We start from the raw sequence: 72,089 nt of genomic DNA, 5'->3' as shown, positions 1-72,089 counted from the left end.
AAATTTTAAACCAAAATGAACATACACTCCCTTAGGGGAACCTATTGAAACAATGTTACATCAGTTGGTTTCTCAAAATCTGGTGACCTTGCCCAAAACATCAAATTACTAACCTCAAGTTAAACCTTCATGGTGGAGGGATACTGAACATTGCGATTTCCATCAAGGGAAAGGGCATAAGACAAGCAATTGTCACTGATTGAAAGATCTTATTCAGGATCTTATTAACCGAGGTGAAATCAAATCGAAGGACATGACCCAAAAACAACAAACAATGATCATCATGTTCAAAAATCCACTTCCATCACAAGATCAAAGGGGTCCTTCCACTTCAAGGAGAAACACAGATATCACTAATTATACACAAGCCGCGTATAATTACACTGTGAATCACCTATATGATGCCAATGAACAAATTGCAACTATTACCATCAAAAATCCCAACTCCACTTGTAATATTGTTACACATCGTGGCAAGATCACCATAAAAGTAGCTCCACAAGGCACCCCATCTATCCCAAAGCAGTATAACCTTATGGAACAGTTAGATAAAACTCCCGCACTAATATCTATCTTAGAGCTATTGTGCCTATCCCCATCTCATAAAACAATCTTGGATCAAGCTCTCCAAGAGACGTCAGTCCCTACAAACCTAAATACAGATCAGTTCAAAGCTATGGTTGGAAACCTAAGATCGTCACCTTGTCTCACTTTCTCTGAAAGTGACAATGCATCCTTCCAACAACCTCATAACGCCTCACTCCACATTGAAGGGTTTATCAACCAACATAGAATCAAGCGAGTCTTGATCGACAATGGAATAGGCCTAAATATCTGTACACTACAATTGGTCACAGCATTGGGATATGCGATTGAATCAGTGGATCCCCATAAGAATATAACAATCAAAGTCTATGATGATGCAGAGCGTTCATCCAAAGGGGAAGTTGTGCTATCGATCCGAGTGGGCCCAGTGGTGAAACACATCATCTGTCAAGTTCTGGACCTCCCTCTACCATATAATTTGTTGTTAGGAAGACCTTGGATACACACCATGCAAGCTGTTCCATCCACCTACCATCAGTGTATCAAGTTCCCTCATAATGGTGTAGAAATTACAATCCTGGCGATGCAAATCCCTTTGTGTATTTTCACAATATCAATCATCAACCAGAGATTACCATTCCCAACAACAGAGAAGCCATCCCATCCACATCATACATAAGTCCAACCTCTCTTTCCAGTTCAAACACCACTATACCCAAGCAAGAGAAGCTCAAGATGAAAATAGCAGAGGAAGGTCCTGGGGAATACAATCTAAGCCAACTCTTTTGTGTTGGACAAATGCCTACTTCTCCTAGAACTCATGGTAAACCTTAATGGTTACTTCAAATGCCCCTGGTCAAGCTAGCATGCACTTTGACACCTTTCATCCTTGGAAAGAGTCAAGAAGAAGAGACCAGAGATGAGGACTTAGCAGAATGGATATATAAAGATCCCATCACCATGGAAATTCCACAAGCTAAGCATCCCATAGATCAATATGGAAAAGGCCTTCTGATTATGCAACGAATGGGTTATGATGGTTAGAGTGCTTTGGGACATTGCAAGCAAGGACGACATGAACCGCTGCAGCCGGAATTAAAGCCCAACGATAACACAGGACTAGGATTTCAAAAGGAGATCCTTCCTAAGCTAAGATTCAAAGGAAAACCCAGCAAACCTCTATATCAGCCAACTACAAAGAAGTCACCTATGATTATATCAGCAGCACCATGCACCATAGCAACTGCCCCATTGAGGATAAAAATCCCAGCAAAACCATCCACAACACCAATCATCCCACCAATCAAACCAATGATCCCATCAACCACAACAACCGCATCAACAACACCACTAGCACTATCAGAACCCCCAACAGTATCTAAAACATTGGTAATTCCAACAGAAGCAGCAGATTCAACACTATCGATATTCCCGATATCGGATTCTTTGATCCCCATAAATCTTCCTGCAACACCAATCATTTCATCTACAATGGTACATCAGCCGATTACACCTGCAGTGTTTAACTCAAAGGATATCCTAGTATGGTATAGTAATCGGATACTAGAAAGCGACTCAGAGACCTACTCACTTAAGTGGGAATTTGATTCAGTACATCTCAATTCTTCAGATGAGGAAGACGCATCACCCCCTCCACCTCACAAAGAAACCCCTGTTTACGAAGAAGCACAGATTAAAACCTCTTGGGTTCCTAAACTAGAAACTTCTTCCACAAATCCTACGTCACATCCTATGCCTGATTCTGACAGGGAGAGTACCATCAACGACCTTCACCATAATGTCTTGACCCTCACTGACACATCTTATGAACTTAACCTAATTGATGAGGTAATGCCCATTATCCATCCTGAACTCATCGAATGGAACCAACCTAATCCCCCATGCCTTGATCACTTCCAAAACGATGAGGTGATCATTGACTTTTTGGAACTAAGGGATAACATACCAAGTGGGGATCACAAAGTTGGATTCGCCATTGAACTTAATAGCACAACATACTTCGGGGTGGATGCCAAACCTTTTAGCTGCAAAAATATAACAATAAAACATGGATCTTCCAGTGAAAACCACACTGTGGCACTGTTTGATCCCACAAAAGTAAAAAGAAAGAGTGTATCCAATGGTGAAAACCTCTTTGAGGCGATTGAGGATGAAAGGTTTGACATTCTCCCCTCTAGTACACAACAGGAATGATCAATGATTCTCATCGAAGAAACCAAAGAATACAATGTGGGGACTCCTGAAACTCCTCACCACATACATCTGGCATCTCTTTTGACTCTAGAGGAATAACCCAAGTTTGTCAAATTCTTCAAAAAGCATCAAATCAACTTTGCGTGGTCATATGCAGATATGCCTGGACTTGATCCTGATTTAGCCATGCATCATCTCGTCGTAGCAAAAGGAGCCAAGCTTGTCAAGCAAAAACTTCCCAAGATGCATCCCCAGATTGTGGCACTAGTCAATGCAGAACTTAAGAAACTCCTGGATGTTGGTTTCATTAGACCAATTGATTATGTAGATTGGATATCCAACATTGTGCCTGTTGGCAAACCAAATGGGGGCATCCATATCTGTACTAACTTCAGAGCTCTGAACAAGGCATGTCCTAAAGATGACTTCCCCCTACCAAACATCGACATAATAGTGGACGTAACAGTAGGACATGCCATGCTTTCACTCATGGATGACTTTTCAGGGTACAATTAGATAAAGATTGCACCAGAGGATCAACATAAGACGACCTTCACATGTCCATGGGGAACATACTGTTGGAATGTAATGCCTTTTAGTCTAAAGAATGCAGGAGCGACCTATCAAAGAGCCATGACCACCATCTTTCATGACATGATGCATACTATAATGGAAGATTATGTTGATGACTTACTGGCAGAATCACTAACAAGAGAAATTCATCTGGAAATATTAGAGAAAATCTTTAACATATTGGAACAATATCATGTTCGACTCAACCCAAAGAAATGTGTCTTTGGAGTAACCTCAGGGAAGCTTCTAGGATACATTGTCTCAAGCAAAGACATTGAGGTCGATCCTACCAAAGTCAAAGCAATCATGGACATGCCACCTCCAAAGAACATTAGTCAGCTAAGGACATTACAAGGGCGGCTACAATCCATTCGAAGATTCATCACACAACTGGCAGATAAGTGTTACCCATTTACACACCTGTTACACAAAAAAATCCACTTTCAGTGGGATGCCAAATGCCAGCAAGCATTCCAGATGCTTAAAGACTATCTCATGAATACACAATTGTTGATCCCACCAGATCTGAGCAGACCTCTATTGCTCTATATTTCAGCAACAAATACAACATTAGGTGTACTACTGGCCCAACATAATGCAGAAGGGAAAGAGTGTGTTGTTTACTACATCTCTCACACACTGGTTGGCTATGAACTCAATTACACACCTATTGAGCAAGCTTGCTTAGCAGTAATCTTGGCAACTACTAAACTGAGGCACTATCTATTAACACATAAAGTACAACTCATTGCCAAGATCAATCCACTAAGGTACTTACTTATCAAAGCAGCATTGACGGGCCGCTTAGCCAAATGGGTGATGATTCTAAGTGAATTTGACATCGAGTATGTGGACCGTAAGGCTATCAAGGGGCAAGTTATTACAGATCAGTTGGCTGATGCACCACTCATAGACGATCATCCTCTCATTTCCAATTTTCCAGATGAAGAGATATTCATGATCACAACAACATAACCATGGAAATTATACTTTGATGGTTCATACACTAGGCATGGCTCAGGGGCAGGCATTTTGTTTATCACACCTCAAGGTGACAGCATCCCAAAGTCTTACAGGCTCACATTTCCATTCACAAACAACATAGCAGAATATGAAGCCTTGATTACAGGACTCCGAACTAGCCATTCAATGGAAATTGAAAGAGTTACAGATATATGCCGACTTCCAACTGGTCATCCGACAAGTAACCGATGAATATCAAACCAAGGATGATAAACTCATATCATACAAGCAAATGGTGGATAGTTTAAAGGCATCATTTACTACTATCACCTTTGAGTAGATACCTCGAGATCAGAATCAAGCTGCTGATGCTATGGCTACTATTGCATCTCTCCTAGATCTTCCACAGAATTCAACACACTATGAGTTCTTGGTAGAACAGCTTTGGATTCCCACTTATGATATCCCCGAATCTGAGATGATATGTCACCTTATCGGTTCTGAATCCCTATGGTACAGTGAGTTCTACACTTATCTCCATGATCACACACTTCCTCCCAACCAATCGAATAACCAACATAAAACCTTCATTCACCAAACCGCTCGATATACCATTATTGTTGAAACCCTATACTGACGCAGTCTTGATGGTACTCTCCTTCGATGTCTGGAACATGATGAGATAACAATGGCCTTGGAAGAGGTACATGAAGGAATTTGTGGAACTCATGCAAGCAATTTGTCACTAGCCAAGAAACTCATGCGCACTGGATACTATTGGCCATCCATGGAAAAAGACTCCTACTATTTTGTCAGAAAATGCAAGAAATGCCAAGTTCATGGAGACCTGATACATGCACCGGCACAGGAATTACAACCAATCACAACACCATGGCCTTTTTGTCAGTGGGGACTTGACCTCATGGGTAAGATTTATCCATCTTCATCTAACGGCCATAAATTAATTATTACCGCCACCAAATACTTCACAAAGTGGATCGAAGTTGTTCCAGTTACCCAAGTCACCGACAAGCAGATCGCCTAATTCATCCTTCATTACATCATCTATTAGTATGGTGTACCCATGTCCATCATCATAGATAGCGGGCTTCCATTCAAAAATCAGGATGTTCATGAGCTCTGTGAGAAGTTTCACACCCAACACCGCTTTTCCACTCCCTATTACCCACGAGGCAATGGTCAGGCCGAAGCATCAAACAAGAACATATTAAGAATCCTCAAGAAGACAGTCAATGATGTCAGTCGTGATTAGCATGTTCAATTGAATCCAACACTATGGGCGTATCGAACTAGCATTCGAACCCCTACAAGAGCAACTCCCTACTCACTGGTCTATGGAGCAAAAGTCATCCTTCCTATTGAGGTCGAGATACCATCTCTATGGTTTCCTTGCACAATCTCATAGATGACGAAGCCTATAGAGTATCACGTCTTCAAAACTTAGAGCTACTTGATGAGAAGCGACAAGCTGCATACAACCACATCAAGGCCTATCAACAACGCATAAGTAGAAGCTATAATCATCGAGTTAGACCTTGCACATTTGAGGTAGGTGATCTTGTACTTTGAGAGAATCCTCGTAACCAACCAAACAGAGAACATCAGGGAAAGTTTGAATTGAATTGACTGGGTCCATATGTTATCACTGTTGTATTTGGGTCCGGGGCATATCAGTTGGCTACTTCAGAAGGAGAACCGCTAACAGATCCGATCAATAGCATGCACCTCAAATGGTTTTATACATAAGCTGCATAGAGCATCAGGCTCCCATACATATCAAGAAAAAAACTAAAAACATTCAGAAAAATGTCCTGAAGAAAATACAAAAAATCAAAATAGTAAAGAAAAACCATACATCCAAATGGTGAACAACCACTCTGGTGGCACCTTGGGTAAGTGCGATGGTGAAAACCTGGCAAACAGGCGCCACTTGTAAAGGCTATGGCTCCATTGTCTTTCAGACTTGTTGCGATACATTCATTTCATCCATTCATCCATCTGTCCAAACCATGGTTTGTTATTGATTTGCAATCAAGGATAGTACTTCATGCCTCTTGCATCCCGCTTTTTCATAGTCATATCTAAATTGGGGGCAATGCCCTCAACCTATTGATGGAAGTGGATTCTACATTACTTATGATTTATTGAGTTCTTCATTCAAAATTGTCTCACAAAATGCCAAAAACATTTCAAAACAATCATCAAAATACCAAAAACATTCAAAAAACACTCACAAAATCCAAAAACATCAGAAAACATCAAAAATCAAACAAAAACATGGCAACACCTTGTACATCCGCATCCAAGAAGATATCAAACAACCATTATGAAATAATCAAACAATGATCACTTCTCACATCGACCAAACGATCAACATCAAAATGCAAAACTGTCTTCATAAGGATGCATCTTTCCTTACCAAAACAAAGACAAAATGACATTTTCTTTGACAAGAAAATTATGTTTAAGCTATCAAGTACTTGGGCGGTTTGTTAGTTATTTATTCATTTATATCAGGTTCCTACGCTACTCCGAGATATCCACAAGTGATTAGAGTGGTCGGGATAGTTCCTAAGCATTGTCTGGATGTCTTCTGCGAATTATTCCGATGAATTCCTGGGGCATGTACTAATGGTGTCTACGTGGGAAGTTCACTAAGCTACGTGATCATATGCAAAATATAGTCATGGATCACTATGGCTTGCTGACTACAATGCATACCTCGACCATATGAGCATGAACCATTATGGAGGGTTCATATTCTTTATTCTTTATTTATGTTGTTTGTTTGCAGGTACAATGCTCCATCCTTGGTTCCTACTGCCTCATCCAAGTTCTATATTATCTTTCTCAATGATGAAAAATAAAGCACTATGGATCGTCATTTCATCTCATCTGTATATATTGCATTCTATTGCATTCCACCCATCCATACATCCATATAGTTGCATATCATACATACATACTCATAACAATGCATACTCTATTTTACTCATCTTCTTCCATAAGACTCGGTTCTAGGTCCTCCATACCTTCTATCTAACACTGAATCCCCCCCTCAACCTCCCTATCTAGGTCATAATCATAAATCCCTTCATCGTTTCCCTTCAACCCAATCAAGCCATGTTCATCACCATCCATCTCTACATAGGAGGGACTGCGTTTCCCATCCTAAGTCATCCTCTAAATCAAGAAAGTTACTCTATCTGCATAGGTACATCGACTCCCACACACCTAGACTATCAATAGATACTCTAATCAAGTCTCTTCGGGTCTCAATAGGTAATTGATCATGGTAATCTTAGACTACATCAGACATTTATCATAATGACCTAGTCTCAACGAGGTTGCTATGATTCACCACAACCATCCATCCCACGCCCACACTATCAATTGATCAGCCAATACAACACAATCCAACGGACAATTACATCAATTGTCTAAAGTCTCAATGAGTATTTTACTTCATATACCTTGACTTCATCGGGAAATTACATCAATTGTCTAAGTCACATCAGGTCATTTTGATTCACTTACTCAGACTTTATCCTGTCCAAGCGATCAACTGACATCAACTGTCACGCTTTGACTCGACCGGGGCAATTAAACCGATTGCACCAGATTGTCCAACCAATTTTGATCAATTGTATAGCATCAATCCAAACCACACACTACATCTGCTCTGTATCTCTTGCATGACCTAAGGGTACTCTCTGGCTTGTTTTTTTCTTCGTATTCACTCCATTTTCTCCCATTCTTTCACCATTAGTTCTATTTTTCTTCTCTTCTACCTCCCCGCCAACTCTCATTCTTTTTCGAGAGATCGCCCGATTTTTTTAAATTTTTGGCCCATCTCTCGAGGGGGCATACCACCCATTAAATTAACATCTATGGGGCATATTTCTTCACACCTATTTTTCTTTCTTTGAAACGACGCGATAAACTACACCGTCTCAAAGAGGGGCAAATGTAGTCACATAAATCTGTCCATTTTAATTAAATGAATATTTGCTATTTATTTGATTAAAAACCCACTAGCCATCACTTAATTAAATTAACATTTAATTAATTCATCCTCAAACATTCTCCTATTAATTAAATAAATTATTCAATTTATTTTAATTAACTCATTAAACTAAAATCACAATCAATTAAATGAATAAATCCTATTTATTCAATTTAATCCCCTTTCCTCTTTTAAATAAATTAAATAAAACATTTATTTAAATCATTTAATCCCCTCCCACTTGCATTCTCCTAAAAATGCAACTTGCACCTATTTGTTGAAATAAATGAATTTTATTTTAATAAAAATCCTGTTTTCCCTCACCCACCAAATCCACTTGCAATCCTAATCCCCTTCTAGATTCTTCTAAACCCCTTCCTAATTAGCCTAATCCATCCCCTAAATATTGTCACATTCCTAAGCAACTTGGAGTCACTTCTCAAAGACTTCGAAGTCTTTGAAAATCATTAAATGCTTTGTGTGTTCAACAATTTAACTTCTAAAGTCTTCCAAACCACTTATGGCTCTTACATGACCATTAATGGTTAAATCCACTTGCACCCATGGTTAGGGACTTTCACCCCTAAACTCAACCCTCATGTGACCCATGTGTCTCCTCAAGCATTTATTGCTTTGACCATGGTTATCGCTTTAACATTTGCACAAGAATTTATCCATTGGATAAAAGCATTATTCTTTGAATGATGAATTTATTCACTCAACCCAACATTGACCTTAACTCCCAAGTTAACTCTCAGGGCGTGACAAGCATTTAATGCTTATTCCCTATCCTCTAAACTCATATCATGTTGACACTTGTCATCCTGGGATTGGGTTGATAGCCCTCACATGGATTGAATATCATTCACTCCTGACCCTTGTTGAGATTACTCAATCTCAACCATCCATTGCTCCATTTTTCCTATAAATAGAGCCCATTTCTTCATAATCCAGATCCTGAAAACTTGTATGCATTTACATTGTAGTGAATTTTAGAGAAATAACATTTAGCATAAATAAAATATATTGTCATTTTGGACTAAAATAAATCTTAGTTCATTTCATAGCATATCTAATTAGTTTTGTTCACATTTACATATCATTTTGAGAACAATCATTTGTCAATCTTGAACGTCCATAAGGCATCCATAGTGCAAAAAGCTGCTGAGAGCTACACTAATTTGGAAGTTGGAGAGGAGAGGAACAAGGGAGAAGGAGTTACGAGCATGGTAGAAGGCATTTGGAGATGCCTTGTTGTGTTTGCTTTCATAGTTAAATACTTCATCATGTTTTTAGTGTCTCTCTTGATATGCCTGCTTAGACTAGTTTTTGGTTGATTAACACTAACATTTATCTTTGTTTCTTGTGTTCTTATGTGTTATACGACCACAGGTTTTAGTCTAACATTGTCCATTTTGCAGAGCATCATTTGGTGAACCCGACGTGAATCACAGAATAACCTTTTTTAGACAACTAACTTTTTGACTGTTTTACTTGACACACAGGTCGCGCTTCGACACTTTTGGATATGTGAGACTATAGGATAGGAGAATAACCATTAAATATTGGATATTTAATTGTTTGGAGAAGATAATTAAATATAAGATATTTAATTAACTTAAGGAATAGGATAAATGAATTAATTAATAAAATATTTCAATTAAATTAATTATTAGAAAGACACGAAATGAATTAAATAAATTAATCTTTTCAAATTAACTATTTAATAGAAGAATAATCATTAAATAAATATAAAATATTTATTTAATTGCTCATAGCCAATTTTTATGTGTATACAACAATTACTTTCATTTTGTATGCCGGTGACAAAGCTCTTAAAACTTTAGAAATAATTTCATCTTCACTTAAGGATCCTCCACAACATTGTATTCCTAAAACAATTTCATTAACTCTTTCCATAAAAGCGAAAATTCTTTCATCTTCTTCCATTTTCAAATTTTCATACTTGACCCGGTAACATTCCAGTTTTGCAATTTTGATAGTGGTATCTCCTTCATTCAATGTCTCTAATTTATCCCAAATAGTTTTAGCAGTAGATCGGTCTGATAATCCCATGATTTTCTGATCTGATAATGCGCTCAGAAGTGCTTCACTTGCTTTGCAATCATTTTCTTGATCTTTACCCAAAGTTGGTGGATTAGGTTGATTCGGAGTAGGACCAACATAGCCATTCTTTGTAACTTCCCATATGTCTCTTCCAATGCAATTCAAATGTGTCTCCATTTTGATTTTCCATATACCATAGTTAGTTCCATCAAGTTTAGGACTGTCCTTCCTAAAAATGTTTGTTGCCATAGGATCTCCTCAAGCTGTTAGGCTTCTGCAAAAAGAGGACTTAGCTCTGATACCAATTGTTAGGAACTGGAAGGGCAACTGAAAGGGGGGGGGGGGGGGGGGGTGAATCAGTTGTCAATGAATTTCAACCCATTTATAACTTAATACTTAATACTGGTAAACCAAACTTAATGTCGGTTAACATATTAGCAGTTAATATCAATACCGGTGAAACTTAATGCATGAAACATAAAGAGAAACAACATCAACAACACATAACACAAAGATTTTGATGTGGAAACCCTGTAAGGGGAAATACCATCGTGGGAAACCTTACCCACAATCAGATGATACTGCTACAGATAGTATGTGTATACAAATGGGGTCTACACATGCAGAAAGGCCAACCGCCTAGAGCACACTGCTCAAATGAGAGTCGCAATGACTACAGTAGGATGGTTAAATCCTAGAATAATGTACTGCTCAAAATAGCATCTCCAATGTTGGATTCAGTACCGGTTAAGCTTTGATAAGCAACTTCAAACCTTCCTTGAACCTTCTTTATGGTCTGCTCATATGATCTTCAATATTCACACATAGCATGTTACAATACCATACCATAACCATATCCTATGTTTATCTCATAAATGAGATCTTACATATATACAAAACCTAAGACCAAATGTGTAGGTTGGCTTACTAAGAATATTACAATTAAATCAATTACAAATAAGTCTTGATGCGATGCATCATGTCGACTCAATACATTTACAATAATATCCAATCAATAAATCATCTCCATAACGTGTCATACTGATCTGGAATAGATAAAGCATACCGATCCATAACCTAGACCAATCTGCTGGTAACAACAAATATGTCAACCCGATTAGACCAATAACTAAAATACCAAAACCAAGTATCCAAACCATGTCTTCGACATAATCAAGTGATCTCCAGATGATAACAAGTCATCATCAGTGTCGGTGAACCATAAAACCTGTCGGTGAGCATATACCGGTGACTGTGCATAAGTCACTGACCTTGCCTGTGAACACAATGTGTTGGTTCAACAGTAAACCAATATAACCATAGTGCCAAATCAACAATATAGATCTCCAGAAGGATAAGTGTTGACATCAATGAGAAAACTAATGCAACACATCCATAATACCAACAAATCCACCAATAGAGAAGAGGTCTATAGGTACGAAGGCCCACCGGTGAAGTTAGGTTATACTGCTAAGGTGAGTTGAACCGGTAGTCAATCTTGGTCGGTGAAGGATGTCAAACCGACATAGAAAACCAAACATAGATGGATGTCAACAAGGATGATAGGTGGTGATCATGTAGAGGTCGGTGAAGTGTTCATCGACGTAACAATCAACAAGGAGGCCAGATTTTATGAAGAACCCACAAATCATGGAAGGATGGCAGAAGGTTGCGGCTCAAGGAAAACAAGGTGGCAAGCGATTGAATTGATCCTGCAAGAAGATCTGATCTTCGTACCCGTTTACTGAAGGAAACAATCGAGCCATTAATGACGTGTGACAGAGAAACACATAAAAGAATAGTGCAAACATCCAAATATAGAAAACACACATTGGAATGTGAGGTGTTGGTGGTGCTGATCAATGACATGCATATCATCTGTCCAGAAAAATAGATTAGATAAAATCTAATATGGATTGAGTTGGTGAAGTCAAAACCTAACACGACATCGTTTGAATGTTATTTTGGCGGGAACCCTAAAAGATAAATATGTCAGCTCGAGATTGGAATGAGTTGATGCTTGATGAGAAGTGTGCATGACAGAGAAGAGAGCCCGAGCAAGGAGAAAGATTGTCTGCCTTTGAGTTTATTTTGAGAAAGTTGCAGTGTGAGTTAGTAGGTGAACCGGTGAGAGGGTCTAACCGGTAGAGATAGAGTAAATGGTAAATTGTTGCAGTTCTAACAGTCAAGCTAACCGATGAGGTGTGATTGGTCAAGAAGGCATCCAAGAGTGACATAGTGTGGCGCGAGGTTGAGGAAGAAAGAAGAGAGGCTGGGAGTAACTGATGAGTGATTAGAAAGATTAATCTGATAACCGACAGTGTGAGAACTAGTGAAGAAGAGGAGGTTGCTAACCAACATAAATCCATTGATCAGGTGTTGCAAAACTTATTTGCAACCAGGTGCCATAACTGTATCAAATTGTCTTTCATTATACAACACCGAGTTGGAGCTTGGTGTAGGGGTTGGTGCCCTAAATTATTGTAATCTGATTGTTTCATTGTGAGGATGGATTGAAGCAGTAGACTCGAGCAACATTTCTCATTGAGGTTTTTCCCATATTGGATTTTTCTCGTACATCTGGTGTTGCGAGTTATGCTTTTGTGTGTTTTCCCTTTTTAATATCCACTCTTATCTTATCGGTTTGTTGGTTTAGTGTTTAGGTTGATAACTGGTAATCCAAGCTTGGTTTAAAAAGATAAGTTTTTAGGAACCACTGATTCACCCCCCTCTCAGTGGTACATTGTGTTCAACACTAACACATACTCCAAGGACGTTACCAAATGTAACATGTAGACATAATCAACCAATCAACCAATCGACCACATAACCACTTCCAATGAAAAAATAGTTTATGTGAATCTTCACATGCCATGGTGAGATCCAAATTAATATATCGACACATATTCCAACACATATCCAGACCAAAAGAATATGATCTGCTAAACCGCAACACAATCAACAACATATCTAGAGGGCACCAAAAGATTTCCAGACCACCTTGAATATAGGATGACACAACCAACACCAAAAATATTAGCTGCAACATAAAACATAATCTTGCAACAACCAAAAGCATATTTGGACCAACATCTATTCAGATAACTAGGGTTGACATCAACAACAATTATACAAGTTCATGCTATCAATAAACTCCAACAATCTCCAACACTTGCTCCACAAGTTGCATCACTGGTAGTGAACACTTGTTTGTTCACTGAGGGCACAGTCAAGATTTTGTGTTGTCATTGATGTCAACCAAAGTTTGAAAGTTGGTCCAAAAGTATGTGATCAGTGGTATTGTATCTGGTGTCTACTCATGTATTCATATTGACGTATGATGATTGATGGCAATGGCAGTAGATGATATATCTCATTTTCTTATGGATATTTAGGAGCATTAAAGATGTATTTAGATGTCTGCAACATATTTTGGCTAAGTGTGTCTGTTCGAGTGAAAAACCTTTCAAACACGGTTTTGTATTATAGTCTGCATTGTGTCACATTGATTCATCTTTGATTGCGATTGTAGTATTATGTTGGTGGATGAAAAATAATGTTATATCCAAGGTTTCATTTTCTGATTTGATCCACAATTGATTTGGTGTCGGCTCGAGTGTCGCTTTTATAGTGAGTGTACCTGTTTGAAAGAATGCTTTGCATTCCTCCGCTTTCTAGTAGTTTTCTAATATTTTTGGTGTTGCAATTCTCTAATATAGTATTGTTAGTGTTAGGTGATGCTATGTTGTGCATCCATAAGTGGGGGTTTGCATCATATTTTGAGTATGTTTCACCATAGGCAAGATGCTTGTACCAAATGGATTAATTCTAGGCAGGATGCCTACACCATGTATCCTGCCTACACCATGTATTGATGCCCACTTTTAGTTCTTCAAGGCAAAGGGATTCGAGGTTTTTTTTTTTCTTCTTGCTTTTGCTTTTGTCTATTTTATGGTGTATGTGGGTTGGGTGTAGTTGGTCTCATAAGGTCATTTAAATGAGTCATCCTCAAAACACAATATATAGAAGAAATTTGGCTGGACAAAACCCATCATTAAAATCTATCTAGATATTATACATTTAAGAAGCCAACTACTCTAAACAAGAAAGGTACTTTTGTAAGCATCTATGGCAATCTATTGCCATATAAAAAATATAAATATGCATGTGAGAACAATTACAAAGCATTTATAGATCTTTTATTGTCATTTGAATTTTCATACTTTAGCATATGCATTTTTTATTTGCTAGGCTTGTATTTGAGATATAACCATCGTGTTACTCATCACTTTGCATATTGGGCCACCAGTCCAATAGGCCAAAACCTATTCACATGTAGCACTAATGTAGTTTTTTTAACTCTTTCCAAAGTGAAGGATAATTAATATTTTTTTTTTTTTGGCCCTGTTATATACATTTTGATTTGGTAAATATAGGAAATGTATTTGTGGATATATATATATATATATATATATATATATAATGTATTTACTATTTTATTTTTTAGAAATATATGATTTTTTTTTTGTCTTCTAGAAGCAAAGTTTATGATCATTGAGAGAAACTAAACAATAATTAATGATATTTTATTGCAGAAAAAGAGTTATAATCTACATCAACCTTAATTGCTAACAATTGTATATGAAGGTTTTTGGATCTTAGGTAGAAAAGTGCAGCCACATGATCTCATATCCAACCCCACATACAAAATGATGATTATGGATTGCAACTACACTTGCTATGTAAATGAATATTACATGTTTCATGTTCATTATTGACCTTAATAGTGAGCCATTAAGAATTGAGTTTTCTATGATTATTTAGAACACATTTTATAGAAGAAAGATATGTTGGAATCACCAACATGAATCCATTTATTTCATGTATGTTGTCTCCAATATATGTCTTCTCTTTATAATAGTGTATAAGTCATGTAATTATAATTCACTCTTTCATTGTCTTTGCATTGGACAATTCATATTCTAGGTTATTCTTTTTTGGTGATCCATAAGGGATGATTTATTATCCCCAATTTATGTTAATAAACTTCAATTTAGGATTTTGTATCCACAAGAACAGGTAGTTTTTAATAGATATTTGATTTTTATGGAATATGTAGGAAAAAGGTAGTAAATATGAACAATTAAATGATTGCAAACTCAAAAGAAATGCAAATTTTGGGTGTAAAGCCAAATTCTAGCATCAAGAAATAGTGGTAGAGAAGTTTGAAAAAGGTAAGAATAACCATTAATGTATTTATGTTTTGAATATATTAATATATTAATATATTATTATGAAGTCTAATCAAACAATTAATGTAATGAAGCTATTTTTTCTTTATACCAAAGAACTGCTGTATACTAAAAAGTTCATATTCTTATATGAGATATCAAAATCTTTAATTATTACTTTTCAATTTATTGATTTAAACATTAATTTATGCATCCTTATGAATAAAAACTTATCAATTTTCAGTTTATTGATTTAAAAAATCTCATTTTTTAGTTTATTGATTTAAAAATTAATTTATATATCCTTATGAATAAATTATTAATTATTAATTATTAATTTACTTTTCTAAACACTATTTTTCAACTTAGGATGGTTTTTAAGAATAACATGTATAACAAAACTTAATGGTGATTGAAGGATAACTAGCTTATATATATATATATATATATATATATATATATATATATATATATATATATATATATATATAAAACACATTGCTAATAATTGGATTTCTTAGTTTCTTTATTCACAAGCTCCATAAGAACCTTTGTATTATTTGTTTGTACCTTTTCATATATATTTAATTATATAAACTCATTTAGAAATATTCAATATAAGAAGTAGAGATTTTTACAATCTAAATTTTTAAAGTTGTTTATGAAAATATTGTTTATTCCTTTAGATACTTATATTTTAGTTTCTATAGACTATTATTCATTTTTTTATTATTAATGATTACACATAAATATCTATTCTAATGCATTGCCTTTTGATTTTAGTTTACTTTCAATATATATCCCTCTTCTCTTCGATATATTAAACTTAAAATTAAAATAAATTAGAAATCAACTTTAAATCTTATAAATTGTTTTTTAAATTCTTCATATTTATATGATACAAATTATTTCAAAAGATAAAATCTAAACACCACCACTCCCTTTTTCTATAAAAATTTTACTATAAATTTTCCACTTTTCCTATATGTGAAGCTCCCAAAACAAACATCACCATTAAAACCGTTAGCAAAGCATGTTAATACAAGCAAGGTTTAAAACATCGAGGTTTGGTACATAGTCTTCTTGCATGCGCCGTAGTAGATAAATAGATGATATTTACACGTCTAATCAAGTGCCACCTTTCTTGAAAAACGAAAGTAAATCGCAACACATAAACCTTGAGCATGCATAAATAAATTATTTAACTTGGTTGATGTGACAGTTTGCTTTCTAAATTAGTCTCCCGCCAACCATCATAAAACTCAGTTAACCAATTTTGCAAACTTTCTGATGGCCCCAAAAATCTGTTTCACGTTATTCCATACAGACCTAGAATTTGCCCCAGGATTAGTTAATTAGTTACGATAAATTAATTCCCTATTAACTCTACTTAGATTCAAAACATAGATGGCTTAATGTAATATAATAATAATAAAAAATAAAAATATCCCTGCAATTCATAAGTATGAATATATTAGCGTTAAGAAGGGCCACAGGATAAAACAGTAAAGAAATATTCAGGTAATCTGGTATGCATCTGCGCCACCTTATTTCTTCATAAATGTTAGTTCTAATACATTTTCTTTTTCTTGGGTAAATCTGTAGGCTAGGCAGGGGCTATTTTTTAGTCTTTAATAAAATTGCTTTTTAAGTTTTTGCATGGAACTGTTGAACTGTTGTTCTTGTGCTGCATATTTTCTCTGAATGAAGTTCTGGTAGATACTCATTGTATAAAGTGTACGTTAAATGCAATCAGCTGGAATTTTGGATTAAAACCTTGAAAATTCCTGGTTTCGTATTTCACATGGATTTCTGGTATTTTCAGCTTTCACACACAAGCGCAGGTTATTTTTTCTCCTTCTATTTGAGTGAGAGAGGTTTTTAGAAGAAATCAAAATACTCATGTTGTATATAATTTGTACTGAGTAAATGTGCGGGGGGTGAAAATTACAATGTAGGGCAGCACACTGCTAAATTAAGGCAAAGAAGTCAGCTTTTTTCTTGTTTCACGATTTTAGAGTATATAGCTTGCAAGTTGGCTTTTTGGGGTAACCTTCCACATTTATGAAAGTTACCCAGGAATTCCACCTGGCCCTGTAAGTACCCAATGTTTTGTATATGGTGGGAATCCTTCTGAAGAAAGTTGCAGTGAGCGCCTACTCAGCCTTGTCCGCTGGGGTGGGTCACACTTAGTGTATTGGATTATACAATCATGACTTAAGGAAAGACCTACCAAACTCGCACCTAGCCTGCTCTGTTGAAGTGCTGCCCAGCATTTGGATGTCAGAGTTTTGCTAACAATTATCAGACATATTTTTCATGGAAGTTGCTCTGAACTTGCAACTGGCCCCGTCCCAGAATTTTGGATGTGGTATTTAACCAAATTCGACAGTGGGCTCAAGACCCCATAAACCAATTCCAACAATGGGCCCAGGGCCCCATAACCCAATTCCAATACTGAAGCTGGGGCTCCATTTTGAAAGCCCATTTGCCTTTTCCATTCTAGCTCATCCCGTGTAAGTAATTTTCATTAAATTTTACTGGAGTTAACAATTAGAAGATAAGAACGGTTTTTAGCTTTTTTTTTTGCGTATTTGGTTAATCCGTGGTGTCAGTAGGTTTAGGAGGAATAGTCTCTACCTTTCCCATAAGAATCCGTTCTGGAGGGGTATCTACCGCCCCCTCTCATCTGATGGTGACCTGCTTCATTAACTGGAGACATAATGAGTTGTGAGCAAGCTTGGTAAGGTTCGAACCCAAAACATCATCATAGCGATTTTCTATGTTGTTACCACTAGACCATGGCTAGCCGGTTGAGCCTGTAGGTTCAAATGTGTTTCCATTGTGCCTTCGTTTTCCTTGCTAAAAAACATATTTACAGAATCAAGCGGTAATTATCATGGCAGCCACAAGTTTTGAAATCATGTAAAGCATGGGTTAAGTTTTCGTAAATATACAAACAAACTATGATGATTTATTCTGAATGAATGAAATACATTTTGATTGATTTTATTATTATTTTAATAAAAGTGAAATGAGGTCTATTAAATCTTCATCTTAAGCAATACTTATGTTTTAGGGCCCCTTCACCAGGATGATGTTCTGCGGCTTTCATAATTCATTGAGATTTTAGTATGTTTTAGCTCATCTTGGTTTTCTTATATGTCAAATGAATGTTGCTGGAGAAAATGTATTCAACATTTGTCTGAAGTACTCTTAATCAAGGTCCTGCTCAGGAAGAATTTTCTGGGCTAGCAAGAGGTTATGTTAAGGAGTACAGAATGCAGATTTCAGAAAGATTCATTTCTAATAAGGTTTTTGGGGGTCTTGAGGTTAATTATTTATTCTATTTGTTGATGGATTGAAAGCGAAAATTGTTGAGGATATGAGAGTTTGGAAGCTTAAAACCAATGATTCACCTATTAGGATAACCGCTACGTATGACTTAAAGTTCAATAGTTTGAGCAAAATTTGAACTTTTAATTGGATAGTTTCTACTTTCCAGTATTTGTAAATTAATTATACTAAGGTCAAGTGAAAAAAATAAAGGGAAGTTGAGTGCTTAAGAAATAAGACTCCTCCAATAGCAATAGATAGAAAATGAAGTAGAGACAAACTGTAGGTGTATCACGTCAACGATAAGCAGCTTAGTTTACTTGGGGTTGATTTTGAATATGAAGATGAGGTTGAAAAAGGATAGGCATCTAAAGGGGAAAACTAGCTGAAGGGACTTGGAAAAATGGAGAATTATTTTCTCTTCAATGTTAAGATAAGACATACGTATAAGGTCTTAAATCTTAAAATTTTTGTCGGATGCTTGCAAAAATATTAAATGCCAAAGATAGATGGTGCAAATTACTGAAAGCATTCAGAAGTATAATTGACATTTGAAAGCAATAAATGTGAAAGATTGAAATGAGCATATTTGATGAGTTTATCCACTATTATAAATATGCTGTTAGTGGTTGGGCCTTAGTGGTCTCATAGTTGAGGTCTCGAGGTCAAGCCCTGTGGAGCATGGTGGGTCTGTGATGTCCCTGTGCATGGGAGATGTACCTGTTGGTGTACGCTTTATCATATACCGAACATTAGAATAAAGTACCCAAAGATAATTTATCCTCTCTTGAACAAAATCACCACGTATGTTAAGATTGCTAGAAGATCATATGGCGATTCCAAGGTTTATTTTGTCAGGTCTTGACGTGTGGATAAGCTCAATGGGCATTGTGATATGTTGGTAATACACAAAGGGACTTATGCTTGGATTGTTCAATTCACAATGAAGGTTTAGACAATGAAGCTCTATCATTTGGGACTTGGATCATTAAAAAAATTGAAAAGGAGACAAGGGTTTAGAAGTTCTAATCTATTCTTAGGAATTCAAGAGATGGTATTGATTTGGTGAACTCAATAACCACACTTTGCTTCGCCTCGCTTAGGACAACTATACAAATCGGATGCAATCTTCAAGGGATGTGCTTATGATCGGAAGTTAAACATACACAAAGGAAAGCTCAGGCTAATTTTGCACAATGTACAAAAATCATCTGTCCATCAAAAGTATGAGCGAAGATACACCACAAATCAATACTTATCAAGTATTGCATTCAATCTAACAGCTTGAAGTAAAATCTAAACTATTGTGTTGAAGAAATTGAAAACCTTGCTAATCATTTAGATAAAAGAGATTACAAGACCTTAAGAAAAAGCACACAAGTAATGTATTCTCTGAAAATGACCTTCTTGCAACCATATTTCAAAAACCTCACAGTCTCCAAAGGAGAGGAGGCAACCTTATATAGGCACACAAAAAGTTTGAATGGCCGAGATCAAACAGTGATCAAGGGTCTAGATTGAAAGATCAAAAGCCTTGTGAGATTTTGCCAAGATCAAGGGCACAATGAAAAGTATAAAAATAGAGACAAAAGAATGACAAGAACAAATTGTAATCTCATCAATATGAAAATGATCAACTGGATTCACCAATACAATGAATATAGGCCTTCTTATATAGGCAAGGCCATATGGATGTACGAGCACACAATCATGACATGTGGCTCAATGAGAAACAAGGGTAGGTAAGAAATACTAGGGGTAAGTAGGAGAAATAATATAATAGTCCACAAGAGGTGGATGACCCATCGAATGTGGAGTGTAACAGCAAAATAAGACCACAAAAGGTGAAATTTCTCCTACAAGCTCTATCCCTATGTGCACACTCCCCTAAGTGTCTCAAATCCAAACTACGAAGAGATGCATTATCCTAAGTTAAGTAAAGTGTAATAATATCCATAATGAATATTTATTTACACCAACACCCCCCCTTAAGTGCAACTTAGGGAAATGAAGACTTAAGTCAACAATGCAAGATGGGTCCCGGCTACTAGGCCATGATAGGTACTCATGTACAATATGCAAATGCAAGAAAAACTATGCAATGCAATCTCTCACAAACGGAGAAAGGGAGAAAACCCAGTGGGAAAAAACTCCCCCCCAAAAGAGAGATGAATGTACAAAAGACTCTCAAAGAAGATGGACAAAACCTCAAAGAGGAAAAAGTCCCCCCCATAAGAGAGGAAGGAGAAGTCAGCTGACCCCCCCTAATGACACATCCTGCACCCCCAAGAGAGCTCGCAACTGTTGGAACTTACTCTCAGTGAAAGGTTTGGTGAATATGTCAGCAACTTGCTCCGCTGTAGGACAATACTGCAAATCAATGACCTGCTCCTGAATGAGCTCTCGGATATAGTGCATATGAATCTCGATGTGTTTGGTCCGTTGGTGCTGGACCGGGTTCTTCGAGATTGCAATAGCACTTTGATTGTCGCAATGTAGAACTGTCGGCCGTGGAGTGGTGAACCCAAACTCTGTGAGAATCTGCTGGAGCCAAATGGTCTCAGTCGCTGCGTTAACAGCGCCTCGATACTCAACCTCAGTCGAAGAGAGAGCAATAGCATGTTGCTTCTTGCTCTGCCAACAAATGGGGCCTGAACCAAGGTGAAAACTGTAACCTGAAGTAGACTTACGATCATCAAGTTCGCTAGCCCAATCAGAGTTTGTGTAACCAACCAAGCGAAGTCCTGTGCCTGCTGCATAGTGAATCCCATAGTGATGTGTACCCTGGATGTAATGAAGGATGCATTTGGCGGCTTTTCAATGAAGCTCATGTGGTGCTTGCATGAAGCGGGAGACCATGCCAACTGCAAATGAAATATCAGGGCGTGTATGGGTCAAGTAGATGAGACTACCCACAAGCTGACGATACAAAGTGGCATCAACTGGTGGAGAAGAACACTGAGCCTCAAGCTTGATTCCTGAAAGAAAGGGAGTTGGTGCAGGCTTACAATCAGCCATATGAAAGCGTGCAAGTAGATCAAGAGCATACTTGGGCTGCGATAGTGTAATCTCGGAAGGTGACTGTGAAATCTCTATCTCGAGAAAGTAGTGCAAAAGACCCAAGTTAGTCATAGCAAATCTGTCATGCAAAGCAGATTTGACCCTGCTAATGATGGATGCGGTACTCCCTGTAATGATCAAATCATCAACATAGAGCACAAGTATCAAGTGAGAGTCATCCTGTCGCAAAATGTAGATATTCGGATCGGAATGACACCTGGTGAACCTTGCGGAGAGAAGAAAGGAATCCATCTTGGCGTACCAAGCCCTGGGGGCCTGCTTAAGGCCATAGAGAGATTTCCTTAGTCTGCAAACCAAGGAAGTATCCTGGATGAAACCCTGTGGCTGCTCCATATAAATCTCCTCATCAAGATCACCATGAAGAAAAGCACTCTTCACATCCATTTGATGTACAACCCAACCATGAGCTGTAGCAATAGCAAGTGTCAAGCGAATGGAGTTCATCTTGGCTACGGGTGCAAAGGTCTCAGTATAGTCAACACCTGCTACCTGGGAGAAACCTTTCGCAACAAGTCGAGCCTTGTACTTATCCACACTACCATCCGCTGCAAACTTGGTCCGATAGATCCACTTACATCGAACCATCTTTCTCCCCTTAGGGAGATGGACTAAATCCCATGTGTTGTTCCTCATCAAGGAACTATACTCTTCCTCCATAGCTTAGTCCCACTTAGGAACCCCTGATGCTTCCTGAAATGTCTGTGGATTGGAAGTGGTAGCAATGAATGCATGTGGAAGATCCTGATGCTGTGATCGAGTTCTCCGTGTATCTGAAGGATCCCCAACAAGAGAACCCGCAGACTCAAGTGTCTGTCGAGCCCAACGAGGTCTAGGTGGAAGTGGAGAACAAGGCTCCTCAACTGCAAGTGGACCCTGCGGAGGTGTAACCCTGCGAGTCGGAGTTGAAGGAGTCTCATCATCTGAATCACTATTATCACTATCCACAATGGAGTAAGGTGGAGGAGGTAGAGAGGCTAAGCTAGGAGAGCTTTCCTCAAAGTGAACACTCCTCTCAATGAACACCTCATGTGTCTCAGGATCCATCAATCTATATGCCTTAACACCCTCAGGATATCCAACAAATATGCAAGGTCGACTCTGTGGTTCCAATGCCTTGCGTTTTTGCGGAGGTATGTGAGCCCATGCTAGACACCCAAAGACTCTGAAATGTCTCACAATTGGTTTCCTACCAGCCCAAGCTTCAAAAGGAGTAATACCTTGCAAAGCTTTGTGAGGAACCCGATTCTGGATGTGTGTGGCACAACTGATAGCCTCAGCCCAAAAGGCGGGATCAAGAGAACGTGCATGAATCATACAACTAGCCATTTCTTTGAGAGTTCTATTCTTGCTTTCTGCAACTCCGTTCTGCTGTGGAGTGTATGCTACAGAATGCTGAAGATCAATCCCCTCAAATGTACAAAAATACTCAAGTCTCTTGTTCACATATTCCCTTCCATTATCTGTACGAAGAATCTTGACCACTTTCCCAGATTGCTTCTCCACACGAGTCTTGAAGTCTTGAAATCTGTCAAATACTTCACTCTTATGAATGAGAAAGTAGACCCAAGTGAAGTGAGAGTAGTCATTAATGAAGGTGAGGACATAGCGGGCCTTGCTAAATGAAGGTGCTGGAAATGGACCTGCTACATTGCTGTGAACATGTTGAAGAACTTCCAAAGTTCTCCAAGCTTTCCCCTTATCAAACTTCTCCTCGGGATGCTTGCCCATGGAACACCCTGAACATACACCCTCTGAAAAACTGATTCGAGGTAGACCTGTGACCATGTCTTTAGTGCTGAGCTGTTGAAGATAGCGGTAGTTGAGGTGACCAAATCACTCATGCCATAGCTTACTTTCGGAATTTGAATGAGTAAGCAAGGCCCTAGAAGGTGAACTTGGCACAAAGTGGGAGAATGAATAAAGCCTTGAGTTGTCATTGACTTGTCCCACTGCTACCAAGGCATCATCATCAAGTTCCTTTACCACAACTGAATCTGGTGTAAACTCAACCTTTTTCCCATTCCTATAGTGAGTGATTTGGTAGATAGAGAGAAGGTTGGTAGACAAGTTAGGAACATAGAGAACATTCTCAAAAGTTCCATCATCCATGTCAACTGAACCTTTCCCTTCAACCTCTACTTGTGTATCATCACCTATGTAAATGTGAGGTACCTTAGATGGCTCCAATGAAGAAAACTGCTCCTTTGTAGAACCCATGTGATATGAAGCACCTGAGTCAAGTATCCATTGCTGTGAAGAACCTGTTGTAGCCACAAATGCTTGGCCTTTTCCCTTAGAATGTGCGGAAGAGGAAGGAGATGAATCCTTCTTTGTGTAGGCAGATGGCAAGTTGATGTTGTTTTTCTTAAGAAGATTAGTTAACTCATCAACTTGTTTTGTGTGGCATCGATGCTCACCATGACCATACTTCTTGCAATATGCACAAGTTGGTTTATCCTTATTAGGTGGTGTCCCCTTCTTGGAAGAGGATGAAAAAGCGCCTTGTGATGGAGAGGATGATTGTCCTTTTTCCTATTGTGGCTTAGACTTGGAGTTCTTCTTCTTGTTGTTGGAATCTTTGACTTCCTTGATTCCCTTGATTAGCCACCAAAGCTTGGGACTTTGAAGACTTGAGAAGCCCCATGTTCAACAACTTAGATTGTTCCAATGTCAACATTTCTGTGAAAGCATCAAATGAAGGCATAACATAGGAACTCCCCACTGTCAAACGATGAGTTTGGAAGCTAGACACAAACGTTGCATATTCTGGTGCAAGCTTGTCCAACAAGTTGAATATCAACTGAGCATCCTTTTTGTCAATTCCACAATCCTTAAGCTTTGCTCTTAGCTCATTTGCTTTGGTGACATAATCTTGGATTGTATCAAAACTCTTGGGATCCAAGTTGGTGAGCTCATTGTCAATCTTATAACCTCTGATTTCATCAACTTAACCATACAATTTCTGAAACATATCCCAAGCATCTTTGATTGTAGTACACTTCTCAATATGAAAGATGAGGTCATCTGATACATACTTGCGCAAAGTTCCAAGAGCCATACAATTCTTAGTGAGCCATTCTAACTGAGCACTAGGATCAGCCTTAGGATCAGGTGGTGTTGCTATTGTTCCATCTTATGTAATGCGTGAGACCTTTTTCCATTAATTTGCTCCATACTTTAATTTTTCATGATGCATAATTATGTGGAGTTAAAGGTGGAAATTTATGAGGACTCATAGCAACAAAATGAAAGAGCACAAGGAAAGAGAGACACAATCACACAAGACACCCCCCCAAATTCACTCAATCAAAGAACCCCCCTAAAAGTGATGATTTGACACTTTATACTTAGTGCATGTACAATGGGCCACTTGCAAAAAATGGCAAAGTGGACTTCTCATTTCAATTTTACAATTGCCTCAATAAGGCCAAAAGAGACTCAAACTAATAGTGCAAGAGATCTAAACTAAGATCCAAGCAATTTACAAATACCAAGTAGGCCAAATAAGACCAATATCTGAAAGTACAACTTCTACTCAAAATCTTTGAAATCTAATCATAGATTATGAAAGTAGATTAAAAAACATGCACTTTCAAAAAAAATGGCACCTGAAAAAGAGGTCGTATGAGCTCAAGCAAGGCCTTTGAAGTTGCAGAGTTGAGGATTGGACAGGTACAACTGAGAGAATCTGAAAATTTCGAAAAACCGTACTGTCTGAATTGGGCAGAAAATTTCCTCCACACCCAAAAATCGATTTTCGCCAAAATAGGTCGAATTTATACTCGATTTTTATGGAAACGGCCTCCCGGACGCAATGGTGAGGTCGAAAACGCTCCAAGATGCCTCCAAAAAGCGCAGTTCCTCAAATCCGAAAATAGAAGCCTTCCACGATGTCTCCAAAAACCAATCAATGAAGCCCCAATGGCTCTGATACCATGTGAGATTTTGCCAAGATCAAGGGCACAATGAAAAGTATAAAAATAGAGACAAAAGAATGACAAGAACAAACTGTATTCTCATCAATATGAAAATGATCAATTGGATTCACCAATACAATGAATATAGGCCTTCTTATATAGGCAAGGCCATATGGATGTACGAGCACACAATCATGACATGTGGCTCAATGAGAAACAAGGGTAGGTAAGAAATACTAGGGGTAGGTAGGAGAAATAATATAATATTCCACAAGAGGTGGATGACCCACCAAATGTGGAGTGTAACAGCAAAATAAGACCACAAAAGGTGGAATTTCTCCTACAAGCTCTATCCCTATGTGCACACTTCCCTAAGTGTCTCAAATCCAAACTACGAAGAGATGCATTATCTTAAGTTAACTTAAGTAAAGTGTAATAATATCCATAATGAATATTTATTTACACCAACAAGCCTAATTAGGGTTTGTTACAGCTAACTACCCCTCGACCAATGAGAAAATTACATTTGAGGACACTTGTCCTTCTTGTTAAATATGAACCAACAATAAAATTAGAAGGTTGTTGCATTGTGAAGTGTGCCTTCTAGAAGCTTCTATGGACAAGTCAGGTTCATTGAACCTGGACATGTTGATTTGGAACAATCTGATTGGTTGGAAGATGACGAGGCGCTACCTCCGTGTGTTGTATATCTTCCTGAATGCGAAGAAATCGTTTAAGTATGGAAATTTGTTTCTTCTTGTCATCATTTGATTCTGATTGGGAGCTTGTCTTTGACTCTTCAGGAGATGAAATCCTTCAAGAAGTTGTCTTGATTGCTTCCATAGGTCTAGGATTGTGGATGAAATTCCCCAAGAAGTCTGAAATTATTTTCATCAAGTCTGAGGACTTTTCTTTCTTGGTGACTTGAGATTCTTTCAAGTGCCTTGAATTTGGGGAAGAATCCCTTTGTGAAGTGTTTCTCATACTTAGCCAAATTTTGGCTATCTTTATGCTCCGACGAACCTTGCTTGTGGACTTGTCGTCAATTCTGAATTTGGCTTGAAACTCCATTTGATGATCCCGCCTTAGCTCTCATCCAAAACTTGCAAAACCAAAAGAAATTAAGTTAGAATCCTCATTTTGAGCGTGAATTTTCAAGGTTTGATGGTAGAGTGTGCTCTGATTCTCCAATTCCTCAGTTTTTTAGCCTTTAACAAGCTGCAAACACTTAGAAATTTTAGAAACCCTTGAAAACTCAATCTGATTTGAAGGTCTGGGAGTGAAATTTGTCTTTGATTAATCTGAAAATGAACAACTCAATCCCAAAATTTGTGAAATAAATGTTGAAATCAGATTCAAATCCTGAAAAATATGTGAAAATCAGACTAAGTCCCTGAAAACTCCATCCTAAATTTGAAAGCCAGATTGAAAACTCAATAAATCTGCCTTGAATGCCCCTGTCACCTTCAGAATCCCAGAAAATTTTGAATCTGCACTTGGAATGTCTTTGAAATGCTCTTGAAAACCTTCAAAATCCTCTTGAAATCTGTACAAAAACTCTTAAAATCTTCTCCTCCTCGTGTCTTGCTCTTCCAAGTTTGAACTTCAAATGAATAAATGAGGAATGCACAAGGTATTTGTATAAGAGTTCGAATTCTTAATTAGAAACTCAGAAATCATCTAAAAATTTGTTTCTATTTCATCCTCAGTTCTTCGAAAAGAATGTTTCTAATTTGGTCTTCAGTTGACATGTCATCTCTATCAAGCTTGAATCCTTCATCTTGTTTCACAAATGCAAGTTTCTAATTCAGTTTTCAGTTCATAATTCGAACCAAATCTGCAATATTCTCCTTTCAAAAAAACTTCTATTTCTGTCCTAGTTCGAACTTCATCTTCAAATCTTGCTGACATCACTCTCTTTTCCTCCAAATTGGCAAGTATCTTTGACTGATCTTATTCTCTTTACTTGGGCGGACTTGTCTTAACTTGTTTCCATTTGCAGTCAGAGGTAGGGCAGACTTTGCACAACTTGTGCACCATCTAACATAATGCTGGGCGGACTTCCTAGAAGTCATGTACTTAGACTTAATTTTTAAGGCGGACTTTGAGAGATGTGTGCACCTTAACCTTAACCAAATTTCTCTCTCCTCAAAGCGGCTTTAATTGGTTCTTTCCTTTCTAACATGTCATTCTTCTTTATTTGAGCGGACTTCACTTCCAATGTGCACTTCATATGTCCTCCTCATAGGGAGGACTTTGCTCATTTTATGCACCACTCAATGCATAGTGGGTGGACTTTACCAACTTTGTGCCCCAAAACTCATGGCGAACTTTACTGATCTTAAGCTTCATGAAGGCGGACTTTGTTCTTTATGTGACCAAGGAGGGAGGACTTCCTTGTGTTTGTGCACTCAATCTCTTGATAGGGCGGACTTTGTCACATTCATGATCTTAGGAGGGTGGACTTTACTTCTTGCCACATTGCTTCATACCCTAAGGTGGACTTCATGATCTTCATGCCACATTGCTTGTTTGCTAGGCGGACTTCATGAATTTCAAGAACCAAGGAGGGCGGACTTCAAGAAATCCACGCACCATGAGATCAAAACTTCGAATCTTCATAACTGGAACAATACTCCTCGGATTGCCTTGAAATTTGAAAACCATACTTCAATCATCCCTTAAATTCCTCATGATCCCTAAAATTTAGGAATTTGGCTTTTTCAGTTAAAACTTGAATTTTGAAGGAATTTGTCAATCATTTTCAGTGTAACTCAGAGCCAACAGTGCAAACCCTAGATCCCCTTTCCAAAAATAGAAAAAGAAAGCATCCCTAAAAAATAGGAAAAACTTTCTAAAAATAGTTGCTTCAGGGATTGTCCTTAAAGTGCCAAAAACGAAACTTCCTAAAAAATAGGAAAAAGCAAAAAAAAAAGCAAAACTTTCCAAAAATAGAAAGTTGTTCAAATTGACCCAAATCAATTGCAATCTTCGTCCTTTTGACTTTCTAGACACATTGAAGACGTCTAGACTTTGTTCTAACCATGGCTTGCACAAACTGACTCATGACTCTCAAAATTTAGACCATTCAAAACTGACAAACTTGGCAATACCGATGCAGGAAGGTCACAAGGCTCTAACAAAAACCCTAAAAAGCAAAAACAAGGGGGTCCCCATTTTCAATGGGGTGATGTGTGGAAAAGGTCACAACAATACCTAGCTGCACGTGTCTGCATGGGGTCATTGTAAATCCTCAGATGCTTGGGTGGAATGCTTACTGGGCCACCCTTAACGTTTGTGGGTGCCATTGTCACGAATAGGCTCGGTCTTTTGGTGTAGTGATGCCCTAAGGCCCAACCACTACACCAAAAGATCAACTTGTTGGTGAGGGCGACACCCACAAGCATTAAGGGTGGCCCTACAAGCATTCCACCCGAGCATCCAAGGATTTATGACAAACCCATACAAATATGCTATCGGGGCACATCTCCCATGTGCAGGTACATCATAGGCTCACCACGCTTTGTAGGTCTTGACCCGGAGACCTCATTTTTGATACCACTAAGGCCTAACCACTACACCAAAAGACTGAGCTTATGGTTGGGGTAGAACCCATAGGTATGAAGGGTGGTTTTGGCATTTTGCCCGAAGCACTTGAGTATTCGAGCACCCAATTTAGACACATGGCCGCTAGGGCCCCCACGCATAGGGCATTCCCCATGCATAGTGACATTAAATTTTCACATGGTGAGAAAAATCTTCAAGCAAACCTCTATTCAAAATGGAGGCTAAGATTGAGATTTTGCTATTTGAAGGAGATGTGGATGTGAAGAAGCTTGATTAGTAGTTGGCCCAATCGAAGGTATACTCATGCATTTAATTACTTTGGAACACAACATTTCTTTTGTTAGGTTAAGATTAACAAACTCTCCTTTGGTTTGGTTTGAGAATCTCTTGTATTCCATGGCTTTGAGAAATCAAGCTCCTATTATTTCATGGAATTATTTTAAGAATTTGATTAAGAAATAGTTTTTTGTTTTGGTTAGTAAATAGCAATTAAGAAGACTTAACCCATCAAAATACGGGAAATCTTAGCCTAGCTTGCACTGGGGAGGGCACCAAAAACTATTGACTTCCAAACCATAAACTCCCCTAAACGGGATACAAAATATGGGGGCCATAACAAAAGGCTGAACATCTAAGGATTCACTCCACATTTGACATGGGATCATAGATGTATATTGAACATCACCTCATTTTTCTTTTACTTTTCACAACTGTCCAATTACCTTTTGTGGCCCCATCCCCTTGAACCTTAGCTGATATCTCTGTCGATTTTCCCTCGCCTCTAGAAGACAAAATTCTTGAATGCTCATCTTGCCTAGCCGTCTCCTCAATAGGAGCCATAACAACTTTATACCCTGTCATTCCCCAAAAGAGGAGGATCTATTGAAGACCTCAAAGAGAGCCGTGATTTAGTTGGTGGATTTAATCAGATTCCATTCCCTTTGGATTTCTTACGAGCCTCAATGCTGATATTTCTTTCCAAGCTTGATTCTTTCTTTTCCACTGTATAATGGTGAGGGGAGACATCCCTCTAGCAAGTAGCCTGGCGGCCATTTCTTCGTTTAACACGTTGGGCAGTAATATGGTCAATGTTGAAGCATCTATGGCATCAGAATGGGATACCTTCATAGTCTAGAATTAGATTTCAACACCTATCTTTAGTGCTAAGAGATATCTTCGTAGAGAGTTCTTTGGTAATGTCAATCTCCACCAATATGTTAGCATAAGTAGTATACAGATATTTTGAAAAACCCTCATCAACCACCAAATTTTTTCCCAATGAGTTGCCAACAGTTTCAAAACAGGAATCAAACCAAACCTATAAAGGAAGATTCAAAAGTCTTACCCAAATTGGAGTCGCAGAGAAAGTTTCAATTGTTGGATCAAAAGAAGGGTGCTAAGGTTTCAGCATTAGCAAATGTTGGTCACAGTTCCATTGGTAGTCACACAGAAAAGTGTGACAATCTTGATATTGTCAAAGACCACAAAAAAAAAATCTCGTGCATAGGGATAAATTTGCAAATCACCCTTCTGAATGGGGTGCCATGTGTCTAAGATCCATTAATGTAAGTTCGCCATCTGATCAATCCATGCTTTGTGAAGAAGGCTACATTCTTAGCCACCTACAACAAAATGTCCTCCCCCAACACCACATTCAAAGAGTTCTTGCCAGGCAAGAGCGTTTGAGATGTTGGAAGGAGATCAAGGCTCAACGTAGGGGGGCAGCCATTCCTTACCCAATCCATCCACGCATTTATCCCGTTGTGCCCTAAGGGCGGTCAATCACTTTTGGCATCAACAATAGCATCTTATGGAGGTTTTTGCACAACGTAATGGCCATTGGGAGGCCATCGGTCATCTTCTGCTATGCCAACCCTAGCCATAGGAAAAGCTTGGGAGATATTCGTCCAACTCTTCCCCTTGACCAACTCAAGGAAAATTTGAGCCCCATGTGCTATAGACTCTATATTCAAGCATAGCCATCAAGGAGAATGCCCTTAGAACGCCACTCGTGGCTGCCAGAGGAAGCCCTAGCCTCGGAAGGATTCAATAGAGGTGGCATCACAAAGAGAATTTTTTAGTATTCTATTAATTAACAAATAGTTTTATCCTATATGGAATGGTAGATTTTGAAACTAAAAGAGGGATAAAGATCCAAATAGAGAAAGGTGTGGAGGATGAGGTCTTATCAAGTTTATTGGAGGCCTTAACAACTATATTTGAAGGCTTGTGTTGCTATCCAAATTGATGGGCATACATGAGGCATGTGCTCATGCTCACTATCTTGAAGTAGATGATCCTCTATCTTCTCCAAGGAGAAGAGGAGCTAAAGCCAAGGTAAAGAAGGTGAATTACACAAGTACTAGAAGAAATTTGTACATTGGGATCATTGTGGCAAAAACGACCATTTTGAATCCATGTTAGAAGTTACATCCATAGAAGAACCCTCATAAGCAAGGTAAGAAGGGTAAGAAAAACTCTATGCCTACTATACAATAAGAAAAAATGGTATTTAACAAGGGTAAATAGATCGGTTTGTTGGTTCAAGATGTGTTGTTTAACATCAAGATTCAAGTGAAAGGTGTTAAGATTGATGCACTTTTTGATTTTTGTTCTTAAGCTAACTTATTTTCTCTAAGATTTGGTTTATTGATTTGGCTTGGAAACTTTTCAACACTTTAGAACTTATGCATTGTGTTGGATCAAAGAAGGTGCTAATTTGTTTGAGGAGTCAATGTAGAATGAAGTTTTTTCTTAATTCCACATTTGTTAATGCAGCAGTTGTAGATGTTTCTCCTTTAATGTTGGTGGTGTTGTGTTGCAGCACCTATATGTGTGATTGGAAAGTGTTGTATATTGGAGGGAAAATAAGTATTTTCTCATCAAGAGTGGCAAGAGATTCATCTTGTTTGCCTATAAAGGCAAGGAGGAGAAGCTTAGAGGGTTCTCGAATCTCAATGGAAAGATATTGAGTGGAAACACAAGTATCATTTCTTTGGATATAATTAATGTTGATTAGTTTCATCCACGTGTAAGCACTTAAACAATATCATATCATATAGATATTCAGAGACAAAGGTATTTCAAACTTTTGTTAATTCTTTATATGGTGCAATGCAAGGTGATAGTCATATCATGGGTTGAGGGGTACACCCTCTCTCTTGTTGAGTCTCTATAATTTTTGGAGAACAAAATCCTTCGTATAGCCCACTAGCCAATGGTGCAATGGTATTTAGATGTTAGACTAACTACTCCTTGGCAATGCATGGGCAATTATGATGACATTGCTCAAGCTAAGAGACATTGAGTACAATGATCCCAAAGAAACAAGGGAGCTTATGGGAAGGGTGAGAGTCTTCCATCTCAGCGAGATAAATGATTGATGCTATCCCAATCTAAAACAAGAGGAACCCTCCCTTAAAATGTGCAAGAACCTTGTAATGTCCCCATTTTTATGCCATTTGGTTCTGTGAGCATTGGCCAATTTTTTTGGGTTTTCCTTAGGTTCTCAGGGATGCAGGAAGTGTTCGAATGTTCTTGGTGAAGCTCCATTCTCAATTTCAATGGGTTTTGAAAGCAGTTGCTAATTATAGTAAGTGCTTGCATAAATATATTTGAAAAGATGTCAAACTGAAGGTGGGTTTCCTATGTACTCGTAAATTCAATCCGGTTTGATGTGGGTTTGCTTAGGCATTTCTATCCTACTGGGCAGGGGTTAATAATTAGCGAATAGACACTTTGCTGAGCACCTGGGATGAACCCACAGGGAAAATGTAGGCCCGTGGCAGTATCCTCTGCTGCACCACACTTGGATCCAAACTGGGAGTGGAATGTTCCCAAATCTGGGGTTTTTTTATAGAGAACTAGTAACATGCTTACAACCTTACAACAGTATGACAACATGAACTCTTTTCTAGGACTCTTAATGATCAAATATCTAGTAAGATAATTGCTCACTATGATGATTTATCTAGGGTTTTACCTGTTGATGTGTCTTTTGTACACGACCAAACACAGAATAAAATACCTAAAGGTACCTTATCCTCTCTTGAACAAAGTTTCCCGACTGCTGAAGATCTCGCCGAAGGATTAGTCAGAGTAACTCCAAGGTTCTGATATGTAGTAGGTTCTCTACGTGTGGATAAGCTCTTGCAGTATGATGTGATTTTGCTGGAATCACAAGGGGACTTACATTCGATGACCTAAATGTCTGATTTGCTTTGGATATTATTGGAATGTGGAATTTCACTGGTCCTTGATTTTGAAAAAAGGAAAAAGGATAAGGGTTGGAACGGGATCTATTTCTAACACTAAGAACGTAAGAGCAATGAATGACCTTTGATGAAATTCTAACTAAGTCTTGCTTTGACATCCTAGGATCATCTCCACAAGATTAATGCGATCTTCTGAGGAAAGCTTTATGATGTTTAAATCACCGCTACAAGCATGGACACTGTTAGGTTGATGCATATCAATGAAGAAGCGATAATTGAAGTTAAGCTTAAGTTGAATGATTCCAGTTGACTACGCAAGGCAAGTCTGCAATCAACAAACCGCTAGTAGTATGGATATACGAATTTCACCGTTGATCATACAAATTTCTTCCATTCACCTAATAACATGAAATCAAATTTGAGAAGTATAGAGACCATGCAAATTGTTGAAACGACCCATAGAATTCACCATTTCTTCAATGAAGTTTACAAGTCTTGTGCAACAATATCTTGGCAACAATCTTTGCCTTCTCTTTCTTTTCTACTCTAACTATTTCCTACTCTCTGACTATTCACTATTAACCCGCTATTAACTATTAACCTTTACAAATGAGGAGCTAGGGCTTTATATAGAGAGCCCTTTACAAATTGACAGCTTTGATTGACTTAGAATCAATGGCTAGGATTAAAGGATAGAAACCCTAATTAGGGTTTGTTATAACAAACTTCCTTAGCCAATGAGAAAATTACATTCTAGGAGTGAGGACCAATAGGAAGCAGGGGTAGGTACACCGAAATTTGTGCCGCCTTTGATGAGTCAGATACATTGAATCTGGACATGCTGAGGTGGACCAATCCGACCGGAGGGATGATGACTGGGATGCCACCTTGTCTGACGCTTGTGACTTAGTTGATCCTCCTCTGTCTTTGATATGATGAATGATGTACTTCCTTTGCTTGATGAGGCTTCCTTATTGTCAAGTCTTCCTTCTCCAGTAGCATATCTGGCCTTGAAGTGTTGGCAAGGCCTTTCTTTGTCGCCTTGTGGTTCCTTTGTGTGGCAAAGTGAAAGTTTTGGCAACTTCTTGAACACATGTAGTCTTTCAATGCTTCAAAACACCTTGAGTCCACCTTTATGCTTTTGGAATGTCCTTGATGAGGATGGACTGGAATAGGTTGTCCTTGTCTTGGCCCGGTCTCCTCCCATCTACAAAACCAACCAAAAGGTGATTAAGGACACATAATGAATTCATTCTAACATAGCCTTTCCTACCTTAAATCATTAATGAGAAGACATCAAAATGGAATTTCGTTCAATATCCTCTCCAGGGACAGGCCCTATAAAAAATTTCGCTCTGGACTCTTTGGAAGGGTCAGGAGCGAATTTTGACAAAGTTGCTCAATCAGACCTCATTTTCAACATTATTTCACCAAGATCAAGTCATTCATCTCCAAAATTGCCAAGGAATAGGTTTTGCTCAAGGACTTAGGCAAAATATTAGACCACTTAGGAATTTTGCTCTGGACCCTTTGGAAGGGTCAGTTTGCATTCTTGGCTCAAATTCTTCTCACTTTGTGACCATACTTGCTCAGATACATGTCTAAGGATGCCCTCAATCTCAACCAACACCAAGTTTGATGCAAAATTGGAGCAAAATGGAGTCTTTAAGGATTTTGCTCTGGACCCTCTGGAAGGGTCAGGAGCGCAATTCTTGTTTAGGCTCAAGTTCTATCACTTCTCCACTCCAAAATGTCTTCCAAGGAAAGCATGCACTAGTCTTCTCTCCACCAAGGCCTGATATCCTTCTCTTGACCTTCATCATGAGCAAATTAGGTGAAATTGAGAATTTCGCTCTGGACCCTTTGGAAGGGTCAGGAGTGAAATTCTTGACTTGCTTGTTTTCCTTCACCTAAGTCTACTCTTTTCACTTTTCATACCTGAACTTTCATTTTTGGATCCCTCTCTCAACATGACAAAACTTGCTCGACCCTCAAAATGGCTAGAAAGGAGAATTTCGCTAAGAATCCTGGCCAGGGACAGAACCTATTTAGGATTTCGCCCTGGACCCTTTGGAAGGGTCAGGAGCGAAATCCTAGTTTAAGCTCAAAATCTTGATCATTGGTGGCCACAATCAATTCAAAGGCATGCCTAGGGGCATCTCCCAAGTTCAATCTACCTTGATCCACACTTAGCTTGACATAAAAATGGAAGGGAAAGAGGGATTTTGGGAATTTCGCTCTGGACCCTTTGGAAGGGTCAGGAGCGAAATTCTAGTTTTGAGCACATTTCTTCATTTTTTCAACTCCAATCCACCTCAAAAGCCAAGGACACATCATCTCACTTCCATCCATGCCATAAAAACCAAGGATTTGACCTTCTCCAAGGGAAAAATAGGTGTTTGCAAGAATTTTGCTTTGGACCCTTTGGAAGGGCCAGGAGTGAAATTCAAGATTTAGGCTTGATTCTTCATTCCCTTCGCCCTCATTCACTTCCTAAGGCAAAAAAATGTTGATTTACTTCCAAATACGCCCAAGGGACTAAGATCTTGGTCCAAACAAGGAAGAAATGGGTGTTTTCTTGGAATTTCGCTCTGGACCCTTTGGAAGGGTCAGGAGTGAAATCTGCATTTTAGGACAAATTCTATCATGTCTCTCACTTCAACTCACCTCAAGGTCAAGGAAACGTTGCTCCATTCTTCCCTAAGCCATAAAAACCAAAAGTTTGACTTGATTTGCAAGGGAAATAGGTGATCTTAGGAATTTCGCTCTGGACCCTTTGGAAAGGTTAGGAGCGAAATCCTAGTTTTTGCTCAATTCCCTCACATTTGTTGATTACTAGCAACTCAACATCATGCCTAAGGACATCTCCAATCCTAATTCACCCTGACCCACACTTGTCTTGGCATAAAATTGAGAGAAAAGAGAGGTTTTGGGGAATTTCGCTCTGGACCCTTTGGAAGGGTCAGGAGCGAAATCCACATTCTAGGCTTGATATTTCATCTTTTCAACTCCAATCTTCTCTGGAAGGCAAAAATACATCACTCTCCACCCAAGGAACCAGGTTTGTAGCCTAAGCAAGGGAGCAAATGAGGTTTATAATGAATTTCGCTATGGACCCTTTGGAATGGTCAGGAGCGAATTTCATCCTTTAGGCAAAATCTTCATCTTCCAATGCTTTCAACCAACTCTCAAGACAAGAACACATCAATCTACCTTCCAACATGCCTTGGAAACCAACACTTGGCCAAAACTAGGAAGGAAATGAGAGTTACGGGGATTTTCGCTCTGGACCCTTCGGAAGGGTCATGAGCGAAATCCTCATTCTTGGTTGATTTTCCACTTCGTTTATCCAATTCTCTCTCAAACTTGATCAATTTCAAGGTCCTTTCATCATATCCAAGGCAATCCATCATCCAACTAGCTCAAGACAAGGCCAACCTAGGGCTTAAGGCAAAAAGAAGGTCAAATGGAGGATTTCGCTCTGGACCCTTTGGAAGGGTCAGGAGCGAAATTCTCCCTCCAGGCTGATTTCCATCATTTTATTGCCTCAAAGCTTCTTTCCAAGGCAAATATGCATCCAAGTCCTTCAAACCATTCCTTAGAAGCTCCAAACTTGGTCAAGCTAAAGAGCAAAGTAGAGGAAATATGAATTTCGCTCTGGACCCTTTGGAAGGGTCAGGAGCGAAATTCTTGTCTTGGACAAAATCCACACTTTCCAATGCCCTCAATCACTTCCTAGGGCTAGAACATATCAATTTGCCCTTACCATGTCCAAGGAACAAGACTTTCAGGGCAAACAAGGAAAAAAAAGGTGTCTTCTAAGAATTTTGCTCTAGACTCTTTGGAAGGGTCAGGAGCGAAATTCCTCCTTATGCTCAAATCCTGACTTCATTTTCATATTTCTTCACTCCAAATAAGTGTTTTGCCCTCAATAATGCCTGGGAATGAGTTAGTTCTAAGTTTGGATCAAAGTGGAGTGTCTTGTAGAGGAATTCGCTCTGGACCTTTTGGAAGGGTCAGGAGCGAAATTCCTATTCTAGGCTCAATTCACCTTCAAACTGACTTGACTTTGTCTTAGACTTGATCCTAGATCCATTTCCTTCCATATCCTTGCAAATTTGCTCGACCATTCAATGATTTAGGTGAAGAATTTAGGTCCTTTGTGAAATTTCGCTATGGACCCTTTGGAAGGGTCAAGAGCGAAATTGAAATTCGCTTTGGAACTTTTGGAAGGGTCAGGAGCGAAATTTGACATTTTAGCCTCTCCGTCAAGATTCATATATGGAATATAACATTTAAGTATAAGTGATTATACTTTAAGTTATATTCCATATATACTGTCAGGATGTTTGAGAGTGGTTTCGGACCTCCAGGAGTTATAATGCAAAATCTAGTTTTTGGAGGATTCTTCAATTTTCCAGACTTAGTCAAATTTCAGGATCAGGATGACATTCCAGACAGCCAAATTTCAGGACATTTGAAGATCAGGATGACATTCCAGACTTCATCACTCACCAACTTGACCTAACTCAGACCTTCAAAGAGGATATTCACTCACCAAGTTTCATTGATCTCCTCAAACTCAAACAAGACACAAGAGCAAAACTTAGGCCTAAGGGAGACTTTCAAAGGAACCCTAATTCTGGAGCCCTGTGGACTCACCCTGGCTCAAGCAGAGCCTGCCATCGTGGTAACACTCAGCATGCAAAGGCTAACAGACAAAACCCTAAAAGACCTAGAAAGCAAACCTAGAAAGCAAAAAGAGGGGTCCCCATTTGCAATGGGGCGATGTGTGAATACGTCACAACATTACCAAGGGGGCCTTCACTACATAAGGATACATGTTTTTGAGATTAAGCTAGATATAAGATCTATCATGGCTCTTCCACACAAGCATGCTCTTTTTTAAGGAGGAAATTGAGAAATATTATTGATGATCTTTAGGAGTAAGGTACCATATAAAGCTTATTGATGATTTTTAAGAGAAGGCTGCTATAGTTGTATTGCTGTTCCAATCAAATTCATGGGAAAGAAATATAGGCATTTTAGCATGTCATATTCATTGTGGCAGCTGGAGTTATTTCAGATTGTTAGAGTAGGTGAATTACTGGGTAACTGACATAGTGTAACACTCTTCACAAAAATAAAGTTTAGACCCATTTTCAGCCTACAATCATATTTTGCATGGAGGACTGTAATGTCTTCATTTTCAGGTTCTCTTGTAGGGCAGTTGGTGATGGCTTTTTGGTTTGGTGTTGGTAGGATCAGAGGAGTATTTCAATGTCGCCGGTGTTGATGGAGATGAATGACACTTTCTAGAGTGATTTTGGACTACTTGTCCAAGACTTACAATATTAAGTTACTGTTATTAGGAAGTGTCAGTTTGGACACGGATTGGTCAGTTTGGAGTTTTGGCTGACTTACTATTTTAGTAGTTACTATTCATAGTAATTTCAATTTTTTGGCGGCTGGTCATAGCTTTGGTCTCCTCTCAGCTTCAGAGTATAGTATCTTCAGTGATAGGGTTTGACTTTGGATAGTTATGGCTATTTTTAGCACTAGGTCTTGGCTTCTATCTCCTCTCAGTTCAGAGTGCGATGCTTTTCAGTTCTGTGCATTGGTGATTTCTAAGGTTGACAAGTTGATATTTGATTTATTTCACTTAAGAGTTTTTTATTTACTTTATAACTTAAGTGAAGGGTGATGTGTTCATAAAGTGCTCTCTTATTCCTACGCTTAGGATGGGGTCACTTCAAGTTGTTTTTAGAAAGCAAGTAAGTTAGACTTCAAATGTGATGCCAAAGCATAGGAGTTTTATTAATTGAAAGATTTATATACTGCCTTTAAAAGTGACACCAAGATTAAAGGAGAGACAAAGTGTTTTATAAAAAGTTATGTTGTGAGCTCAAGAAGGGGTTGAACCTCTTGGGGATAATTATATGTTATTTCATAAAGTGAAATTAGAGGGAAAAATATTCAAATTCAAATACAAGTTGCCCTAATTCTTCCCTCACTTATATTTTTGGGCTTTCATTTGGATATAGATGAATTGACATCTTAATGTTATGTTATTGGAATAAGCTCAAGGAGTTCTTCTTTTGCTGGTTGAGGATGAAATCCCTCTTCTTGTATGCTGGTTTCGGTGGCGAGAGACCCACCCTAGCTGGTTGGTGTTCTTGGCTTTAGAAATACAGTTATTTTGGCTTGTGGGTGACTTTGGGTTTGAAGCAGATGAAGATTTATTCAGTTTTCTGATATGGGTATAGTTATTGGTGTGGTGTGAGTCTTTTTGGAGTGTTGTTCGAGTTTGGTAGAGATTAGATGCTTTTTCAGCTTTCTGGTGTGCCTTTTCTGAGGTTCTAGAAAATAAAGTTTTGCTCATAACTCAGTGGGTTTGCTAAGCATCATTCTGGGTATCATTTCATTGCATTCCTCTTTGCTGGACACCATCGTTTGAGCCATCATTCATGGGATTTGACAAATAACTGAATATTTTTTATGCCAAATTGCCCCTAACATTGAGCGCTTCTTACTTGTTAGCACATGGGTATCGGTGATAGGGCAAAATCGGCATTCTGAGCGTTGGAAAGGTAATTGGCATTGGACTTTATACTGCTGATTGCAGATAGAGATTACTGGAGAAGATTTGGAGCTGTTTGGAGGCTTGTAATATCATCCCAAGAGTCACCCTTGTCATATTTGGATGCCTAGTTGGTGCTGGTCTATGTCCTGAGTGTTATTTTTCATGTATGGAGACTATATCAGGTCTGCAAATTAATTGTCAAGTCTGATTTTCAGTTTACTGTTGGTTGCAATCTGATACCTTGAATGAGTTTAATGAAGATTGAATGAAAGACTAGTTGTTATCAACTCATTGCTTTATAAATTATGCTGGGAAAATATCTTGCTTGTGTATGCTATTCATCATGAATGAAATCTGAAAGCATCAAACAGCAAACTACTTTCATTGGTTCCATAAACATGCAAAACACATTTCAAAAAAAATAAACCAGGGGTGGACATTACAAGGACGTTATGAAATCAGTGTACTGCCTTTTGGACTGTTTGGTTCATCTACCACCTTTCAAGGCATAATCAGTATGATGTATTGACACTAAGGGATCTTATGCTTGTTTTCTTGATGACGTCCTTATATATGGCAGACATTGGAGAGGTCATGCTGAAATTAAGGATTCATCACAAGTATAATGGAGAAATCAAATGTTTGCAAAGAAAACCAACTATGCTCTTGGGTGTCGTTGACGTGTTTTTTATGACAGCGCCGAACACAGTATAAAGTTGCCCAACAGTCACTTTACTATCTCTTGATCAAAGCTTAATCGTATGCTAATATTGCAGTAAGTTCAAACGATTGACTCCAAGCATCCGGTTATGCAGTGGACGTGACTCAGTTGGCCTAATGTGATATGCTGGTAATCCAAGGCGACTTATGTTTGAATCATTCTTTCACTTCTTTGATGTGACTGGAACTTCATCATTAGATATGGCAATTTTGCGATGCTTCTGCTTCAAATAAACTGAAATTAAAGGGGAAAGGGTTAGAAGGATCTAAATCTACTGCTAAGGGCAGTAATATCAATAGATAGTGCTCTAGTGGACGTACTCCAAATAAACCAAGTTCTGCTTCGCCAAGATTAACTACAACTCCACAAGAACCGGTGTAATCTTCTGAGGATGTTGAAGGATTTTCACATTGAGAAAGTACATTTGAATACCCAACACGGCGCAATCCAAACGATTATTCACAATCGAACTTAGCACAAATTTGGCGGTTTAAGCTAACTTTACACTGCAACTTATAATCAACACGATGCAAAAAGTATGAACCATGGAAATTCATCAAACACCATTACATTCTCCATTGAAATCAAAGTACTACTCTACTTCTACTCTTAAGTGAGGAAGGTGAAACCATGCACGTTTTGAAAAAATAACTTAAGTGGACACCATCAGAGAACAATGTTTCACTGTTATTATCTCAAGACTTATCGCAACAATTTCATACAAATCTCCCTACTTTACAAATGAGGGGCTCACCCCTTTATATAGGCTTCAAGCCTTGGCTACATGCAAAACCCTAATTAGGGTTTTCACCTAAAAGATTCCCCACACATGATGCAACAAGGTGGGAATCAACAATAAATGCCCATTATACCCATATATAATTAATTCCAACCCATTACAATTGGTATCGAAAATGCATTAAATGCATAATTCTTTAGTAAATTTGCTCAACATGCATTGAATATTCCTCCATGCCCAAACCCATCATGCCATAAATGCACCATCATCTCCACATGCGACGGCTGCATGCAAAAGGAATTTGCCATAATGGCTTAAGTGTGACAGCTGCATGCAAAAGATGCTCCATTAATTCATCATGCGCTGACTTGGCTGTCACTTGGCGAGAAACCTTTGGAGAGAGAAAATCCCTGGAGAGAGAAAACTTTATCCAGGAAGCTTTTTCTTGAAGTTTTGAATTTACTTGTTCTAGAGGAGATTTTTCATCAATTTTCAACATCTCTTATTTTTTAGGGATTTTTCAAATTTTGAAATCTGGGGTCTAGAAGAGAGAAAATTATCTCATGAATCCAAATCTATCATCGTTTTGAAATTTGGATGATTTTTGATGCCCGAAAAATGGATTTTTCAAATTTTTTCCCTAGGGGAATTTTCTTGTTCAATTCATCCTTCATTTCAAATTTCCATGCCTTGGAATTCAACCTTTCAATCTTGGGTGCTGGAATGACCATGTGGAGAAATTTTCTTTGGAAGGAAAATTCCTTGACTTCAAATTTCCATGCCTTGGAATTTGATCTTCAAACTTGGGTGCTGGAATGACCCTGTGGAGGAATTTTCTTTGGAATTTTGAAATTTTCCTCCTAGATCATGTTTCTGCATTTTCTACTTGTCCTAGAGGAATTCTTGGAAAATTAGACTTTCCTTCCTTGATGTCATTTTGGCGCCCATTCCTTTCCCGAAGCACATTTTCTCCACGGTGAAGGAATTTTGATGTGGAGGAAAAATTTCCTGCTTAACCTCATTTTGGTGCACAATCTTGATCTTGATTCAACTTTACCATTGAGGAAGGAATTCCTTCATGCCTTAGCCAAATTTCACATTTTCCAAGAATTCTATCCTGAAGGAAGGAATTTCCAACACTTGTCAATTTTTTACTTTTTCCGAGAATTATGTCCTGAAGGAAGGAATTTCCAACTCTTAGTCAATTTTTTACTTTTTTCGAGAATTTTGTCCCGAAGGAGGTAATTTCCAACACTTAGTCAATTTTTCACTTTCTTGGAATTCTGTCCTAAAGGAAGGAATTTCCAACACTTAGCCAATTTTTTACTTTTTCCAAGAATTCTATCCCGAAGGAAGGAATTTTCAACACTTTAGCCAATTTTTTCACCTTTCCCAAGAATTTTGTCCCGAAAGAAGGAATTTCCATCACTTAGCCAACTTTTCACTTTTTCCAAGAATTCTGTCCCGAAGGAATTTCCAGCACTTAGCCAATTTTTTCACTTTTTCCAAGAATTCTGTCCTGAAGGAAGGAATTTCCAACACTTAGTCAAATTTTCACTTTTTCCAAGAATTCTATCCTGAAGGAAGGAATTTCCAACTCTTCAATTTTTCTTATTTTCCAAGAATTCTGTCATGAAGGAAGGAATTTCCAACACTCAGCCAATTTTTTCACTTTTTCCAAGAATTCTGTCATGAAGGAAGGAATTTCCAACACATTTTTTTTTTATAATATTGAACAATACTTTTTGAGATTTGAACTTAAGACATCCTATGTAGGAGGCTTGCAGCTAACTACTGTAGTGTGGGGTCATCCCCCCAAATTTCTAACACTTAGTCAACTTTTCACTTTCCTGCCTCCATTCTGGCGCCTTGACTTGGGGATTTGGGCGTGGAAATCATATGGTCAAGGAAATTCCTCCATGAACCTAATCTAGCGCTCTATACCTGACTTGGGCGCTAAATTCATATGGTGTAGGAATTTTGGGGGTGGAGGAAAATTCCTCCACAACCCCATTCTAGCGCCCATCTCCATGCTTGGGCGCTAAATCAACATGGTGAAGGAAAATTGTCATCGAGGAAAAATCCTCCATGACCTCACTTTAGCGCCCATGTTATCTTTGCTACCCATTCACTGCCAAGGTAAGGATTCTCTTGGATTTTGCCAAACTTAGCCATTTTTGCACTTTCCAGATCGGGATGCCATCTTGGATTGAAGTGGATCTTCGTGCCTTAGGAGATTTTTCGATGCCTTTCCACTTCTGGAATGAATTCAGACAACCATTTTTCAACCATTTCTAGATCAGGATGCCATAGCTAGAATTGAAGAGATTTTATTGCCTTAAGAAGATTTTTGATGCCTTCCCCTTCTGGAATGATTCCCACACAAACATTTTTTGCTTAGAAGCCCGCTTTTCAAAATCTCAGGATTTACAAGTGTTCAGGAATGCTTAGCCTTCAGTGCCAGGATCCTTGCTAGTTGAGAAATTGCCACAAATAGACTTCCTATAAATAGAAAGTATTTCAAAATGTCAAAATTAGAGCAAACTGGGGCATGATGGCACTTACTAAAAGTAGAAATTTACTTAAAATAGAAACTGCTAAAAATAGTAAGTTTGATTTTTGGCAAAATTAGACCGATTCGGGAGGCAGTGAAATCCCTAAAAAATAGGAACTTTCTAAAAATAGAAAGTTTCTCAAAATTCGCTCAAATTTCACAGGTAGGTTTCTTAAAGGGTCCTTATTCCAATGCAACATTCAGTTTTTCCAAAACCTTAAAGGAAAGGCCTCAAATCCAACTCCGAAGGATGAAACCCTAAAACGGACAAAACAGGCCCCAGACTTGGCCAAATTTGCTCAAATGAGCTGCAGACTTGATCAAATTGACCCCCAAACATTTGCGAACTGAGAGGACTGACGAGACTGCCATGAAAAGACCCAAAAACCCAAACCAGAAGATCGAGAGGGCCTAAAAAGTAGGGAGTCCCCATTTGCAATGGGGCGATGTGTGAAAACGTCACAACAGGTGTAAGACAGAGTCAAACAAAACAGTAGCTAAAAAGGATTGGTCCATTCTCAAAAGGTTATGTTTGTTCAAATTGACAAGAAAGAAATAGAAGCATTTGAGGATGTCATATTGATGGTTATGGCTGGAGTTATGCCACCATAGAAAGCATATATTTTGCATTGCTAGAGTAGATGAAATATTGGGTAATACTAATTGCTAATTTGTATGGTGTAACACTGCTTACAAAAATAGAGTTTAGACCTATGTTCAGGCTACAATCATATCTGGCATGGAGCACATTACGAACTCAGCATGCTGTATTTTGGACTATCCAATGCATCTATCAGTTCTGAAGGCACATAGAATATGATGTTTGACATTTAGGGATCTTATGCTTGTTTTTCTTGACTATACACTGGATAGGTCACAGTGAAAATGCTTATGAAACATTGCAAGTATTATGGGAAATCAGCTGTTTGCAAATAAGTTCAGCTGTACTTTTGGATTCAGACAAATTGGAAAATTTGTGGACATATCTTCACAAGGGTATCAAGGTAGAGCCAAGCAAACCAGTAGCTATTTAAGATTGGTTCATGTAAGAAGCCTTTCAACACTGTAGGAAATTCCTTGGCCAATAATTATTGGTAGATGTACTGACATTTTCAGGGAAAGTTTGATCCGAATTATGAATTCGGATTACAACACTTGGTGTATAACCTGCAGTATTGTAGACCTGAATTACAACACTTGGTGTATAACCTGCAGTATTGTAGACCTTTAACAACAAAATTTAGACAGCAAACTCGTAAAGAGATGTTTGCAACTCAAAAAGGTATCATATTCCATTTCGAATTTTAGTTTTTACAGTTTGAAATTGATCCCAAGCGTCACAAGACCCCCTTGAAATTCGAAATGAACAGTCTGGATGATATTTATTATAACAAAATTAAAACATTATTAGAAAAACTATATATTTTTACTAGCCCAACTTCACAAGGCCACAACTTTTCATTCGGTGCTTGAACACTGTTGGAAAGCTCTCGAAGAGAACTAATTTCAGTCCCTAACACTATGTGGAACCACCGAGGTGGGACCATCGACGGTGGAACCACCGTGCGGTGGCAACACCGACAGTGGGACCATCGTGCGGTGGCAACATCGACGGTGGGACCACCGACGGTGGGACCACCGACGGTGGGACCACCGACGGTGGAACCACCGGTGGTGGATACCACCCCCTCCCGAGACCGTTGCACTCTAAATACGGCCTCCATCAGCTCGGTATGCTTCTTATCGAGCTCTGCCCTCGTACTACTCAGACTGGCCTCCAACAAAGCCCTATCTGCCACCCGTGTGGCTGAGGCTGCTGCTAACTCGGTGCGGACACGAGCCAACTCCTCCTCCATACTCCCTGTCCTGGCTCTCTGTTGAGCCAACTCCAACTCCAGTGTCTCCCTAGTGATATCTGCCTCCTACTGAGCACGACGATGCGCCAAATAACTATCCTGTATGGCCTACTCGATCCTCCTGAGTAGGCTTTGCACCTGACTCTCTCCAGTCTGTCCAGGGTGCTGCCACTCCTCCAACATCACCGAAAGATCCACGCGAGGCCATCCTCTGTCAACAAAGCACCGCTGAAACGCCTCAGCAACTCCTCCGGTAGCAAATGCCAGGAGACTCCAACACTGGCTGTCCTAGGGTCCTGTTGACGTGTATTTTGTACACTGCCTAACACAGAATAAAATACCCAAGGGTACCTTATCCTCTCTTGAATAAAGTTTCCGAATGCTGAAGATATCGCGAAAAGGATCAATTGGAGAAACTTCAAGGTTCTTGTATGTAGGGTCTCTACGTGTGGATAAGCTCCAGTGGTATGATGTGATTTGCTGGAATCACAAGGGGACTTACATTTGATGCCTGAACTTCTGATTTGCTTTGCTGGAACACAGGCTCTTACTAGCTTTGACTCGAAAAAAAGGAAAAAAGATGAGGGCGAAGAGAGGATCTAATCCTAATACTAAGAATGTAGGAGCAATGATTGATCTTTGATGAAACTCTAACTAGGTCTTGTTTTGACATCGCAGGACCATCTCCACAAGGCTAGTGCGATCTTCGAAGGGAAGCTTTATGATGTTCAAATCATCACTGCAGGCATAGACACCATCTGGTTGATGCATATCAATGAAGAAGCGACAATTGAAGTTAAGCTTAAGCTGAACGATTCCAGTTGACTACATAAGGCAAGTCTGCAATCAACAAATTGCTAGTAGTATGGATTATGCGAATTTCACCATCAATCAAGCATATTTCTTCCACTCATCTAATAACATGAAATCAAATATGAGAAGTATAAAGACCATGCAAATTGTCGAATTGACCAATAAATTTCACCATTTCTTCAATGAAGTTACAAGTCTTTTACAACAACATCTTGGCAACAATCTTTGCCTTCTCTCTCTACTCTACTCTAATTGCTTCCAACTATTCTCTAACTATCCTAACTATTTTCAACTCTCTAACTATATCTAATTATCCTTTACAAAATGAAATGCCAGGGCTTATATAGTGCCCTCAATACAATTCGATGGTTTAGATCAATTTGAGATCAATGGCCAAGATTCAACAATGAAAACCCTAATTAGGGTTTGTTACAACCATTACATAACATTTAATGCTCGACCAATGATAAAATTGTATTGCTTGGACACATGTCCTCTCTGGAAAAATCGACCAATGGATAGCCGGGGTAGGTACATCGGAGTTTGTGCCACCTTCCATGAGTTAGGTACATTGAATCTGGAAATGCTGAGGTGGACCACACTGATTGGAGAAGTGATGACTAGGATGCCACCTCGTCTGACACTTGTAACTTGGTGGATATTCAACTTGATGTTGTTGAGAAGCTAGCTTTAATTAATTCATCTGGAACTATCTGCTTCTTCAACGAACCCTTTGCTTTGACTTCTTGTGTCCTTGATTTGCAGGATGATGATGTACCTCGCCTTGGAATGCTGGATTGGAAGAGGTTGCCCTTGTCCTTGCTTGATCGTCCCGGAGGAGACCGTCCTTGATCTGGCTTGATTTTCCTTGATGAGAGCCTTCCGACTTGTAGATCCTTCGAGCTTGGGAGTCGCCATCTTGATACCTACACAACATTTCAAAATTAGTAACATGTTTTGCAACGTGGAAATATAGACTAGAAAGAGGATTTAAGTTTTAAATTAGGAAACCTCATGATAAATCTTTGAATTATCATTTCCTAAATTTAACTAAGCCACTTGAAATTCAAAATTCAAAATTCAAAATTTAAGGCTATGACGATCAAAATTCAAAATTAAAACAAGGGATCTTGCCATACCTTACTTGAGAGCTAACTCAAAAAATGCAAAATGAAGAAAATCGCCTAGGCAAAAATTAATGTTTGAAACTTTCAACGTGATCTCCTTCAAACGAGCGATCCTCTTTAGTAATTCGCCACCTTTGGGGGGGGGGTTCTTCAATGTAGTCTTTGGCAAGTTCGCCCCACTTTAACCCCAAGTTCGCACTCCCTTTGCTAAATTCGCACTTCTCCTTTATGAAATTCACTCCTTGTAAATACAAATCGCACCTCTCTTTGTCTTCTCCAAATCGCATATGAATGAAGGTGAAATGATGATTTGAAAATGAAATTATCACCTTCCCTTTATAGGCGCTTACCCCATGCATTACCTTAGGCCGACTTTTGCAAAATAAGGTAATTAAAAGCAATTTTAAAATAAAACCAAAGGCCGACTTTGTAAGAATAAAACAAGTAAATCCAAGCACTCCAAGTTTTCATTTAAAATAATAATTAATTAATTAAATGCCATCGTTTTTAATTAATTCGTTTTTTTTTTTTTTTTTTTTTTTTAAATAGGCAAAATTAATCAATTAAATGCTCATGCGTTAATTTTTAAATGCTATCAATTGAATATTCCAATTTATCGATTTTTCTAGCATTTAATAAAATTCAAAAAAATGTTTTAACGCCAAAACTTGGAGATGGTGGAAAGATACAAACCATTATCGCCCTGGTCCCTGACTGAGGGACAGGAGCGAACTTCCATTTTAGCCTTTGATTTTCGCCTTTGACGTTCAAAATCTCCATCTTTACGTTGAAACTGGCATTTTCGCTAAGAACCTCGAGCTTGATTGATTTGATTTTGTGGATGAGTGCCTCCTGAGGTTGATATCGCCCTGGTCCCTTGGTGAGGGACAGGAGCGATCTTGGTGTTTTCTCCTTGATCTTGCTTCTTCAATCACCAATCTTCATTATATGGCAAGCAATGACGTTATCCCTTCGCTTCATGCATATTCTACTTGTCGTTAACAAGGCATATTCGATGTTTAAATGGTTTTCGCCCTGGTCCCTTGGTGAGGGACAGGAGCGAATTTTATGCTCTAGCCAACATTTGCTATCTTTCAACCTTTGCTTCTTGTTCGTTGCCTTCCAAATGATATCTTCGACCTTGTGCAACCTTGTACGTCCTTGACTTGGCGTGATTTTTGAATGAACTGGCTAATAAAATGAATATCGTCCTGGTCCCTTACTGAGGGACAGGAGCGAATTTGGACTTGTAGGCTCCATCACACTTTGTTAACTTCAAAAATTATCTTCAATAGACTCGTTGTGTCCCCTTTCATTCATCCTTGGCCGGGAGTTTGTTCAAACTTGGCGAGAAATTGACCTAAGGCAAAAATCGCTCTGGTCCCTGACTGAGGGACAGGAGCGCCTAGGCCAATTTGAGTCTCCTATTGATGTCTTGTAATCTTCAATTTGTCTTCAACGGGTTCATTTCATCCTCCTTTCTTGCTTCAAACTCAAAACTTGCTTGCTTTTTGCCCAAAACCTGTCTTGTAAGGAAAATCGCTCTGGTCCCTGAGAGAGGGACGGGAGCTATCACTTAAATTCGCCCTGGTCCCTGGCAGAGGGACAGGAGCGATTTTGCTTCTAGGGTCAATTTTCCTCATGATTGCGCTTTCAAATTATATTCAACTGATAAAATGTATCTCCTTTGATCTTCTTAATTCGCGAAATCGTTCAAATCTTTCAAGGACAAGGCAATTTTGGATTTCAAGCTCCGGTCCTTCAGTGAGGGACAGGAGCGATTTTTGTCCTCCAGGCCCAAATGCTTCACTTTTCACCATGAAATATCTTTGCTAGGGAAGATATCATCCTGCTTCATGCTATGAATAAAAGTTAATGTCCAAAAAAAGGTCTAAAATTGTGCGTATAAAGAAAATCGCTCTGGTCCTTCAGTGAGGGACAGGAGCGAATCTGACCTTCTAGGCAAAAACTTCATCATTTCATTGCTTTTGATCAAGTCTGGATGCTCTATCATGCTCACTTTACCCTTCACCATGCCTTTGATGTCTCAATTCGTCCAAACAAGGTCAGGAATGGCTCAAATAAGTATTATCGCCCTGGTCCCTTGGTCAGGGACAGGAGTGCTTAGCCTTGGTCCTCCTGGGAGGGACAGGAGCGAAATTCGCTCTGGATCCTCAGTGAAGGACAGGAGCGAAATTTGACTTTTCGAACTCTCTATCAGGATAACTTTTATGGAATATAACATTTAAGTATAAGTTATACTTTAAGTTATATTCCATATATACTTTCAGGATGTTTGAGAGTGGTTTCAGACCTCCAGGAGTTATATTGCAAAATCTAGTTTTTGGAGGTTTTTTCAGTTTCCAGACTTAGTCAAATTCAGGATCAAGACATTCCAGACTTAGCCAAATTTCAGGATCAGGACATCACTCAAGCCGGACTTGCTTATCCAATTGATCTCCCCGACAACACTCAAAATGCAAAGGCTAACTAACAAAACCCTAAAAGACCAAAACAACAAACCCTAAAAAGCAAAAAAACATGGGTCCCCATTTGCAATGGGGCGATGTGTGAAAACGTCACAACAGGTCCCTTCCTCCATCAAGGCCAAAAGTCTGCATGCCTCACTCTCTACTGCTGCCAAAAACTGAGTGAAGGCAGTGGGTTGGTTCTCTGTAGAACTAGGCATCGAAATGTCTACCTGTGGCACCGTATCCTCCGCACCACCCATGTGCTGGAGTAGGTCCGTAGGTTCCCCCTGTGCACGCATCTCGAGGAGAGTCACTGCCCTCTAAATCAACCACCTCCTGACGGTGAGGTGTGGCAGGCGGGGGTCCTACTGGGGCTTTTGGTTGCGTTGAGTATTGCTCCAACCATGAGTTTGTATCATCTCCCTCAACGTCACCCCTGTCTAACCTGATCTCTCCACCTCCATCCACTGGCTCTATCCGAATAAGGGCTGTGTCCCTCGGCTGAACTACACTGCTGCTAGGGACCTGTGAAATCTGCCCGAGGGAGGGATGAGGATGCAACTGGCCAAACCCTGACACAGGGATTGCTGATATGGCTCCCACTGTCACTCCTGCTGCTGGTAATGGTGTCACGGTCCCATCTGTAGTCAACACAGCGGGTGCATATACTAGCCTTCCTGTCTGAACACCTGTAGGTCGGACCACTCTTCCTCCTGGCAGTCCCCGCGTCCCCTTCGATATCTGGCCGAGGGCAACCGTACCACTTGCGCCTTCTTCCGTACCCAACTCTGGATACGGTACCTCCGTGTGTGAGAGGCGAAATCCGGTATCACCACCCGAACATCGAGAAGATGTCTCCTTCAACCTCGCCCTGTACTACGACAGGGAGCGTGTTGATGTGTTTTTTGTACACATTCGAACACAGAATAAAATACCAAGGTATCTTTTCCTCTCTTGAACAAAGTTTCCCGACTGCTGAAGATCTCGTCGAAGGATCAGTCAGAGTAACTCCAAGGTTCTTGTATGTAGGGTCTCTACGTGTGGATGAGCTCTTTGCGGTACGTTGTGATTTTGTTGGAATCACAAGGGGACTTACGTTTGACTGCCTGAACGTTTGATTTGCTTTGGATATTGCTGGAATCACAAGTCCTATTTACTAACTGGAAGATAAACAAATGGCAAAAGATGCAGGGTTCAGGAATTCTACTCTACTACCTAGAATGCGAGAAGATGGATGAACGACTAGGTGGAGTCCTACTGGGCTGGGTCTCACCATCAGGCTCGAACAATCCGACACCAACTCAGTGCGATCTTCTAAGGGATGCTTCCAATATGTTCAAATCGTACACCATCAGACACTGATCACCATTCAAGATAATGCATGAACAATAGACGTGTAACGACCTAAGATTAAGCTCATTTATGCCAGTTGACCACATAGGGTGCACTTACAATCAGTAAGAGGCTAGTGGTATGGACTAGACAAATTCCACACAGGGGCATTCAACAACTTCTTTCATTCAATTTAATTATCTATCATCTAAAATGAAGATTCAACAAGAGACCATGCATATTGCAACGAAACAACACACTTCACCATAACTTCAATGAAAATGGAGTTTGTTTACAATCACTGGCAACAATTTCTTGCCTTGTCCTCCTAATTTACTCTAATTGCTATTCTATCAGCTGACTATTCACTATTAGCTAACTATTCACCTTCTAACTACTGACTAACTATTAGCCTTTACAAATGAGGAGCCAGGGCTTTATATAGTGCCCACAATACAATTCAATGGCTCAGATCAATTTGAGATGAATGGCCGAGATTTTACAATAAAAACCCTAATTAGGGTTTGTTACAACAAAAAATAATTGCATTATTTGGACACGTCTTCTCTGGAATATTCGACCAATGGATAACCCGGGTAGGTACATCGACGTTTGTGTCATCCCCAATGAGTTAGGTACATTGAATCTGGACACGTTGAGGTGGACCAACCCAACTGGAGGAATGATGACTGGGACGCCACCTTGTCTGACACTTGCAACTTGATTGATGTTCAATTTGATGATGCTGAGAAGCTAACTTTAATTAACTCTTTTGAAAACTATCTGCTTCTAATGGACCCTTGCTTTAACCTCCTTTGTCTTTGATGTGCAGGATGGATGGTGTACCTTTCCTTCAAATGCTGGACTGGAAGAGGTCGTCCTTGATGATGCTGGACCGGAGAAGGTCGTCCTTGATGATGCTGGATTGGAAGAGGTCATCCCTGCCCTGGCCTGGTCTTCTTTCATCTGCAAAACAAACCAAAAGATGATTAAGGTCATATAATAAATTCATTTTAACATAGCATTTTATACCTTAAATCATCAACAAGAAGACATCAAAATGAAGCTTACTCAAGATTCTCCCCCGGGGACAGGCCCTATTAGAATTTCGCCTTGGACCTGTTGTGACGTTTTCACACATCGCCCCATTGCAAATGGGGACCCCCTTTTTTTTAGGCCCTCCCGTTTTTTTTTGGCTTTCGTTTTGTGGTCTTTTCGCAGCAGTTTCGTCAGTCTATCTGCTTTGCAAGTGTTTGGGGGTCATATTGATTAAATCTGCTTTTTGTTTGAGCGAATTCGGCTATAAGTCTAGGACTCGTTTTGTGAATTTTAGGGTTTTTGCCTTCTGTCCTAGATTTTAGGGGTTCCTGTTAGGGTTTCGGGAAAACTAAGCATACGACTGGAATCAGGACCCTTCAAGGGATCTCCTAGTAAAATTTGAGCCCAAACGGAGCAACTTTCTATTTTTAGAAAGTCCCTATTTTTTAGGGATTTTTCCGAGTCCTGGAATGTCGCCATTTTGCCAAAAATCAAACTTACTATTTTTAGTAAGTTTCTATTTATAGTAAGTCATTCCTGCGTCCTGTTTTAGGCTCCAACTCTGACATTTAGGAAAGTTTCTATTTCGGGAAAGTCTATTTGTGGCAGGATCAAGCTAGCAGACAGCGAAGAATCAACATGCACAATCACTTCTAAATCTGGAAAGTTGAAAGCAGACAGGCAGGGGTCTAAAATGGCTAAGTATGAGAATCATCCCTGAAGTGGAAGGCACAAAATTGTTCTGAGTCTGGAAAATCCACCTTCAAAATCCCAAAGTGGCATCTCAGCACAGACAGTGGTCAAAATTTGGCTAAGTTTGGATCTCCTGTTCCAGAAGAGGAAAGCAAGCATGATCATCCAAGTCCAGAAATTCACATCAATCCACCAATGTCATCCTGATCCGAAAATGGCCTGAAATTTGACTAAGTCTGGAAATTTGGAAGATCTTCCAAAATCCAGAATTTGCATTATAATTCCTATGGACCTGAAACCACTCTCAAACATCCTGAAAGTATATATGAAATATAACTTAAAGTATATGCCACTTATACTTAAATGTTATATTTCATATATATATCCTGACGAAGAGCCTGAAATAGTGGAAAAATCCACGTCTCCATGGACATCTCCAAAATGCGCCCAAGTATGGGCTAGGGCGCTAAAACCAAGAAGTAATTCACAAGTGCAATTTTCCGCCTCTCCATGGACATCTCCAAAATGCGCCCAGGTATGGGCTAGGGCGCTAAAACCAAGAAGTAATTCACAAGTGCAATTTTCCGCCTCTCCATGGACATCTCCAAAATGCGCCCAGGTATGGGCTGGGGCGCTAAAACCAAGAATGAATTCACAAGTGCAATAATCCACCTCTCCATGGACAGAGCCAAAATGCGCCCAGGTCTGGGCTGGAGCGCTGAATCCAAGAAGTCATTCACAGAGAGAAAATTCATGAATCCTTGGCGTGGTAAAAAAAAAATTTCGTCCAAGCAAAGAATTCAAAATTCTGCCTAAGGCACGGAATCCAAGGAGTCAAGGAGGAATAAAAAGAAGAATTCCCCTCGGGCGAATTTTCAGTTATGCTATTTTTAGACATCAAATCCCGGCCAAATATGGAAATTTTTATAGATTCAGAATCGGGGTGAAATTCTTCATCCAATGAACCTGGCTCCTAAATTTTAGGAGGATCCCCAAAAGTAGGGATGTTGAAAAGGAGACATGTGAAAATTTGGCTAAGTGATGGAAATTCCTTCCTTCAGGACATAATTCCAGGAAAGGTAAAAAATTGACTAAGTGTTGGAAATTCCTTCCTTCATGACAGAGTTCCTGAAAAAGGTGAAAATTTGGCTAGGAGGATCCCCAAAAGTAGGGATGTTGAAAAGGAGACATGTGAAAATTTGGCTAAGTGATGGAAATTCCTTCCTTCAGGACATAATTCCAGGAAAGGTAAAAAATTGACTAAGTGTTGGAAATTCCTTCCTTCATGACAGAGTTCCTGAAAAAGGTGAAAATTTGGCTAAGTATTGGAAATTCCTTCCTTCAGGGCAGAATTCCAAGAGAGATGAAAATTTGGTTAAGTATTGGAAATTCCTTCCTTCGGGACAAAATTCCAAGCAAGGAAGAAATACACCCAAGGATGAATTGAACATAAAATTTCTAAGGCAAGGAAGGAATCAGGGATGAATTGAACAAGAAATTTCCCCTCCAGGGAAAAAATTGAAAAATCCATTCTCGGGCGTCAAATCACATCCAAATTTCAAAAGTTTTACAGATTTGGATTCGTAGGAGAATTTTCTCTCTCCTGGACCGTGGAACCCCAATTTGGAAATTTTCCTAAAAAAATAGGAAATGTGCAGAATTGATAAAAAAACCTTCTTCAAGCAAGGAAAGTTGAGGAGACTTCAAGAAAATTCTTCCTAAATCGAATTTTCCCTCCAACAATTCCAGATGTGCAGGAGCGGATATACGACGGCAGAGTCCATTTGCATGGCGAGGATCTATTGAACGCATGGCAGTATGGTGGCACATTCATTGCCGGAATATTTGACCAAATGGCAACCTGGTCATTGCATGTTGAATTTATGGCAGATTCCTTTTGCATGCAGCCGCCGCATGTGGAAATGATGGAGCATTTATGACATAATGGGATGATTTTTGCATGGATGAATATTCAACGCATGTTGGGCGAATTTGAGGGAGGTGGTGCATTTAATGCGCAGTGGATGCTATTTTGGTTACTTTTGAATTTATTGTATATGGGGGCATGATGGGTTATTAATTGGAGATTCCCACCTTGTTGCATCATGTGTGGAGAATCTTTTAGGGAAAACCCTAATTAGGGTTTGCATGTAATCATGGCCCGCGGCCTATATAAAGGGGTGACCCCCTTATTTGTAAAGGAGGGAGCTTTGTATGAAATTGTTGCGATAAGTTTTTGAGAAAATAATAGTGAAACATTGTTCTCTGATGGTGTCCACTTAAATTATTTTTTTCAAAGCTTGCATGGTTTCACCTTCCTCGCTTAGATTAGAAATAGTAAAGTGCTTTGATTTCAATGGAGAATGTAATGGTGTTTGATGAATTTCCATGGTTCATACTTTTTGCATCTTGCTGATTGTAAGTTGCAGTGTAAAGTTAGTCTGAGCCCCCTAAATTCGTGCTAAGTTCGATTGTGGATAGTCATTTGGATTGCGCCGTGTTGGGTATTCAAATGTACTTTCTCGATATGAAAATCCTCCAACATCCTCAGAAGATTGCACCGGTTCCTGCGGAGTTGTAGTTTATCTTGGCGAAGCAGAGCTTGGTTTATTTGGGATTTGTCCACCAGAGCACTATTCATTGTTATCACTGCCCTTAGGAATAGATTTAGATCCTTCTGAACCCTTTCCCTTTTACTTTCAGTTCATTCGAAGCAGCAGCATCGCAGAATTGCCATATCCGATGATGGAGTTCCAGCCACAACAAAGAAGTGAAAGAACGATGCACACGTAAGGCCCCTTGGATTACCAGCAATCACATCAGCCAACTGAGTCACGTCCACGCATCGAAGGAACCTTGGAGTCGATTGTTTGAACTTCTTGCAATCTTAGCATGCAATCGTACTTTGATTAAGAGAGAGTGAAGTGACCGTTAGGCAACTTTATTCTGTGTTCGACGCTGTCATAAAAAACACGTCAACAAAATTGGCGCTAGAAGGAGGGCAAGTACGTGAACTCCAGATTCTATCACTTCAAATTTACGGAGGTTATCTCAAGCTATTTTTTTTTACCCTCCTCCGCAGCCAACAAAATTGGCGCTAGAGGGAGGTGCTGACCGCGAAATCCGATTTGGCTGGAACTAGCATGAGCTTTCAAGCGTAGAATCAGAGATATGTTAGATCTCTTATGTGTCAGAAAAATCCCAAAAAATCAAAAAATTGAAAATTAATAAAAAAATAAAGGATTTCTGAATGGAGGAAGAAGTTGATATCCTTCAACTTTGGTGGAGACTGAATGCACAGTTACATCCACGGAGTTTGTCTAAATTCGCATCAAGGAATTGTTGTAGGATTCATAACACTGGCGGACACAATGAGATGCGTTGTTTAACATTTTTGTCAAGGATGGAATTAGCCTTGCAAGGGAGAGTTTCCATTTCAGAAGTACATGAGCCCGTTGTACCGATGAAAGTGGAACCCAAAGCTTCAATTGTTGAAAATGAATTTTTCATGAGGTTCATGGAGATGGTTAAGAAAGGATTAAGTATTGAGAAAGACTTGTGCATAGAAGGCATCTTGCTCCCGTGTTGGTGTAGGATCCACAATACCACTCATTCCGAAGTCACATGTCCATCATGCAGGGAAGCTATTCACCAAGCTAAGATGCAGGCAGAGTTGGAAGAATCGGCAAAGATGTACACTATAGAAAAGTGGCGGAATGCTCACCTTCAACCAATTGACTTAGCATCAAATGAAGAAGGTATTACTACGGCATCTTGTAGTGAAGAAAGCACGATTGAGCAGAACAATCAACACAATCCAGTCAAGAGAAAATTTGCATACCTCATACCAAGGAAAGGAACACCGGTTGAAGTGGAGGTTGACAAAGAAATGGAAGATGTTCAAACAAATGCAAGCAATGTTTGCACAGTCAAGCAAGAAGAGATGCTCCTTGATGAAGAAGTCTGTTCGTGCACGCTCCAGATGGAAGATATGATAAGCAGCTCAAGGCGGGAAGGAACACGTGATAGTCAGTGGGCCGCTGAGATGGAAGTAGAGTATGAAATGCAGGTCGGGTTGGTGCTTGAACCTCTACTCAAGATACAAGAAGAATTGTTAAAAGAAATTGAGATATGTGAGATGCCGATTGAGAAACAAGTTGTCCTGGTGAAGAATGAAGAGCAATTCGAGTTGGGGCTCAACTCGTTATCAAAGATTCAAAAGGAGCTAGCGGTTGAAATATTCCATGTTTCCAAGTTTCCATTTGAGTCTAGATTTCGCCACCGCATGCCTACTGAAGACTGGAATTCTGAGCTGCATGTGGCGGATGCCAGTGGAATGATACACCACCAACTTCGACCTCCTGATGAAGTAGTGGATGATATGCGAGAATTCTCGCTCACGCATGAAAACCACCAGGTTGTCTCTTTCCTTGCTCCTGAATTTGAAAGTTATGAATTTGATTATGGATATCTAGGAAGAAGAACTTGTTTATGGATTGATCATGGTCCCGACGAGTTGCCACAATTGATAATATTTCCTGAAGTCTTGCTTGAGTTTGAGATTTGTATTGTGAAAGATTACTTTTCTGAGTTTAAAGATGAATTTGCTAGGCTTCGAACCATGACTAATGCCATGTTACTCCTGCACATCTTGATAAATCATGTTAGGAGTTGTATATATTTAGGTCTTGTGAGTATTGTCCGTTCGAAATTTTTTTGTTCTTATTAGACTAGGTTTCCTTTCTGTTTGCTTTGTTTGTTTTCTCGTTGGTTTTCTGGGTTTTGGCTTGTTTTGTTTGTTTTTCTTGTTTGTTTCCCCGTCGGTTTTGTTTCGGGTTTGGTTTTCGGCCTTTGGTGCTGGTTTCCTTGAGCTTGTCCGCTCAAGTGGTTTTTCTTAGGTTTAGGGTTTTGGAGTGGCCTAAATTGTTTGGAGTTCCTGTTTGCGGGTAGAATTGAAGATGTTGTATTCCACTTATGTTATCAATTGCTCTAAGTCATTCAGATCTCTTAGGAGAAGTTATGGTTGGTGAAAACTTTACATCTTGCTTCAGCGCCACTGGAATCTCCAAACCCATAGTAGGCTTCATTGCTTACGAGCCAAAGGAATTGACAGAAATGAAATGAAATATCAAATCAAAAGAAAAGATGAAAAAATGAAAAGAAATATCAAAATATTGGCTTTGGGAATATGCGAATAACTCCATCGGGGCTATGGACGCCTGGCTGGCAGTGGAGCAATATTCGTGGAATTCCAGAGACAACCTCGTCGGAGCTATGAACGCTTGACTGGCAGCGAGGCAATGTCCCGGATGCTTTTGAAGTATAGATACCTATAGCTTGCCATGACTAATTCTAGAAGTTTGGATGGTCTTGTGAGATGCAATTAATGCATATGTACACACTTAATCAAGTGTGCTTTAGTTTGGATTCTAGCCCTAAGTGTTTTTCAACACTTTCCCTGTGTATTGCACTTTATCTTTGAAAACTTGAAATGTTCAGGAACATTTATTCAGGTGGGGGCTAGATGTTGTGACGTTTTCACACATCGCCCCATTGCAAATGGGGACCCCCTTCTTTTTAGGCCCTCCCGTTTTTTTTTGGCTTTCGTTTTGTGGTCTTTTCGCAACAGTTTCGTCAGTCTATCTGCTTTGCAAGTGTTTGGGGGTCATATTGATTAAATCTGCTTTTTGTTTGAGCGAATTCGGCTAAGTCTAGGACTCGTTTTGTGAATTTTAGGGTTTTTGCCTTCTGTCCTAGATTTTAGGGGTTCCTGTTAGGGTTTCGGGAAAACTAAGCATACGACTGGAATCAGGACCCTTCAAGGGATCTCCCAGTAAAATTTGAGCCCAAACGGAGCAACTTTCTATTTTTAGAAAGTCCCTATTTTTTAGGGATTTTTCCGAGTCTTGGAATGTCGCCATTTTGCCAAAAATCAAACTTACTTTTTTTAGTAATTTCTATTTTTAGTAAGTTTCTATTTATAGTAAGTCATTCCTGCGTCCTGTTTTAGGCTCCAACTTTGACATTTAGGAAAGTTTCTATTTCGGGAAAGTCTATTTGTGGCAGGATCAAGCTAGCAGACAGCGAAGAATCAACATGCACAATCACTTCTAAATCTGGAAAGTTGAAAGCAGACAGGCAGGGGTCTAAAATGGCTAAGTATGAGAATCATCCCTGAAGTGGAAGGCACAAAATTGTTCTGAGTCTGGAAAATCCACCTTCAAAATCCCAAAGTGGCATCTCAGCACAGACAGTGGTCAAAATTTGGCTAAGTTTGGATCTCCTGTTCCAGAAGAGGAAAGCAAGCATGATCATCCAAGTCCAGAAATTCACATCAATCCACCAATGTCATCCTGATCCGAAAATGGCCTGAAATTTGACTAAGTCTGGAAATTTGGAAGATCTTCCAAAATCCAGAATTTGCATTATAATTCCTATGGACCTGAAACCACTCTCAAACATCCTGAAAGTATATATGAAATATAACTTAAAGTATATGCCACTTATACTTAAATGTTATATTTCATATATATATCCTGACGAAGAGCCTGAAATAGTGGAAAAATCCACCTCTCCATGGACATCTCCAAAATGCGCCCAAGTATGGGCTAGGGCGCTAAAACCAAGAAGTAATTCACAAGTGCAATTTTCCGCCTCTCCATGGACATCTCCAAAATGCGCCCAGGTATGGGCTAGGGCACTAAAACCAAGAAGTAATTCACAAGTGCAATTTTCCGCCTCTCCATGGACATCTCCAAAATGCGCCCAGGTATGGGCTGAGGCGCTAAAACCAAGAATGAATTCACAAGTGCAATAATCCACCTCTCCATGGACAGAGCCAAAATGCGCCCAGGTCTGGGCTGGAGCGCTGAATCCAAGAAGTCATTCACAGAGAGAAAATTCATGAATCCTTGGCGTGGTAAAAAAAAAATTTCGTCCAAGCAAAGAATTCAAAATTCTGCCTAAGGCACGGAATCCAAGGAGTCAAGGAGGAATAAAAAGAAGAATTCCCCTCGGGCGAATTTTCAGTTATGCTATTTTTAGACATCAAATCCCGGCCAAATATGGAAATTTTTATAGATTCAGAATCGGGGTGAAATTCTTCATCCAATGAACCTGGCTCCTAAATTTTAGGAGGATCCCCAAAAGTAGGGATGTTGAAAAGGAGACATGTGAAAATTTGGCTAAGTGATGGAAATTCCTTCCTTCAGGACATAATTCCAGGAAAGGTAAAAAATTGACTAAGTGTTGGAAATTCCTTCCTTCATGACAGAGTTCCTGAAAAAGGTGAAAATTTGGCTAAGTATTGGAAATTCCTTCCTTCAGGGCAGAATTCCAAGAGAGATGAAAATTTGGTTAAGTATTGGAAATTCCTTCCTTCGGGACAAAATTCCAAGCAAGGAAGAAATACACCCAAGGATGAATTGAACATAAAATTTCTAAGGCAAGGAAGGAATCAGGGATGAATTGAACAAGAAATTTCCCCTCCAGGGAAAAAATTGAAAAATCCATTCTCGGGCGTCAAATCACATCCAAATTTCAAAAGTTTTACAGATTTGGATTCGTAGGAGAATTTTCTCTCTCCTGGACCGTGGAACCCCAATTTGGAAATTTTCCTAAAAAAATAGGAAATGTGCAGAATTGATAAAAAAACCTTCTTCAAGCAAGGAAAGTTGAGGAGACTTCAAGAAAATTCTTCCTAAATCGAATTTTCCCTCCAACAATTCCAGATGTGCAGGAGCGGATATACGACGGCAGAGTCCATTTGCATGGCGAGGATCTATTGAACGCATGGCAGTATGGTGGCACATTCATTGCCGGAATATTTGACCAAATGGCAACCTGGTCATTGCATGTTGAATTTATGGCAGATTCCTTTTGCATGCAGCCGCCGCATGTGGAAATGATGGAGCATTTATGACATAATGGGGTGATTTTTGCATGGATGAATATTCAACGCATGTTGGGCGAATTTGAGGGAGGTGGTGCATTTAATGCGCAGTGGATGCTATTTTGGTTACTTTTGAATTTATTGTATATGGGGGCATGATGGGTTATTAATTGGAGATTCCCACCTTGTTGCATCATGTGTGGAGAATCTTTTAGGGAAAACCCTAATTAGGGTTTGCATGTAATCATGGCCCGAGGCCTATATAAAGGGGTGACCCCCTTATTTGTAAAGGAGGGAGCTTTGTATGAAATTGTTGCGATAAGTTTTTGAGAAAATAATAGTGAAACATTGTTCTCTGATGGTGTCCACTTAAATTATTTTTTTCAAAGCTTGCATGGTTTCACCTTCCTCGCTTAGATTAGAAATAGTAAAGTGCTTTGATTTCAATGGAGAATGTAATGGTGTTTGATGAATTTCCATGGTTCATACTTTTTGCATCTTGCTGATTGTAAGTTGCAGTGTAAAGTTAGTCTGAGCCCCCTAAATTCGTGCTAAGTTCGATTGTGGATAGTCATTTGGATTGCGCTGTGTTGGGTATTCAAATGTACTTTCTCGATATGAAAATCCTCAACATCCTCAGAAGATTGCACCGGTTCCTGCGGAGTTGTAGTTTATCTTGGCGAAGCAGAGCTTGGTTTATTTGGGATTTGTCCACCAGAGCACTATTCATTGTTATCACTGCCCTTAGGAATAGATTTAGATCCTTCTGAACCCTTTCCCTTTTACTTTCAGTTCATTCGAAGCAGCAGCATCGCAGAATTGCCATATCCGATGATGGAGTTCCAGCCACAACAAAGAAGTGAAAGAACGATGCACACGTAAGGCCCCTTGGATTACCAGCAATCACATCAGCCAACTGAGTCACGTCCACGCATTGAAGGAACCTTGGAGTCGATTGTTTGAACTTCTTGCAATCTTAGCATGCAATCGTACTTTGATCAAGAGAGAGTGAAGTGACCGTTAGGCAACTTTATTCTGTGTTCGACGCTGTCATAAAAAACACGTCAACAGGACCCTTTGGAAGGGTCAAGAGCGAATTTTGCTATTTTGCCCAATTTAGACCTCTTTTCAACATTATTTCACAATTAGCTCTTCGCCTGGCCCAAACAAGGTAAAAAATAGTAGTTTCAAAGGATTTCGCCTTGGACCCTTTGGAAGGGTCAGGAGCGAATTTTGCATCTTTGGACAAATTCCATCATGTCTCTACTCCAAAAATGCCTTCCAAGGCAAGCATACGCTATCCTTCTCACCAAAGGTTGGGAATCCACAACTTGACCTTCCTCATGGGCAAACTAGGTGATTTTGGGAATTTCGCTTTGGACCCTCTGGAAGGGTCAGGAGCGGAATTCCTTCTTTAGGCTTCATTTTACACTTCCTTCACCTCAATTCATCTTGCAAGGCTTAAATAACCTCCCTCCAGTCTTTTCATGCCTTAGGAATCAAAATCTTGTCTTGACACAAAGGGGAAATAGTGATTTTGATGAATTTCGCTCTGGACCCTTTGGAAGGGTCAGGAGCGAAATTCACCTTTTAGCTCAAAATTTGTATTTTTAATGGTCAAAAATCTTTCCAAGGCATTCCAAATAGCTTCTCTCACCCTAGTCTAGGCCTAACTTCACTCAAAATTTGGAGAAAAGGATGGTTTTAGTGTTTTTCGCTCTGGACCCTTTGGAAGGGTCAGGAGCGAATTTCTCTCTATGCTTGTTTTCCCTCACTCAACTCCATTTCTTTCACTTTCTATACTTGGAATCTCATCCTTGGATCCCTTTCCCATGCTTGCAACATTTTGTTTGACCTCAAAATGACTAGAAAAGAGAATTTCGCTAGGAATCATGGCCAGGGACAGGACCTATAATGAATTTCGCCCTAGATCCGTTGGAAGGGTCAGGAGCGAATTTCTTCTTCTAGCCCAAAATTATCATTATTGGAGACAACAATCCATTCAAGGGCAATCTCAAGGGCTTCTACCATCTTTACCTAGGTCTGGCTTGGCACAAATATGAAAGGAATAGATGGATTTTAGAATTTCGCTCTGGACCCTTTGGAAGGGTCAGGAGCGAAATTCTTGTTTTAGGCTTATTCCTCCATCTTTCAACCTCAACCAACTTCAAAAGGGCAAGAACATCAATCCTCACACTCATGCAAGCTATAAAAACCCAAGTTTGACTTGACTTTGTAAGGAAAATAAGTGATTTTAGGAATTTCACTCTAGACCCTTTGGAAGGGTCAGGAGCGAAATTCATGATTTGGCTCAACTCCTTTATATTTGATAATCTCTGGCAAGTCAAAGTCACACCTAAGGACACTCCCAATCCTAATTCACCTTGGACCACCCTAGACTTGGCATAAAATTGAGGGAAAAGATAGGTTTTGCACAATTTCGCCCTGGACCCTTTGGAAGGGTCAGGAGCGAATTTCCATTTCTAGACTTGATTCTTCATCTTTTATCACTTTCCCTCATTCCTCAAGGCAAGAATATGTCTATCCTTCTTCCAACATGCCTTGGACACTAAGAACTTGGCCTAACAAGGAAGACAATGAGGTCCATGAAGATTTTTGCTCTGGACCCTTTGGAAGGGTCAGGAGCGAAAATCATGATTTGAGCTTGATTTTTTCATTTCTCCAACTCCAAACCACCTCAAGAGGCAAAGACATGCTATCCCGCTTCTATCCATGCCACAAAAAACCAAGGACTTGACCTCCTCTAATGGAAAAATAGGTGTTCTTAGGAATTTCGCTCTGGAAGGGTCAGGAGCGAAAATGTTAGTTTAGGCTTGACCACTCACTTTTCAAACTTCAAACCACCTCAAGAGGCAAACTTAGATGATTTTCCACCTAAGGAACAAGGATTGATGCCCAAATCAAGTAGCAAATGAGGTTTATGAAGAATTTCGCTCTGGACCCTTTGGAAGGGTCAGGAGCGAAATTCTCATTTAGGCTAAAATCTTGATCTTCAAAATCATCCATCTCCCTCTCAGGGCGAGAACATACTAATTCCTTCTCCATCATGCTAAAGCTTAGCCAAAATAAGGAAGAAAATAAGAGCTACAAAGATTTTTGCTTTGGACCCTTTGGAAGGGTCAGGAGCGAAAATCATGTTTTGGGGTTTGATCCTTGACTTTTCCAACTCTCATCCCCTTTGGGGAGCAAACATAGATTACTTTCCTTTCATTTCCACCTTGGTCCTGATTCTGGCTAAAGGAAAAATGAGTGTTTTCAAGAATTTCGCTCTGGACCCTTTGGAAGGGTCAGGAGCGAAATTCACCCTTTTAGGCTAGAATCCTTCATTCTTTTCACCTTTACTCATCTCCCAAGGCTAGAACATTTCAAAACACCTCTATACATGCCTAAGGAACTATGAACTTGACCTAGACAAGGAAGAAATTGAGGTCCTCAATGATTTTTGCTCTGGACCCTTTGGAAGGGTCAGGAGCGAAAATCATGTTGTTGGCTAGCTTCTCACTTAGGTTCACCTCATTCTCCCCCAAATTGATCAAATCAACTTCCTCCTTTCACTATCAAGATAATCTATCACCCAACTTGGTCCAGGCAAGGTCAGACTAGGCTTTAAGGCCAAAGGAAGGCAAAAAGGGAAGATTTCGCTCTGGACCCTTTGGAAGGGTTAGGAGCAAAATCCTCTTTTAAGGCTAACTTTCATCATCCCAAGGTCTAAAATCTCCTCTCTAAGGCAAAGTTGTATCAAACCCTCTCAATTATGCCTCGAAAGTCTATAACTTTGGTCATATCCTGGAGCAAAGTAGAGGAAAATTGGATTTTGCTCTGGACCTTTTGGAAGGGTCAGGAGTGCAATCTTCATTTTGGGCTTAATTCACCTCTTTTTCCACTTGACTCTGCCTTAGTCTTGATCTTTGATTCATTCCTTCGATGTCTTAGCCAAATTTGCTCAACCACTCACTGACTTCCTCGAACTCAAACGGGACACCACCAGCAAAACCAAGCCTAAAGAAGACCTTGAAAGAAACCCTAACTTGGAGCATCCACTGACCCATCCTAGCTCAAGTAGAGCCAGCTATCCAGCGATCCCCCCTGACAACATTCATCCTGCAAAGGCTAACAGGCAAAACCCTAAGAAAACCTAGAAAGCAAACCCTAGAAAGCAAAAAGCAGGGGTCCCCATTTGCAATGGGGCGATGTGTGAATACGTCACAACAGAGCGCACCTGGGGCGCTGCCCCAAGACCCCGCTGGGGGCACTTCCCCCAGACCCCCAGTTTATTTTTGAGCTACAATACACTTTTTGAGTTGGGCGAAGGGCATCAGAGAAGGCACGGTAAGTGTTGGGTTGTCCCGTACTGTGAGAAAGAAGCTTGAAGCTAAGCATTGGCGGGGAAGCCATAAGCTGTAGAGGGAGACGGATTTGGAGGTACAAATAGAGTCTGAGGGAAAGCATTGCGAAGTCATACAGCACTAGAGAGTTATTCAGTTCAGTTATCAAACTTTGGGGAGTGTGATGGAGGATTTGAGGTGTCTCCTAGCCTTTGTGCCGAAGGTTGTGGCCACTTCCAGGCATGAATGGTACGCTTTGAGGAACTCGGAGTATGTCTCGGCTGGACGTGAGGTTGCCTTGGTGGATGCACAGGGCCCGGGAGGAGCTGACCACCAGGTTGGAGGCAGTACTAGCATGAGACTTAGCGCGGCGTACCCAGGAGTTGGATGCCGAGAGGGCAGCACGGGTGGCTATCGAGGACAAATTGGCTAGGGAGATAGTATCATTTGAGTAGCAGTTGGTGGAGGCTGAGACTGAAAAGCGTGTTTTGCAAACAAGTTTGCGTTAGGCACAGGAGGACTATGATGTCAAAGGATGCACTTGAGCATCGGATGGTAGCAGAAAAGGGTTTTCAGGCGAGGACGCAATAGGTGTATGAGTTCCACGCTTGACTAGCGTTGGCAGTTCCTGCAGTTCTCTACGTTGGTTTTGTTTAATGTCATCTCTATTTTGTATTAAGTCGTCCGGAGACGACTTCTTTTCTTGGGGGGGATGATGTTGCCGGGAATAATCATTATGTTATGTTGTCATATTATGTTTATGTTGTCGTCGGTAATAATGAGTTACGGCAGTCAGTTAGTTGGTCGTCCCGAAGGGCAGTTGGACGCGACGGTTGGTCGCACCCCTTCGGGTATTATATATTGCATACCGTTCCTTCTTAGTATCATCATGATAGTCGTATCTGGGTTTAATGTTATAAGCACTCGATGTACATGGACTGTTGAATTAATACAGAGACTGGTTATATAATATATTTCCATTATGTTTTGTGCATTTACTTTTTGCATTTAATCGTCTACCGTATGAGGCAAACAACCAACGACACTTCCGACCCCAAATTCCGCTCCGAAGGCCTCCGAATATGATTTACTTGAACCTAGAAAACACCGAAAAATTAGATTTTCGATATTTTCCATTATTACTTGTGTCAACACTATCAGAGTTCTCCTGAATTGTTATCTGATCAAAGTTGGTGCCCCTCGCTTTTATTTATAGTTGCTGCAAGGATGATTTACTCATAACAATATTTATCTTAGTTCATTCAGGAATGAGCCAAACCTAGAAAGGCTTTCAGTTTACCAACGTTGCCTGTAGTCCTTGCCTTCAAGTCGATCTCCATTGATGCTCACGCTTCTGTTTTTCTCACTTCTTTAAGATCTGACTATGAAAACAACTTTCCAAGTTCTCCATAAAACAGAAGCATCTTATAGATGTTTTATGTTCTACATCTCGATGGATCTGCTATTATTTCGCTTTTGTACAAGTTCCTTTATGGATCAAAGTTATGCCCATGCATTAAAAATTATTCAAGATTGGGGTCCCTTTGTTGACCATCATTGTGATGCTACACATCTATTTGTATATCACTGTGGTTGTTTGTTAATTGCACTCGACCCCTACAATGTATGATGAGTTTGAAGCACGCAATGACTAACTTGAATCAGCTGGACTTTAAGTTTCTCATATTTCTATGCAGGATTATATTGTTCTAAATACTAAATATACATCCTTTTGAAATTTCTCTTTCCATCAATCTTCTACTTAATCTTTTGTGAGATTCCTTCTGTAGTCTTATAATTACCTTTGCTAAAATTTTTGTAATGTCTGTTGCCATCTATTGTGTCTATCTTGCATCACTTAACATTCTTTTAAGGTTTTAGATTACCATACTTAATCTTGAAAAGATCAAACCTTCAAATGCATTTCCATTCATTAAGGACAACTCTAACTTAGTAATCCATTATCCATAGCAATCATCCTATGTGATGTATTAAAAGTATTTATAACAACACTTGGTTCATTACTAATCTTATTGTGTTACAAACAAAACAAATGTGTGCCTAGAAGCTATTTCTATGTCCTTTCTATGTCCTTGTAAATAACTTTGGTTATAAATTCTTAGGATCAGGGAGTCTGATCTTTATGCTATACATAGGTAGAGATGAAAAGGATTTTTGTGGATTTGTATAAAGACACCATGTATCTTAAGAGTGGATTATGATATTGATAGTTTTCATTCAGGTGATAACTAGAATGAGTGGGCATTGACTCGTTCTGTACTTTGCAATTGGAGTTGCTTGACTTTGTTATTGAAGGATTAAATCCAGCCACTCTTATTCAAAGCAATGATGAAAGAAGAAAAGCAAGAGACAGGTCTGCATTCCAAAGTTCTTATACCAAAGGCTGAGCCTCTTCCATTACCAGCCAAGCGGAAGGTTATGCCAGGCAGACTGGATAGCAAGAGGAAACCCAAAGCCAAGAAAAAAGGGTCCTCAGCTGACAACACTTCTTTTCTCGGCCATATAATTCATGGTGTGGTAGATGGTTCGTTTGATGCAGGTTACTTGCTCACAGTTAGAGTGGGAGACACAGATACAGTATTGCGGGGTCTTGTATTTGAACCAGGGCTATGTGTTCCCATTTCAGAAGTAAATGACATTGCACCAAATGTTAAATTAACACAGAGAGAGAAAAATGTTCCCTTTTCTGAAGCACTGCATGCTACAAATGCTATGACTCATGGGCAGCATGGTCACAATACCATGTTGCCTGCTCCAGTTTCAAATGCTGTAGCATCATCATATTTTGCTACACTAGAGAAGATTGGGTCTGAGAGAATAAATATGGAGTGCTGTCAGCAACTTGCAACCCCTTCCCAATCTACATCTATTTCAGAGGATATTTCAAGGTTGCCATCTTCAGTGACAGTTCCAAATCTTCCAGTGGTGTCATCTCTCTCTGTTAAGAATCAGATAGAACCTCCTGCAAATGTAGGCTCTGATCAAACTTATGCGCTAGCCATTCAGATGAATGCAGGACCATCAACGACTACCTTTATATCCAAGGCTGATTCAAGGTTATCATCTGCTGCGGCATCAGTGTATGGAGCATTTAAATCTGTTAAGCTACAAGGTCAAATGGAATTTCCAGCAATGATTGGTGCTGCCAAAACAAACATTGTGCCTCAGCCAGGTGCCATACCATCCAAATTTACCACATGTTCCCAGCTTTTACCAGTGTCAATCCCTATTCCAGATGCTGTAGCAACCTCATCAGTCCCTGTGCAAACCGAGACAAAACTTTCTGCAACAACTAAATCTGGGCAAACAGATATGCTTACTTCTCCAGATACAACTTCATCAAAATCCACGTCCATTTCTGAGGCTGGTACGGGATTTACATCTTCAATGTGTAAATTGGATGCTTCTGCTGCGTCATCCATACATGCACAGAATCAGTTGGGATATACTGTGTGTTTTGGTTCTTGCCAAACGGATATGGCAAACACTCAGCCAGATCCGGTCCCCCTAAAATGCACTTCCATGGGTATAGCAATACCATCTTTGATTTCTGAGGCTGATACAGGATTTACATCGTTTGCTGCATCATCTATATGTGCACAGAATCAGATGGGACATTCTGTGTGTTTTGGTTCTTGCCAAACTGATACGACAAACCCTCAGTCAGATCCAGTTTCTCTGAAACCTCACTGCGCTTCCATGGGTGTATCAATACCATCTTTGATGTCTGGTGCATATGCTACACAAACTGCGTCTAACTGGGCTGAAAAGATGGAACCTCCTAAAGTGACCGGTTCCAGCCAAACAGATGTAATGGTCCCTCAGGGAAATGCAATTCCATTGACGCCGTTATTCGTTTCCCAGGCATTTTCATGTATACCATCTACACTGCTTACACTAGACAATCTATCTGAATCATCTGACAATGCCCTTAATCAGGTGGCAGCTCCAATGATGAGTAGTGGCCAATCTGATGTAGCATTTTCTCAGCATAATGCGATTCCATCCAAATTTATATCTGTTTCTCAGGATATGCCAGTGCCACCAATTCCAATGTTTGTTCAATATACTCAAGCAACTTCTGTTTTACAAGATAAGATGGAATCTGCTGTGTTAATTGCATCCGGCCAAACAGGTAAAGTGTTTTCCCAGTCAGATGTAATCCTGCCTAAACATATCTCTGTTCCAAAGGATTCTTCCTATAGCGAGAAAGTTGGACAGAAATTTATATCTGTTTCTCAGGATATGCCAGTGCCACCAATTCCAATGTTTGTTCAATATACTCAAGCAACTTCTGTTTTACAAGATAAGATGGAATCTGCTTTGTTAATTGCATCCGGCCAAACAGGTAAAGTGTTTTCCCAGTCAGATGTAATCCTGCCTAAACATATCTCTGTTCCAAAGGATTCTTCCTATAGCGAGAAAGTTGGTCATTCCGATCTGTCCGAGCAGGTCTGCGATTCAATTAAGGTCACTGGAACACAGATGGATGTGGACAAAGGTGCATAGATGACTAATTAGTTTTTGGGTTGAAATTCATATAGAATGTTCTAAGTAGGTTTTTTTTGAATATGTAATTCTAAGTAGGTTTTTTTTGAATCTGCTGTGTTAATTGCATCCTGCCAAACAGGTAAAGTGTTTTCCCAGTCAGATGTAATCCTGCCTAAACATATCTCTGTTCCAAAGGATTCTTCCTATAGCGAGAAAGTTGGACAGAAATTTATATCTGTTTCTCAGGATATGCCAGTGCCACCAATTCCAATGTTTGTTCAATATACTCAAGCAACTTCTGTTTTACAAGATAAGATGGAATCTGCTGTGTTAATTGCATCCGGCCAAACAGGTAAAGTGTTTTCCCAGTCAGATGTAATCCTGCCTAAACATATCTCTGTTCCAAAGGATTCTTCCTATAGTGAGAAAGTTGGTCATTCCGATCTGTCCGAGCAGGTCTGCGATTCAATTAAGGGCACTGGAACACAGATGGATGTGGACAAAGGTGCATAGATGACTAATTAGTTTTTGGGTTGAAATTCATATAGAATGTTCTAAGTAGGTTTTTTTTGAATATGTAATAGTTTAAACTTGGGAAGACTAGGTCGAAAAACTTCAATGTACATAATAAATTATCATTTGCATGTTTGTACATCTGCACTTCTTCATTTTCTAGACCCACTGTCTCCTTCCTGATTGTGTAAACTTGCCAAAATTTTTAGGTTGTAGGATTTGAATACATAACGTAGTATTTACCAAATTTCACTATTTGTTTATTACTTTTCATTCTGATAATATTGTGAATTATGCCTTGTGATGTTCTTTCTAATGCCGCAGGTCCTCTTTGGTTAAATGTGTTTTGAGTTTCATTTCTTTTACTTGTTTTATTGTGTAGTTCAGAAAAGTTAGTAACACTTTTCAAGGGAAAAAACATTTTTAATTCCTAGTGTTGGCTTTTGCCATGTCCTTTACTGGACAAGGGAATTGTCTTTTTCTTTTGCTTTACAGGACTAGAGAAAATTAAGACTATTGAGCTGCAGTTCTGGTTAAATTTTTGTTCATTTTCCTTAATTTGGAGGAAAATACAATTGATTAAATGTCATAGTTTCAATTGTTTGTCTTCTCTGCTCACAATTTTTATTTGTAGCTATGCATGATAATCAGAGCATTGAGTTGTTTACTAAAAAAATGCAAGAATGTTGTTCACAAGGATTTGATAAATCCTAAAGATGAAATGAGCACATTAAGTTTCTTTTATCGTGGATATCATCAAAGAAAACGTTCCCTTACCACGTACTTAGTGGTCTTAGATTTTCCTTCAACACTTTGGGTGTCATTTTTAATTCCAAAATCACTTTTGTAATTGTCTGTACAATTCTTTTGAACAAGGAATTTTGAACCGACAAATTAATTCTTTGTATTGTGGACATTTCTCAGTAATATGAGTATTTGTGGTAAAAGATTTATACATATAGTGGGCTTGCAATTTGAAGTTTTAGAATCACTTGTAGTTTAAGAGGCTTAGTCTTAAGATCATGTTGAAGTTTTTCTTAAATCACACGTAGTATCTGCCATTTTATTGCCCAACATTTTGGTGAAGTACGAGTCCCATTGATCCTCTCGATATTTCAAAATAGCTCAGCAATTAGGGATGTCTTCTATGCTAGCTGCTCAAAC

At 39.3% G+C, this 72,089-nt stretch overlaps 1 protein-coding gene across 4 annotated transcripts; it reads left to right on the top strand.

Moving 5' to 3' along the window:
* The first annotated feature begins 16,942 nt into the window (after window positions 1-16,942).
* Window positions 16,943-71,087, top strand: LOC131040491 (uncharacterized). 4 transcript variants are annotated; one of them, XM_057973432.2, is made up of 3 exons: window positions 16,943-17,150; window positions 68,143-70,422; window positions 70,552-71,087. In XM_057973432.2, exons 2-3 carry the CDS (start codon window positions 68,247-68,249, stop codon window positions 70,923-70,925), a joined length of 2,550 nt encoding a protein of 849 aa, XP_057829415.2. In that variant the 5' UTR covers window positions 16,943-17,150; window positions 68,143-68,246; the 3' UTR covers window positions 70,926-71,087. The 4 variants fall into 4 exon arrangements, with proteins under 4 accessions (XP_057829415.2, XP_057829423.2, XP_057829428.2 ...); XM_057973440.2 differs by having other exon boundaries at window positions 16,943-17,184; XM_057973445.2 differs by lacking the exon at window positions 16,943-17,150 and adding an exon at window positions 17,333-17,465.
* Window positions 71,088-72,089: the final 1,002 nt, after the last annotated feature.

This window comes from Cryptomeria japonica, chromosome 3, assembly GCF_030272615.1.
Source record: "Cryptomeria japonica chromosome 3, Sugi_1.0, whole genome shotgun sequence".
Classification (NCBI taxonomy): domain Eukaryota; kingdom Viridiplantae; phylum Streptophyta; class Pinopsida; order Cupressales; family Cupressaceae; genus Cryptomeria; species Cryptomeria japonica.
This window is presented reverse-complemented; position numbering and strand designations above follow the sequence as displayed.

Coding starts and splice junctions, on each gene's coding strand:
- LOC131040491 (XM_057973432.2), top strand. CDS start 68,247: ATGATGAAAGAAGAAAAGCAAGAGACAGGTCTGCATTCCAAAGTTCTT. Junction 70,423..70,551: donor ACAGATGGATGTGGACAAAG/GTGCATAGATGA, acceptor CCTGCCAAACAG/GTAAAGTGTTTTCCCAGTCA.